The 72,089-nt window shown below is 39.3% G+C and overlaps 1 protein-coding gene and 2 non-coding genes across 3 annotated transcripts; 2 read left to right on the top strand and 1 right to left on the bottom strand.

The window, feature by feature from the left end:
- Window positions 1-8,141: 8,141 nt before the first annotated feature.
- On the top strand, window positions 8,142-8,245 carry LOC148574653 (small nucleolar RNA R71). Its single transcript, XR_015905662.1, has one exon. It is a non-coding gene; the product is annotated as a small nucleolar RNA R71 (small nucleolar RNA).
- A 19,971-nt stretch (window positions 8,246-28,216) lies between these two features.
- On the bottom strand, window positions 28,217-28,324 carry LOC148574654 (small nucleolar RNA R71). The gene has a single exon (XR_015906660.1). It is a non-coding gene; the product is annotated as a small nucleolar RNA R71 (small nucleolar RNA).
- A 24,558-nt stretch (window positions 28,325-52,882) lies between these two features.
- On the top strand, window positions 52,883-53,419 carry LOC107627334 (uncharacterized). The gene has a single exon (XM_016330179.3). The coding sequence runs from the start codon at window positions 52,883-52,885 to the stop codon at window positions 53,417-53,419; it is 537 nt and encodes a 178-aa protein (XP_016185665.1).
- The last annotated feature ends 18,670 nt before the right edge of the window (window positions 53,420-72,089 follow it).

Here is a 72,089-nt window from a genome sequence, read left to right on the forward strand (position 1 = left end):
AGGTCATGTGCCATCATCGACGCGTGCTCGCACGGTACGCGTGCGCGTCCCTGGTCGATTCTGCAATGTGCGCGCGAGCGCCTTGTGCGCGTGCGCGTGCATGGCTGACTTTGCTTCATTGACTTTTTATGCTTCTCTCCACTTGTATGCTTCCTTCCTTGCTTCCTTTGATCCATGCCTAGTTTCAACCTGAGGTTACTAGCAAACACATCAAGGCATCTTATGGAATCAAATAGAAACTAGAATTCACCAAAATAAGGCTTAAAAAGCATGTTTTTACACTTAAGCACAATTATGGAAGAGATAACAAAACCATGCTAATTCTTAGGCTAAATGTGACAAAAGGTTATCAAAATGTTCTAAATTCAATGCAAAACAAACCGTCAAATTGGGGTTTGTCAACCTCCCCACACTTAAGCCTTAGCATGTCCTCATGCTAAAATAAGAAGGAAGTAAGGGGTATGGCATTTATTGAATGCAACTAAACTATATGAGTCCTATCTAAATGCAACTATCTAAAGCAATTGGAAATGCTTAGTTCAAACAAATCAATTCCCAAGAGAGCATGTGTAAGTACAAGAGCTAAGTAATAAGGACCAAGTCCAAACCACAATTGTATTGAATTGTTAAAAGGAGTTCAAACTTGCAAGAATATAGATAATGTGGGTGAACACATGTGATTGAACTTTTGAACCCTCACCGGATGTGTATCCGCTCTATTCACTCAAGTGTTTAAGGGTTAATTCACTCAATTCTCTTCTAATCATGTTTTCCAAGATTCGATTTTCTTCTAACAATCAACATTTATTCAATGCATGCATACATTTATCATGAGGTCTTTCATTTAGGTTGTAATGGGGTTAGGGTCAAGGTAGGATCATTTATGGTCAAGTGGGCTAGGATTTGAATCTTTGATTAGCATAGACTTTCCCACCTAACCTAATTAATGACCTATACAAATGCGAGCTATTCTAACTACTCATTCTTCACTTTTTCTTACATACTCATGCATTTTTTTTTTATTTGATTCACAACACCTATGCATTGATTCCTTTTTATTGACTTCACTTTGGGGCATTTTGTCCCCTTTTATTATTTTTTTTTCTCCCTTTTTTTTTTCTTTTTCTTTCATTTTATTTTTCTTTTCATCATTTTTTTTTCCTTTCCTTTATATATATATATATATATTTTTCTTTTTCTTCTTTCAAGCTAAATACAAGAACATCAATGCATAAGGTCTCTACATTTGATTAATACATGAATATGTGCCCAATTCCTAAACATAAAAGTGTATTGCCCCTTTTTATCCCATCCAATGTTCCCAAGCCTCACCAACTTGAATAATACACACTCTCACTAGCCTAGGCTAATCAAAGATCCAAACAAGGACTTTTCATTGGTTTTCCGCCTTGGGCTTGTAATGAGCTAAAATAAGAATGAGTTGGTTGCTCAAAATTGGCTAACAATGGAGAGTAAAAGGTTGGCTATTTGGGTAAGTGGCAAATGAAATAATGGCCTCAATCATATAAATGCACAAACACAAGAAATAAACAGATATATAGAATCAGGCAAATTAAGGATCACAATCATGGAAAGAGAACAATTTCACACAAGAATGGAAAATAAGTGGTTATAAAATGTAACCACATCAATGGGCTCAAGTCTCACAAGCTTGTGTTCTCAATTCAATACATGCTTCACAAGGTATGAAATTCAAGCAAGTTTCAAAAATTCTTTTTTTTTTCAATCAATTGGGTTAATGCCCTATATTTAACTCCTTGAAAAAAAAACTCAATGTTTGACTAAGCATTGTTGTGATTGAAAAGTTCAAAAATTTTCTTAGTTCACCCTTTCCTTTTTCACTTAGAATCAATATAATATGCAAAAAGGGTGCCTAAGTTTTACTTAAAACATGATTTCTAATCACAACCGCAAACTAAAAACAAAGATAAACAAAATGTATAAAGAAGAATCCACTAAAAGTACGGAATCTATCATCCAAAAGATCTAAAAATATCCAAAAGCATCCAATAATATCTAGAAGCATCAAAATGTCTAAAATCCAAAATAAGCAATAAAAGTATCCAAAGCAAACTAGAAATGCAAATGCATCAAAATATATACAAGGATGTGCAAAATGAGATAACTAGGCCGAAAAAAAGTTCACCGGTTCCCAAATAATGCTACCGGTGCCCTCCCCACACTTAAAATTAAGCATTGTCCTCGATGCTAAACCGGAGGATCAGTGGGAGGTACAACGATAGGCTCTGGCTCTGACTGTGGCTGTGGGACCGGCTGAGTCTCCTGTGTCTGAGGTGGTGCCTCCATGTGTGCTGGCTCTGTAGTGTCAGGGGCATCCTGCTGAGCTGGTGCCTCCGCGTCCTCCTCCTGATGATCCTGCTCATCGGAGGCCGGAGAATCGGGAAGCGGAGGTAGCTCAGCGCCCAGAGAGATAAGGGCCTGGTCCATCCGATCCAAACGGCGTCTGACATGGTGTCGCTCTCGCTCTAAGAACCGGAAGAGACGCTGGACCAGGAGATAGGTAGGCTCAGGTGCTGCTGGAGGGTCTGTAGATGGTGAAGGAGCTGCGGCTGTAGAAGAGGATGGGCCAGCTGCAGGGGCTGGTGGTGAAGGTGTCCCTATGACAGCCCTAGCCCGAGAGCGGCGGCTAGCAGGTGGCTTCTCGTGCACCCAAACACCCCAGGGGATAGTAATCTCCCTGTCATCTGCATCAGCTGGTGGTGGTCGCACATCATCATCTGACCACGGGACATCAGCCAAGGCTGCCATACTCGTGACCAATATAGGAAACGGAAGTAGGCCACGAATATGCGCCCGCCACATGCACTGTCGAATAAGTCTAGGGAAGGAGACATCCTTCCCTTCCATAACACACCCGATCAGCAGAAGCATCTCCATGGGGACCTCAGAAAAGTGGGTGGTAGGCAGGACGTAGTGGGCGAAGATCATTTGCCAAGTCCTGGCCTCTCTAGTCAAATGAGTGAATAACATCCCCTTTGGCTTGGTGTTGCCCGCATCCATAACCCATGAAGCCTCCGGTATCCCAATCACGCGCCGAAGCGCCTCATAATCAAAAGTCATGGTATGGATGGCTATCTCAGCCTGATGATGGGCACACTGGTCATGCGGAATGTATCGGCAATGTAATGCCTCCCCAATGGCGGCCTCGGTGAGCATAATCTCTCTACCCCTCAGCTGAACTGAATCCAAGGTCGGACGGAAGAAGTTGCAGTAGAATTCCTTCACCCAAGATATATTAATGTCACCCAAATCCCGGTCAACAAAGTCAATACCTAACTCAAGGATCCGACCATTAATGCGCCGTCTCACATCGTTAGGTAGGAGCAACTTCTTCTCAATATTTAGCTTCGTGGTTCGATATCTAGAGAACCGAAGCTCACAGTAGAGATTGGGGAATTTGCCAAGATTGGTAGAAGGCAACTGCTGATTCTCTTTATCCTCGTCCTGCAATGGGTTCCTAGCATAGTTCTTGTAGATGGAAGGAATGGAGGGGGTAGAGTGTTTTCGCTTCTTGGAGGCGGTGGCTATGGCTTTGCCTTTATCCGACATCCTGAAAAAAATGTGATAGAATATATAAAACATTTAGCATGTAACAAAGAAGACATGTTCAGGATACCATTATCAAAGAGCAATCATGATGTTGCACTGAATATGTAAAAGTGAACAAGTAAGCATAAGTGACTGAACCAAAACCGTAATCCTCATTAAAGGTAACACCTCATATGCAAAAGGCACTAATATCATCATATTCATGAGAGAATTGTTAAAGAGGGTTAAAAGTGAGTGTAAGTAAAATGGTGAAAGAAATTAGTTGGTTAGAAAAGTGGATTAGTGATATGATGATATATAGGCTCAAATGAACGAGAAATTGCGGTTCATGTTCACGATGATTGTGCAAATCCGGGAAGTAAAAAAGGGAACGGAAATTTGCCCAAAACTGAAATAAAGATCAAAATGAAACTAATTTCCTTGAAAATCGGGCAGCATTCCGGCTTAAAATTGGACGTTCCCGGATAGCAGAATAGCACAAACAGTAAGAAAGCAGCATCAATTAAGTACAGCAGCAGTGGTACAGCATTCAGGCAACAAGAAGTGCATAAAAAGCAGTCCAAAAGCAGCATACAACAGTCAAACAGACAAACGGCAAGTAAGCACATACGGAGCACTTATCAGGCCTAGAATTCTCTATCCAGTCCTAGCTACCTAACCGCAAGTATTTCTAACTAATCCTAACATACAACATTCCAATTCTAACTAACTAACAGGAAATTAACAGAAATGACGGATTGATAGAAAGCAGAATTAGGGCAGGAACCTGGGAGCTGGGCCGAATAAAAAAATGAGAAAGGGAATTGGGGTCGGAACCGAAGCAGCAGAATCAGTGAGGCTTGCCGCCGTGGGTGGTGGCGGTAATGGCAGGGCGGTGAAGGCGAGTCGCCGGCGGCGTTCGGAGGCGTGCGAGACTGAGCCTAATGGACGAGTGAGAGAGAGAGAGATGGAGTGATGAGGGAAGGCGAGTCGCCGGCGGTGAAGATGGCGCGGCGTCGAGGATGGTGGCGCGGTGGAAGTTTGGCCGGGAGGAGGAAGAGAGGAGTGAGAGAGAGAGAGAATGGGTGGTGGTGAGAGGGGGAAGAGAAGGTGATGATGAGGGAGGGCGAGTCGCCGGCGGTGAAGATGGCGCGGCGGCGGCCGGTGTTGCTGCTGCGATGACAGTTGGGGCGAGGAGAAGAAGAAGATGGAGGTTGGGGGGGATGGGTTGCGCGACTGCGCAGTGTGCTTTGCGAGCTAGGGTTATCTCGATTTTTGAATTGGCGCGTGTGCGCACCTTGCGCGTCCGCGCCCATTGATAGAATGTGGTCCCTACGCGTGCGCGTACAACGCGCTTAAGCGGGGATGAGCAGAAAGAGGAAAGGACGCGTGCGCGTACCGTGCGCGCACGCGTGCATGGAGTTGGGCCAGGGGCTTAGAGTTGGCCCAACTCAGGCCTAACTCTCTGGAGAATGGCCTGGGAGTCGCGCCACGAGGTTTGCGCGCACGCGGCATAGACGCGTCCGCGCGCATTGAGGGGAATGGAGATCTACGCGTGAGCGTACAGTGCGCGTTAACGTGGGGTGGCATATGAGGCAGGGGCGCGTGCGCGTACCATGCGCGCACGCGTACATGAGATTGGGCCTTAGGCTTAGAATGGGCTTGAGGCACGCCCAACTCTCTGGTCCATGGCCTAGTTTGGTGGCACCGCGCAAGGACGCGCACGCGGCAAGTGCGCGTCCGCGTACATTGACGAATTTGTGAAATGGCGCGCTGGCGCGATGCGTGCGCTCGCGCAGATGGGGTTGGGCCTGGGGCCTAGAGCTAGCCCAGAAATGGCTTAACTCTCTGGGGTTTGGCCCAATCAGTTGCAGCAGCAAATCGGCGCGGACGCGGCAGGTGCGCGTCCGCGCGAACTTCCAGGATCTAACAGTCGGCGCGCCCGCACGTAGTGCGCGTCTGCGCTCCCCCCCCCTTTTTTTTTTTTTTTTTTTTGCTGGGTGCTCCCCTTAGTGTTCACAACTCTTATTCACTCAACCATCATAGAATTCACAAAAAATGCAATTTTTGATATTATTCATCTACTACTAAACACAACATGCATGTGACTAAGCTAACAATTAAATTGTACAAACAAATTTGTATGAAACATCTACCTACAATGGTAACTCAAATCACTTATTAGGCAAATTTAAAAGGGAATGGAAAGAGTTTACCATGGTGGGGTGTCTCCCACCTAGCACTTTTAGTTTAAGTCCTTAAGTTGGACATTTTGAGATGCTTATTGTCATGGTGGCTTATGTTTGTACTCATCCTTGAATCTCCAAGGATCTTTGCTCCTCATTTGGTTGACAGAATTTCCAACCATATTCATCAAACTTGGGCAAAGTTCTACCCAAGATATGAGTCCCCATAGTTGGTCTTTACATGGCGAACCGGGATCCCATATCTTATCTTCACACCCATCTTCGATTCGATCTTCATACATGTTCTTTCCGGGTGGTTGACATGTAGAATTCTCAAAGAAGCTTCCAAACAACTTCCTAGACCCATGCAATTTGGTTCTACACCAACCATTGTTCTTGAATGTTGAGCTTACAACCATCATGAGCTTAGAATGATGTTTCCAACCACTGCACAACTCTCTTATACTTTTAACTCCACAAAGAGCTCTAAGTTGACCATCATTTTCAGTTAAACCATATTCAAGCGAGAAAGTGAAGCTTATGGATAAGAATTTTACCCACTTGAACGTTGTGTTGGATGATGACTCGGGAAGGGAGACCTCCCCACACTTAGACAATGCAAGGTCTACTTCCTTGTGCTCTTCTTTGTGTATTTCCACCTCTTTGCGAGCTTCCTCGATTTCAACCTTTCCCCTTTTATCACATAGCTTGGTGTTGTCTTCAAGAACTTTGATTTCTTGCCTAATGGGAGGTGGTTCAATTTTGGATAGAAATTCATTGATGAATAAATCCATTTCTTGATCAACCTCTTCATATTCTTCAATTTCGATATACACCATGCTAACGTTTTCCTCTTGGTAGCTCTCTTTCTCATTGCTCACTAAGGGTATGGGAGGTTGTGCACACTCTTTTATACTTTCAACTCCAAGTTCCCAACGATGATATGTCTTCTGAGTTTTGTCAGCCAGTTGTATGATTACATCAGTGGATCTCACCTCATTCAGTTGTAGCCTCTTCATAAGAGTCAGAGGCATCACATTTATGCTAGCTCCTAGATCACAGAGTCCTTTGTCAATTTTTGTTTCCCCTATGATGCAGGGGATATGAAAACTTCCTGGGTCTGTTTTCTTAGAGATTATATCCTTCTTGATGAGGGCACTACATTCTTTGTTCATTATTACAGTTTGTCCTCCCTTTAAAACTCTTTTCTTGCTCAGCAATTCCTTTAAATACTTGATATGTGTTGGCATCTGCTGGAGAGTCTCAAGAAAGGGAATATTGATATGGAGAGACTTAAATGTCTCTAAAAACCTTGAATAGGTTTTCCCTTTTTCACCTCCTCCTAACCTCTGAGGAAATGGTGCTTTTGGTTTATATGCTTCCATCATGCCTTTTTGCAATTCTTTGGCTTGCTCAGTTTCACTTTCTTGCTGTGCTTCTTCCACACCTTCCTTCAAGCTTTCTGGCTCCTGTTTTGAGGGTCTGATTCCTTCTTCTTCTGAGACTTCCTTCAATATGGTGATGGCCTTGCATTCTTCCCATCTCACTCTCTTTTGTTCCCCTTTAGGATTCTTTTCTGTGTCACTAGGGAACACTGCAGTTGATTTGGGGGCCTGTTGAGATAGCTCTCCTACTTGAGACTCCATCCTCTTGAGTTTTTCACCATGGTTCCTTAAGGTAGCTCTCACATCATCCCTGAAGCCTTTCAATTCGGTTATGTCTTGACTCATGGTTGCAAGCATTCCTTCTATCCGGTTTAATTGATCTTGAAATTGTTGGTTCGGATTAGGTTGGGTAGGTTGATTATTTTGGCCATAATATGGTGGTTGTGAGTAAGTGTTTTGTGTGGCTTGGTATGATCTTTGGTTGGAGTTTTGGTATGTGGGATTGTTATGTGGGTTGTGGTTGTAAGGTTTGTGGTTTTGTGGTTGGGTTTGTTGGTTCCCCCACCCAAAGTTTGGGTGATTTTTCCATCCTGGGTTGTAAGTGTTGGAGTGTGGATCATATGATTGTCTTTGTTGGTTTCCCACATAGTTGGCCTCTTCCCAATCACCTCCTTCATTGCTTACTTCCTCTTGATCTTGTGTGTGTATTGCAGCCACTTGCTTTGTTTCTAATTGCCTGGTAAGCTCTGCTAGTTGCTTGGCAAACACTTTGTTTTGGGCTAGAATTGTATCAACATGGTTCAGCTCCATGACTCCCTTAGTGTTGTGCCTCTCTGATGCATAATAGTACTCATTCTCAGCCACTGTCTCAATCACTTCAATGGCTTCTTCCACAGTCTTTTTCCTGTTCAATGAACCTCCTGATGAATGGTCTACAGCCTTCCTTGATTCATAAGAGAGTCCATCATAGAAAATATGCAATTGCACCCAGTCATGGAACATGTCTGGTGGGCATTTCCTTGTCAAATCCTTGAATCTCTCCCATGCCTCGTAGAGAGTTTCACCATCTTGTTGTCTAAAAGTTTGAACCTCAGATCGAAGCCTATTGACCTTTTGTGGGGGGTAGAAACGTGCCAGAAACTTGCTTTCCACTTCATCCCATGTTGTTAGACTCCCCCTTGGGAATGATTCCAGCCACTTAGCTGCCTTGTCCCTAAGTGAAAATGGGAACAAAAGCAGTTTATAGGCATCTTCCTGGACTCCATTGGACTTCACAGTGTCACAAATTCTCAGGAATTTTGTGAGATGTTGGTTGGGATCTTCATTAGCACTCCCACCAAATGAACAATGATTCTCCACAAGTGATATTAGCTGTGGTTTGAGCTCAAAATTGTTGGCCTGAATGGGTGGTTTCTGAATGCTGCTACCACAATTCCCAGAGGTTGGGTTTATGTATGAACTAAGAACCCTCCTCTCAGGAATGGCATTGTTTCCATCAGCTCTCTCATGGTTGTGAACTTCTCTATCCATGTTGAGATCTAGAGCTTCCTCAAAATTGTCCTCAGATTCTCCTTCAGATTCTTCTTCTCCCAGTACTCTCTTCCCTCTTGCTTCCCTTCTAAGTCTATGAAGGGTCCTCTCTGGTTCGGTATATGGAGGAGTTGATGTCTCTCCTCTCCTACCTGTCATACAAGAACACAGCACAGGCAACAAACAAGTGAAATACTCTTGGTTAATGGAAGAGTATGGTTAGATCAATTGAGGAATTAATTCAAACAGTTAGTGAGTCAGTGAGTTAGTTGCTTGAATTTAAAGATATAAAGAAAGAAAGCATGTAATAGAGTGCAGAAATTAAAATTCAACAAGTAACTTGTACTGAATTAATCAAAACAAAAAAAATGCTCAATCTAGTTAACTTCCAATTGGAGAATTGTCAATCGAAAACCAATCCCCGGCAACGGCGCCATAAACTTGATGCGCATAAACTAGTTATGCTACGATTTAGGAAATTGCACGATCGGCAAAATTCCTTCCGGCAAGTGCACCGGTTATCGTCAAGTAAAAACTCACAATAGAGTGAGGTCGAATCCCACAAGGATTGGTTGAATGAGCAATTCGGATTAGAAGTGTGTGCTAGTTGAGCGGAATCAAGATTTAGATGAGAGTTGCGGAATGTAAAAAATGGCGGGAAATGTAAATGACAAGAACTTAAATGGCGGAATCTTAAATTGCATGAATTAAAAAGCAGAAGCTAAATTGCTGAAAATTAAAAGGGAGTGGGGGTGATTGCATGAATTGAGTTGCAGAATGTAAAAAGAAGTGGAAATCAGAAATGGGGAATTCATTGGGTGTTAGGAGATATTGAGATCTCCGAATCAAAACATGTATATCCCTTCTTCAACCAATGCGTTCATTGAATTTTGCTTGGCAATCTTATATGATTGGATCCCAATCCCTTGGCTCACCAATTCTCTCTAAAAACAAACAAATTCCCTATCCCTTGGTTTAAATGTTCATAAGAAGAGATGATGCTCGATCACTGATTATACCACACAGTTTCATGAACCATAATTTGGTAGGATTACATGTCACAATATCCATCCAAACCCCAATCCAATTCACTGTGAGAAAGCTTCTCTAGCATGAATCCTCCATTCCTTTCCCAAGGTTCCGAAGGATTCCAATTATGGGTAGTTTCTTTCCCAAGACAACTACCCAATGGAATTAGAACGAGAAGCTTTCTAACAAAATTCAAGAGAAAAGATTGAAGAAGAAGATAAACTATTATTGATTCATTGAATTACAATAGAGCTCCCTAACCCAATGAAAGGGGTTTAGTGAGTCATAGCTCTGAATTCAACTACAAAGATATGAAAACTAGCTAAATGAAAAGGTAAAAGTTGCAAAAAGTTCCAAAAAGTTCTCTCTAACTTAAATTCTATCCTATTTATACACTTTCTATATTGAGCTTCTGTTGTGTTTCTTGGGCTTTGAGGCCTCTCCCTGCTTTCCTTTTGCCTTGGGTTTATGATCCATAATTTTGATGAGGCTGTTGATCCAAATTCTGTAACATTCATTGAGCCAACTTAGTGATAATCAAATAATGACACATGACTCAATAAATTGAAATTTCAAACTCATCAATCCTTCAGGCCCAATCCCATAAACCATGATATTCAATTGGGTTTCATACCAGAGTAAGTTTAAGTTAATGTTTGTGCTCAAAGACTAACTTAAACCGCAATATTTTTGGCCCAGAAACCTTTTCCAAGAGTGGCGTTTAAGTTGCAGTTTAAGCTTAAACTGCAGCTTAAACGCCAGACACTTCCAGTGAGGCTTTTTGTAGAAGCACGTTTAAGCTTCAGTTTAAGGTTAAACTGAAGCTTAAACGTGGAAATGGAAGAAGGCAGCCCTGGAGAGTCATGTAGTCGAACACGTTTAAGCTTCAGTTTAAGGTTAAACTGAAGCTTAAACGTGGATATAGGAAGGGCAGCCCTGGAGGTCGAACACGTTTAACCTCCAGTTTAAGGTCAAACTGGAGGTTAAACGTGGAAATGGAAGGAGGCATCCTGGAGGTCGAACACGTTTAACCTCCAGTTTAAGGTTAAACTGGAGGTTAAACGTGGAAGCTTAGAATGGTAGCCCTGGAGGTGTCGAACACGTTTAAGCTCCAGTTTGAGGTCAAACTGGAGCTTAAACGTGGAAATGGAGAAAGCAACCCTGGAGGAAAGTTCTTGGTCGAACACGTTTAAGCTCCAGTTTGAGGTCAAACTGGAGCTTAAACGTGGAAATGGCTCCCTGGTGCACTTCCCATTTCTGGCGTTTAACCTCCAGTTTAAGGTTAAACTGGAGGTTAAACGTGGAACTCCTTCCTGAGTGGCATTATCATTCTGGCGTTTAACCTCCAGTTTGAGGTCAAACTGGAGGTTAAACGTGGAATGCTTCTTTGGTGAGACTTTTCATTCTGGCGTTTAACCTCCAGTTTAAGGTTAAACTGGAGGTTAAACTTCAATTCCAGCATTTCTTAGCCTTCATGATTCTGGCGTTTAAGCTCCAGTTTAGGCTTAAACTGGAACTTAAACTCCACATGTGATATTCAAGCTTCCTTTATTGATTTTGTTACTTCCTTGCTTAGCCTCTTCTTCCCTGAAATCATCTAAACAATTGCATCAGAGTCTTGCAAAGTTTCATGAGAAATCTTCCATTCATAGCATTCAAATAATATAACTAAAAACTCATGGAATTTGCATCAAAATCTTCATGTTGAATGATTCCTTGCTTTGTTCTTCATTTAACCATTTTTGGTTACTTTAAGCTCAAAAAAATGCATAAAACAACTAAAACTAACAGAAAAATGCTAGTGAAACTAGCCTAAGATGCCTTGGCATCACGCGCCCTCCTCAACATCAATATCAAGCTTCTTGGAAGAGTTCTCCATGATGCTACATTCCCATGGACTTTCAACATCTCCGAGATCTTCAACCACTTCTTCCTTGTCTTCAACAATTAAAGCTTCCTCCAATTGTTCCAATACAAAGCAACTTCCCTCATTTCCCACCGGGGTTTCCAATCTCTCCTTCATGCTATGTTCTTCATTTGATTCTCCACATGTAGCCATGGGAGTTCCTTGAGTGTTCAAGCATTGGGAGGCTAATTGATTTGTTACCGCATCCAAGGCGGCCATGAAATTTTGCACATCCCTTTTCATCTCTTCTTGCCCTTGAACAAGAACACCAAGGGTTTCATCTCTTGGAGATTGGGGTGGGTGGAAGGTTTCATTAAATTGGGGGGAGGGTTCATAGTAGGAAGGTGGTTCTTCATGGTAAAGGTATGGAGATGATGAGTATTGAGGTGGTTCTTGGGAGTAATCTTGATATGGTTGTGGTGATTCTAGAGGTTCTTGCTCATAATGGCCATAAAAATATGGTATGGATGATTGGTTATATGATGGATATGGATCATAGGGTGGTGCTTGGTGATGAAAGGCTTGTGAGAATGGTTGAGGTTCATGTTGAGGATGAGATTCATAGGCATATGATGGTGGTTGTTGAGTGTCACAAAAAGAATCATCATAGCCGCTAAGTTGGCATGCATTAGGATGGAAATTACACCTATAAGTATCCGGAGGTTGTTGCCAATAGGAGTGATCAATTCCTTGAGGCTCTTCCCATCTTTGTTGGTTCCATCCATGGTACATGTTGCCATTAAAGTCCACATTTCCTACAACACACTTAGAACCAAACTCAAAGCCAAAGTGGTGAGAATTCATAATGAGAGAACAAAATAAAACTAACAAAAATTAAGAAACAACAAAAGATAAACCTATTCACAATATTCACATATGTACAATAACCAATAACACAACACCATTGCAAATCCCCGGCAACGGCGCCATTTTGACGATTGGATTTTTGATGGTATAGAATTTCACAAATGAATTCTCGTTGCAAGTATAGTTTCTAAACCAAGCAATAATCCTTTCATACAAAAAGTTGTTTGTCACTAGTACAAACCCCTAAAATTTATAAACCGAAGTATTGGACCTCGGGTCGTTCTCCCTAGGAATTACAATAAAGTGTCTTGTTATTGGTTATGAGTTGTTTTGGGGTTTTGGATAAGAAGCATGAAAAGTAAATGGCAATGAAAATAAACTAACAACTATAAAAGGCTCTTGGTAAGGTGTGAGAACTAGAAGTCCTATCCTAGTTATCCTTCTCAATTGTGATGAGAATTGTTCATTGCTACCACTTAGTTAACCCTTACTAAAGAAAGGAAAGTCAAGTGGATGAATTGACTTGAGCCACAAGTCCTAGCCAACTCCCAAGGAAAGACTAGCCTTAGTGCACTCCAAACCAATTAGCAATCTCTCCAATTATCAATCAACAAAGGAATTAGATAACTCAAGTGTCACTAATTACTCTACCTAGGCCAAGAGGAACAAAATCTACACTAAAATCCACCAAGCATTTCATCAAACACTTGGAAGGCACAAAAGAAAAGTATAGTCAATCACAACAAGAATGAATTCTAACTACAATTGAATGTAAAGAATTAACAACAACAATCAAGGAAATCACAATTATCATGAATTACCTCAAATTGCATTATTGAAAGAAAACCAAGGAACAACAATATATCCAAAACAAAATGAAGAATTACAATTATTAAAGCACACAACTAGAAAGAGGAAGAGGAGAAGATTAAGAATTGATAAATGAAAAGTGAATCAAAGCTTGAGTTAAACCTAGATCTAAGAAGAGAGATTAACCTAATCCTAATCCTAGAGAGAAGAGAGAGCTTCTCTCTCTAGAAACTAACTACAAAGCTAAAACTAAACTAATGGTAACTAACTTCTAAAGTATGAAAAGTATGAAAAGTCCTAAGTGATGCCTTCCCCTTAATCCTTCATCCTTTTATTCCTTTCCCTTAGCAATTTGGCACCAAAATGGGTTCAGAAAACCTCTCAAATCGCCAGGCACGTGTTGCATTAATGAGGTCATGTGCCATCATCGGCGCGTGCGCGCATGGTACGCGTGCGCGTCCCTGGTCGATTCTGCAATGTGCGCGTGAGCGCCTTGTGCGCGTGCGCGTGCATGGCTGACTTTGCTTCTTTGACTTTCTATGCTTCTCTCCACTTGTATGCTTCCTTCCTTGCTTCCTTTGATCCATGCCTAGTTTCAACCTGAGGTTACTAGCAAACACATCAAGGCATCTTATGGAATCAAACAGAAACTAGAATTCACCAAAATAAGGCTTAAAAAGCATGTTTTTACACTTAAGCACAATTATGGAAGAGATAACAAAACCATGCTAATTCTTAGGCTAAATGTGACAAAAGGTTATCAAAATGTTATAAATTCAATGCAAAACAAACCGTCAAATTGGGGTTTGTCAAGGCTCCAATCCTTTCTTTGCGGATTGACCACTTTCTCCAAGATTCTCTTGATTTCCCGGTTGGACACTTCCGCTTGTCCATTTGTTTGTGGATGATAAGTAGTAGCAACCTTATGCAACACTCCATAGCACTTGAGTAATGCTTCTACCTTCTTGTTACAAAAGTGGGATCCTTGGTCACTCACGATTGCTCGTGGTGACCCATAACGGCATACAATGTGATTCCTAATGAAAGAAACAATGGTATTGGCGTCGTCAAGGCGGGTAGGTATGGCCTCTACCCACTTTGACACGTAGTCAACCATTAACAGAATATACAGATACCCACTAGAGTTGGGAAATGGTCACATAAAGTCACTGCCTCATACATCAAATATCTCACAGAACAACATAGGTTGCTGAGGCATTTCATCCCTTTGGGATGCATTTTCTGATTTCTGACACTGATGGCAAGACACACACAACTGGTTAGCATCCTTGAATAAGGTTGGCCACCAGAATCCACAATCCAACACTTTTTTAGCGGTCCTTTGTGGGCCAAAGTGGCCACCACATTCGGACGAATGACAAGCTTCAAGAATTGGTTGGAATTCAGACTCCAGGACACATCTTCGAATTACTTGGTCCACACCCCTCTTCCACAACTGAGGGTCATCCAAATATAGTATTTGGAATCACTCCTCAAATTGTCCCTTTGGTTTTTCTAAAAGTTGGGAAGGAAGATTTTCGCAACCAAGTAGTTCGCCATTGGGGCAAACCAAGGAAAGCTATCCGACACAGCATGCAAACTATCCAATGGGATTGAGTCATTGATTAGAAATGGATCAATTTTTAAATTCTCAGTGTGGCTTAAATGATCTGCAACCAGGTTTTGAGATCCACTCCGGTCCCTAATCTCAATGTCGAATTCTTGCAAAAGCAAGATCTAACGTATGAGTCTAGGCTTTGACTCATTCTTTGTCAATAAGTACTTTAAAGCTGCATGATCCGTGTATGCCATTATCTTTGAACCTAGCAAATAAGATCTGAATTTATCTAAAGCATGAACAATAGCTAGGAGTTCTTTTTCAGTAGTGGTATAGTTGGATTGTGCTGCATCTAGTGTCTTAGAAGAGTAAGCAATGACAAAGGGGAGTTTACCATCGCGCTGTGCAAGCGTGGCACCTACAGTATGGTTTGACGCATCGCACATTATCTCAAATGGCAACGTCCAGTTGGGGCCTCGCACAATTGGTGCCGTGGTAAGAACTCTCCTTAGCTCTTCAAAAGCTTTTACACATTCACTATCAAACTCAAAATCCACATCTTTTTGGAGTTGGCGCGATAATGGCAAAGCAATCTTGATGAAGTCCTTGATAAAGCGCCTATAAAATCCTGCATGTCCCAAAAACGAGCGAACCTCCCTCACGGATGAGGGGTGAGGCAAAGTGGTGATAACATCGACCTTGGCCGGGTCTACAGAAATGCCTTCATGAGATACTACATGTCCAAACACTATACCTTGTCGTACCATAAAGTGACATTTTTCAAAATTTAAGACAAGGTTAGTGTCAACACATCTAGCTAGGACCTTGGCCAAGTTCTCTAAACAACAATCGAATGAAGTACCATGAACGCTGAAGTCATCCATAAAGACTTCCAGACAATTCTCCATTAGATCGGAGAAGACACTCGTCATGCACCGCTGAAAAGTAGCGGGTGCGTTACATAGTCCAAATGGCATCCTTTTATAGGCAAAGGTGCCAAATGGACAGGTAAACGTGGTCTTCTCCTGATCTTCAGGAGCAATATGTATCTGGAAGTAGCCAGTAAATCCATCAAGAAAGCAGTAGTGAGATTTACCTGCCAAGCGGTCTAGCATCTGATCGATGAAGGGTAACGGGTAATGGTCCTTCCGTGTGGCGGCGTTCAATCTTCTGTAGTCAATACATACTCGCCACGCATTTTGTACTCTTTTAGTGACCATTTCACCATCGTCCTTCTTGACATTTGTGATGCCCGACTTCTTGTGGACAACCTGAACCGGGCTCACCCACTCACTGTCGGAGATTGGGTATATGATATCCGCATCCAGTAATCGGGTGACCTCTTTCTTCACTACATCGAGGATGGTTGGGTTGAGCCTCCTTTGCGGTTGCCTAACCGGCTTAGCTCCATCTTGGAGAAATATCCTATGCATGCACTTGCGAGGGTCAATTCCCACAATATCCGCTAGGCTCCATCCTATTGCTTTCTTGTACTTTCTTAGAACATCTAGGAGCTTTCCCTCTTCTTCACTTGAGAGCTCACTAGCAATAATGACCGGAAACCTTTGGTTATTCGCTAAGAAAGCATACTTCAAATGAGATGGAACGGGCTTCAGTTCACTTTTTGTCTCAAGATGAGGTTCCTTTTCATCAAGCTCATGGGACTCATTCTTGACAACTTCCTCATGTTCATCCTCTTGGTCATCCGTCTCCTCAACAATGGGGTAGCACAACTTGTCATGGTCTTCTTCTTGCACTTCCGCTACCACTTCATCAATCACATCACATCGGAGCACGGAATGTTCTTCGGGAGGATGTTTCATGGCTTCCTCTAAATTGAACTTGATAATCTTGTCTCCAACCCCAAAGAAATATATACTGATGAAGGCATCTAACTTGAATTTGGAGGTTTTGAGGAAGGGTCTACCAAGTAGAACGGAGGATGAGCTTCTATTTTCTGCTGGAGGCATTTCAAGGATGTAAAAGTCAACCGGAAAAACCAAATCCTTAATTGTCACGAGTACATCTTCCGCTATCCCCATCACTGTGATCACACTTTTATCGGCTAAGGCAAACCTCGCCACCGACTTCTTCAATGGAGCTAAATTCAACTGCACATAGATAGAAAGTGGCATGATGCTTGCACAAGCTCCCAAGTCACACATACAATCATGAAAAATGTGTCCACCAATACAACAAGACACTAAGCACGGCCCAGGGTCACCACATTTTCTTGGAATAGGTTCCATCAAGGAAGAAATTGAACTACCCAAGGATAATGCCTCCAATTCTCCTATCCTATCCTTGTGTGTATACAGGTCTTTCAAAAATTTTGTATACTTTGGAATTTTTTGAATAGCATCAAGGAGTGGTATGGTTACCTCAACCTTTTTGAACACTTGAAGTATGTTCAAATCAAATTCCGGGGTTTTCTTTGCCTTCTTCACCATGGAAGGAAATGGGATAGGAATGGACCCATCCACTATAGCTTTCCTCTTGGGTTCCTTGAGGTTAACTCCCTCCTCCTCATTCCTTTTGTCTACCACCTCTTCTTCATGTGGAGCTTCAACAACTACCTCTTCCTCATGAATTTCTCCCATGACCCTTGGAGGTATCTCCTCTAATGTAGTCCCCGACCGTAGAGTGATGGCGTTGAGACCGCCTCTTGGGTTTGGTTGGGGTTGGGATGGAAGGTTAGAGGAACTTGAGGGTTGGTTGGTGTTGTTATTGGGGGTTGGTGGTTGGCTTGACATGTTCATCTTTGAAAGCATGTTGGTGAGGTTGGCCAATTGAGTATTCAAGGCCTCGAATTGAGCCTTGTTGCTCTCATCTCGTTTTTCCATGGCGGCTCTAAGATCATCAACTTGATTATTGGAAGATGGAGGAGTTTGGTTTTGGTTTTGTTGTCTATGGTGTGCTGCTTGGTACTTGGTGTAGTTGTTTTGGTTTTGGTTGGAGTGGCCTTGGTTGGCTTGGTAGTTGGTGTTGTTATGGTGGTATTGGGATGAAGATTGGTTGTTGTTGTGATGAGAAGGAGAGTTGTTCCACCTTTGGTTTTGATTGCTTCCTTGTGCATTATCCCTCCATCCTTGATGTTGATTACCACCTTGATGGTAATTGTTTTGACCTTGAGGAGGGTAGGGTGGACGGTTGTTGTAATTCACATTGGCCACCACAAGAGCATGTTCCTCTTGAATTTGATGGCATTGGTCGGTGTAATGTGTGGTGCTAGAGCACAAACCACAAATCCTAGGAGGGCCTTCAAGTTGAGCAACCGAAGGTGGGGCTTGGACGGCTTGGATGGAGTAGTATTCCTTTTGATCCCTTTGGATTTGTGTAAGGATGGTGGTCATATCCCCAAGTGCTTTGGTTAGAGTTGATTCGGAAGGGTATGGTTCTACCACATCCTTGAGAGGATTACTTCTCACCCTTGTGTGATGTGTAGCTTCGGCAACATCCTTTATCAAATTCCAAGCTTCTCCCTCCGTCTTGTTTTTCGAAAGGGAACCGCCACTAGAAGCGGTGAGCAATCTTCTATCTTCTGCACAAAGACCTCCGGTAAAGTAGCTAATGACCAAGTGAGTGGTCATTCCGTGGTGTGGACATGACTCCAATAGCCTCTTGAACCGAGACCAATACTCGTATAAACTCTCTTGGTCTCTTTGCATTATACCCGGAATCTCTTTCCGGATGTAGTCGGTCTTCTCCGGTGGGAAGAACTTATCAAGAAACTCTCTTCTCAAGAAATCCCAATTAGTCACAATCTCATCTGGTAGCGAATAGAACCATGTTTTTGCTTGCGCTTCAAGAGAGAAAGGGAAGGCAAAAACCATGATAGCTACCTCATCGGTTCCATGCCTTTGAGCCGTAGAATAAGCAACTTGAAAATCCTTCAAATGTCGTATGGGGTCTTGACCCAGCAACCCATGATACTTAGGAAGTAGATTTATCAAGCTACTCTTCAACTCAAAGTTTGGATCAAGGTTAGGATACCTTGCTTGCAACGGTTGAAGTATGAAATCCGGAGCTCCTTGCTCATGCAAAGTGATCCGGCGTGGCTCTGCCATGTGTGGCTCACCTGTAGGGTGCAAAGATTTATTAGTAGTGCCAACAGAAGAATAGGAAGTAGTGGACTCCAAGTCACTCTTGGTGATGTCTAGTGATTCGGTATTTTCCTCAAGAGAGGTCGAAGTACTAGGCGTATAGTCCAACCGCCGTCTAGCTTGCCGAGTGTGTAACAAAGTTCTTTCAATCTTGGGATCAAAATTGGCTAAGCTAGAATTCGGTTGAGACCGAGTCATCAAACTTGAAAGTCATAGCTCAAATGCAAAAAAAAATCTAAACTATAGCTAAGTATTGAAAGAAGTAAAATATCTACAATATTCACATATTCACATAACCAATATCAAGGCATATGTTGCAACCTTTCCCCCCCCAACGGCGCCAAAAAAAATTATTTGCAAGCTCCCAGGGCACCTCAACTCGGCGGCCCATCTGAGTAATCAAATATGGAAGGGGCAGAGTGCCTTGGACATGGACCCTAGACATATAGTATCGTATAAATCTGAGAAGGTATAGGTCATTGCCCTTAATCACGCACCAAATAAGGGTAATCATGGTGGCTGGCACCTCAGTCTCATAATTTGCTGCCATTGCCAAGCCTCATCATTCAAATAGATAATCTTTATTCCCTTTGGGGCCACTGTTGACTTGCCCATGACCCATGGGATAGTAGGATCAAGAGCTATAGTGCGCTTTACGGCGTCCCAGTCAAACCTCATAAATCTTATATCCTCCTCAGCATTTTGGTAACCATCTGGTTCATCTGACTTAGGCTGGAGGTTGAGGATATCTTTAATTGCTTCCTCAGTAACCAGAATCTGCTTCCCTCTGAGCTGCACTGCATCCAGGGTCATTTTGAAGTAGTTGTAGTAAAATTCTCTGACCCAGGATGCGTTGACCTCAGTCAAGTTCCTCTCCAGGAAGAACCAGCCTCTCTGTTTAATTTATTCGGAGGTGTATTGTTGTAATTCTTCTGGAATTTTGAGGGTCTTTTCCAGGTATAGGTTCCTTGAAGTTGCAAAGACCGGATACTTGAGTTCACAGTATCGGTTGGCAAACTTGACTGGGTATGTGGCAGGCACTAGCTGATCAGCCTTTTCCTGCGGGGTAAAATTCTTTTCCCGCCAGGAATCATCATGGAGGATATCCAAAATAGTGGTAGAGGATTCTCCTCTTTTTCTCTTGCCTGTGCCGGTTTTGGTTTTTCCTTTTCCTTTTGGATCTGACATCCTGAAAAGCAAAGGTTCTAGGGTACAGTTTATTAAACTAAAGCAGAAAAATAGATAAATAAATAGTAGTTGAACAATATAAGCATAGAGGGGCAAAAGAAGAATAAAATAGCAATATTAGCATGAAGTGAGTTAGAGAGATGTAAAATTTTGGACTGTATGCAAGCTAAATGTCAAAGAATAGAAATCACAATCCAAGATCTATGATATGCGGAATGTTTGTGTAGTAGGAACAACAATAATCATGCCTTGAAGTAGGTTGAAAGTAGTTAGGTAAAAAAAACCAAAAGAGAAGTTAGAAAGTTAAAGCAGTTAAGAGTTAAAAAGTGAAGTTAAAGTAAGTGGCATGGTAATGTGGTTCCTAGTTAACAAAAATTGTACAAACTTGAAGAACAAGCAACTCACATTCAAGCAGAGATTGCAGTTTATTGATGATAAATCATATAAATAAAAGAAGTGCAAAATGAAATTGAAATCATTAATAATGCTATTCAACTAAGAAGGGAATAAGAAAGAATAAGAATACTAGCCCATCCTTCCATGAATTGGCTTGGTTGAAACCAATTAGTGCAGAATTTGAAAGTACCAAGGCCAATTCATGAATGGGAGTTGAGTGAAATAATTTGCGGAAAAAAAATCGGGCAGCATTTCGGCTGTAAATTGGACGTTCTCGGATGATAAAAAGCAACAGAAATCAATTCATGTGACATCAAAGTAGTGCATAAAGTAACAAATAGCAAGTCACATGAATTCAGAATAAACGAACTCAAGCTGCAGCAAGAAATGCAATTCAAGTGAAAATAGCATTAAATAGGAATGAACAGTATCATTAGCACAGCAATGTCAAAATTGCGAAACAGATAAAACAAGTAGCAACAACGGCGCACTTATCAGACCTAAATCCACTAACCACATCCTAGCTACCTAACCACCTAAAATCCACTACGATCATGCATCTCTAACTATCCTATGTTGAACAGAAAAATATGCAACTAACTAATTGGGAAAGGAATCGGTGTGCGACAGAACCTGGTGGGCAGAGAAACAAAAATTGGACACACAGAGATGGCGGTGGTGTGGTGGGTGGCACGGCGGCGCTGGGAGTCCCGCGGTGGTGGCAGGGCAGTGCTGGCAGCGGTCCTTGGTGGAGGCAGGGGTTGACAGGGGGAGAGGGAGAGGAAGAAGGAAGGGGGTGGCGTTGGGGGTTCTGGTGGCCGGCGGTGATGGGTGGTGGCGTGGCTGGTTCGGCAATGGGTGGGGGCAGGGGAGGGAGGAGGGTGGAAGGGGAAGAAGAACGGGAGAAGAAGAGAAGGGAGGAGGGGGCGAGGGTTGTTCGGCGACGGGGAGGGCGCGGCGGGTTCGGCACGGTGGCTGGTTCGGTGGTGACGCGGTGGCTGGTCGACGGTGGGTGCAGAGGAGAAGAGAGAAGGCTGTGAGGGAGGGAGGGGGAAATGGTGACGCGAAGAGGGCTAGGGTTCCGCGTGGGTTGGGTTAAGTGGATTCAAATCAATGCAGACGCGTGGGTCACGCGAACGCGTGGATGAGGCGGAAACGCAACGATGCGGACACGTCATTGATGCGAATGCGTGAGTGAGGGATAATGAAAGTGACGCATACGCGTGAAGCATGCGTACGCGTTGCTCATAATTGTGCTAAACGCACAATTCCAGCGTCATTTTGGCGCAACCTCTATTTCAATTAAGGGGGCTAAAATTTCCACACGACGCATACGCGTCGCCCACGCTTTCGCGTGGTGTGTGTGAAGTGAACTTGACGCATTCGCGTCAATTACGCGAATGCGTGGCCCAAATTGTGCCTAACGCATACCAAGCGCACGATTCCAGCCGAACTTTCTGGGCGTTAGATTGTGATGTCGATTTTGTGTCGACGCCCACGCGTAGCCCATGCGCACGTGTGGGGTGATTTTTTTTATATGCAGTATGCAAGATGCAGATGTTATGAATGATTCTAGGAAAAATAAAATAAAATAAAATGAAACTAGAAACAAATAAAACGAAATAAAATTAAAATTTGAAAAGGAGCGATCATACCATGGTAGGTTGTCTCCCACCTAGCACTTTTAGTTAAAGTCCTTAAGTTGGACATTTGATGAGCTTATTGTTATGGTGGCTTGTGTTTGAACTCATCCAAAAATCTCCACCAACGTTTGCAATTCCAATATTCTCCGGGGTCCCAAACTAGGCACGTAAAGCCTTCGAGCAAGTCAAAGCAGGTTTTCAGGTTCCACTGGTGTTGATTGTCAGAATGAATCCCAGGATCCCAAACCTTGCTTTTGTACCCGTCTTTGTATTGATCTTCAGTGTTCCAACCGGGTGGCAAGCAATCTGAATTCTCACTAAAGCGGCCAAATAACTTCCTAGACCCATTCAGTTGAGCTTTATACCAACCTTTGCATTTAAACTTTGAGCTTTCCACCATATTGAATCTTGCATGACGACTCATACTGCTAACCATCTCCCTCTTACCCTTAAAGCCACAAAGAGCTCTAAGTTGACCATCTGTCTCAAGTAAACCATATTCAAGTGGAATGAGAAAGCTAAGGGATATGAATTTTACCCACTTGAATGCTGTATTGGATGATAATGGCTTTGGGAGAGGTGTTTCCAATGGTCTTTCAAGCTCCACTCCCTTGTATTCTTCTGTGAATTCTTCCACTTCCTTACAAACTTCTTCAATTGCAACCACGTCTTGATCAAAGTCTTCGATATCTTCCTCATCACTCAAGTCATAAGTTGGAGGTTGAGAAAAGTCTACCTCCGCATCATCTTCGTATTCACTTGGGAAAGATTCTTCAATCTCAAAGAATTCACTTGCGGATGCAAGTTCATTACTAGGAGAACTTGATTTGTGATCATCACTACCAAGGAAACTTACTTCTTGATCTGTTCCGTCTAGTTCTTCATAAGATACATGCCTTGGGGTTGTGCACTATCCTCCTTAGCATCGATTGCAAATTTCTTGGCGGAATTCTCTACAATTCTTGATTCCCATGGAGGTTCAGCATCTCCTAAGTCTTCAACCAATTCTTCTTCTTTGATAATTGCAGCTTTCTCTACTTGTTCCAGTATAAAGTCATGCTCCCTGTAGTCCACCGTAGCTTCTCGTGCTCCTTCGTACAGGGGGATAATCGATTTATCGCTTGCTCCAATTGATGAAGGGTTGCATGAAACTGGTTCACTGTGTCCTTGAGATGATCCTGTGATTCCTGGTTCGATGGACATGGATATGGTGCATATGGAAGTGGTGGTTCTTGGGAGTAATTGGATTGGAATTGGGATGGATAAGAGTTAGGGGCATATGAAGGTGAATGGTTGTGGTTGGCTTGTGAGTATAGTGGTTCAAAGCTATGTTGAGGAGTATGGCGTTCGCGTGAATTGGATTTCTTTCTTGTCACGTGTCCGCGTCGGTCACGCGTCCGCGTCATTTACGTTCTGCTCAAGGCATGCATTCGCGTCGCTGCCTTTTCTTCAAAACTCTATTTTTTTGCTTTCTTTCCATTTTTGTATGTTTTCTTTTTGTCCTTTAAACCATTCCTACCCTATGAGACCTGAAAATACTTAACACACAAATCACAGCATCGAATGGTAATGAAGGGTAATTAAATTTAATATTTTTAAAGCATAGAAAACATGTTTTTCACATATATCATAAATTAAGGAAGGGAAAGTAAAACCATGCAATTCATATGAATAACTGGGTGAAGAATTGATAAAAACACTCAATTTGAGCACAAGATGAATCATAAAATAGGGGTTTATCAACCTCCTCATACTTAAACAATAGCATGTCCTCATGCTAAATCCAAGAGAAAGGGTAAAGTTAGAATGGTGGAATCTTATGCAATGCAATCTATTCTAAATGCAAACTACCTAAATGAATCATGCAATTCTAATTACTATCCACCTATGTATATATATAGCTTACATGTGGTTAATTTGATTCATATTTTTCAAGGAATCTGATGAGCGGATAATTTATACGCTTTTTGGCATTATTTTTAGTATGTTTTTAGTAGGATCTAGTTACTTTTAGGGATGTTTTCATTAGTTTTTATGTTAAATTCACATTTCTGGACTTTACTATGAGTATGTGTGTTTTTCTGTGATTTCAGGTATTTTCTGGCTGAAATTGAGGGACTTGAGCAGAAATCAGATTCAGAGGTTGAAGAAGGACTGCTGATGCTGTTGGATTCTGACCTCCCTGCACTCAAAGTGGATTTTCTGGAGTTACAAAACTCGAAATGGCGCGCTTCCAATTGCGTTGGAAAGTAGACATCCAGGGCTTTCCAGAAATATATAATAGTCCATACTTTGACCAAGAATAGATGACGTAAACTGGCGTTCAACGCCAGCTTTCCACCCAATTCTGGCGTCCAGCGCCAGAAAAGGAGCCAAAACCAGAGTTGAACGCCCAGACTGGCACAAAAGCTGGCGTTCAACTCCAAGAAGGACCTCTACACGTGCAACACTCAGGCTCAGCCCAAACACACACCAAGTGGGCCCAGGAAGGGGATTTATACATCAATTACTTACTCATGTAAACCCTAGTAGCTAGTTTATTATAAATAGGACCTTTTACTATTGTATTAGGCATCTTTTGATCATCTTAGGATCTTAGGATCATCTTTGAACGCATTGTTCTTAGACTTTGGGGGCTGGCCATCTCGGCCATGCCTGGACCTTCACTTATGTATTTTTAACGGTAGAGTTTCTACACTCCATAGATTAAGGTGTGGAGCTCTACTGTTCCTCAAAGATTAATGCAAAGTACTACTGTTTTCTATTCAATTCATCTTATTTCGCTTCTAAGATATCCATTCGCACCCAAGAACGTGATGAAGGTGATGATTATGTGTGACGCTCATCACCATTCTCCCCTATGAACACGTGCCTGACAAACACTTCCGTTCTACTTGAAATAAGCTAGAATGAATATCTCTTAGATCTCCCAACCAGAATCTTCGTTGCGTAAGCTAGAATGATGGCGACATTCAAGAGAATCCAGAAGGTCTAAACCTTGTCTGTGGTATTCCGAGTAGGATTCAATGATTGAATGACTGTGACGAGCTCCTAACTCGCGATTGCAGGGCGTTAGTGACAGACGCAAAAGGATAGTAAATCCTATTCCAGCATGATCAAGAACCGACAGATGAATAGCCGTGCCGTGACAGGGTGCGTGAGTATATTATTCACTGAGAGGATAAGATGAAGCCATTGGCAAGGGTGATGCCTCCAGACGATTAGCCGTGCCGTGACAGGGCATTGGATCATTTTTCCGAGAGATGACCGAAAGTAGCCATTGACAGTGGTGATGTATCACATAAAGCCAGCCATGGAAAGGAGTGAGACTGATTGGATGAAGATAGCAGGAAAGCAGAGGTTCAGAGGAACGAAAAGCATCTCCATTCGCTTATCTGAAATTCCTACCAATGATTTACATAAGTATCTCTATCCCTATTCTATTATTTATTATTCGAAAACTCCATAATTATTTTATATCCGCTTGACTGAGATTTGCAAGGTGACCATAGCTTGCTTCATACCAACAATCTCCGTGGGATTCGACCTTTACTCACGTAAGGTATTACTTGGACGACCCAGTGCACTTGCTGGTTAGTTGTATCGAAGTTGTGACAAATTATGAATGTGTAATCACGATTACGCGTACCAAGTTGCCTCACGTTACCAGGGATTGTTCGAGCCTGGACATCACAATTTCGTGCACCAAGTTTTTGGCGCCGTTGCCGGGGATTGTTTGAGTTTGGACAACTGACGGTTCATCATGTTGCTCAGATTAGGTAATTTTCTTTTTGTTTTGGTTTCAAAAATTTTTCAAAAATCTTTCAAAAACTTTTCTTTTGTTTTCGAAAAAAAAATAAAATAAAATAAAATAAAATAAAATAAAATAAAATAATAAAAATAATGTTTTCAAAAATAAATTATTCTATGGCTTCAAGATTTTTAAGAATGAATTCTAGTGTTTCATGAAACATGTTGAATCCTATCTGGCTGTAAAGCCATACCCAAACTGCTTTGGGATTGGTATTCAACTAATCACTCCAGTCCATGTAATTATATGCTAAAGCTTGGCTGGCTATTAAGCCATGCCTGACCCTTTGATTGGAGCTTTAGAGCATAAGATCCCTGAAATTCATATAAAAAATTTTGGAATCCTTATTTTTCTTTTCCAAAATAGTTTTTCGAAAAATATAAAAAAAAAACCCAAAAAAAATTTTAGAAAATCATAAAAATCAAAAATATTTTTCTGTTTCTTGTTTGAGTCATGTGTCATGTTATAAGTTTGGTGTCAGTTGCATATGCATCTTGCATTTTTTCGAAAATTCATGCATTCATAGTGTTCTTCATGATCTTCAAGTTGTTCTTGGTAAGTCTTCTTGTTTGATCTTGATGATTTTTTGTTTTGTGTTGTATGATGTTTTTCATATGCATTCTTGAATTCTTAGTGCCTAAGCATTAAAGAATTCTAAGTTTGGTGTCTTGCATGTTTTCTTTGCATTAAAAGTTTTTCAAAATTGTGTCTATGATGTTCATCTTGACATTCATAGCATTCTTGCATGCATCACATGTTTTGATCTAAAAATTTCATGCATTGCATCATTTTAGTGTTTTTCTCTCTCATCATAAAAATTTCAAAAATAAAAAAAATATCTTTCCATTTTTCTCTCATCAAATTCGAAAATTTGAGTTGACTTTTTCAAAAATTTTTAAAATCAAGTTGTTTCTTATGAGTCAAATCAAATTTTCAATTTGAAAATCTTATCTTTTTTCAAAATCTTTTTCAAAAATCAAATCTTTTCCAAACTTCTTAGTTATTTTCGAAAATTCTAAAAATATTTTTCAAAAATCTTTTTCTTATTTCTATATCAAATTTTCGAAAATAACATAAGCAATTAATGTTTTGATTCAAAAATTTGAAGTTTGTTACTTGCTTGTTAAGAAAGATTCAAACTTTAAGTTCTAGAATCATATCTTGTGATTTCTTATGAATCAAGTCATTAATTGAGATTTTAAAAATTAAATCTTTTTCAAAATTAGTTTCTAAAATATCTTCTTATCTTATCTTTTTCAAAAATATCTTTTCAAAATATCTTTTCTAACTTCCTAACTTCTTATATTTTCAAAATTTGTTTCAACTAACTAACTAACTTTTTGTTTGTTTTTTAACTTTTTCAAAACTACCTAACTAACTCTCTCTCTCTAATTTTCGAAAATATCTTCCCTCTTTTACAAAAATTTCTTTTTTAATTAACTAATTATTCTTATTTTTATTTTTAATTTTAAAAAAATTTTTCGAAAAAATACTAACAATTTTCAAAAAACCATTTTCGAAAATCACTAACTCTTTTTCAAAATAATTTTCGAAAATTATCCCTCCCCCATCTTATTCTATTTATTCATTCATATCCTAACATCTCATCTCACATCTCTGCCATCCTCACAGTTGTGTTTCTTCCATTATATTACATTCTTTGTCTCCCCCTCTTTTCTTCCACTCACACAGGGATCCCTATACTGTGGTATAAAGGATCTCTATTATTATTTTTTTTTCTGTGCCCTCTTCTTTGTCATATGAGCAGGAGCAAGGACAAGAATATTCTTGTTGAAGCAGATCCGGAACCTGAAAGGACTCTGAAGAAAAAATTAAGAGAAGCTAAATTACAACAATCCAGAAATAACCTTTCAGAAATTTTCGAACAGGAAGAGGAGATGGCAGCCGAAAATAATAATAATGTAAGGAAGATGCTTGGTGACTTTACTGCACCTAATTCTAATTTACATGGAAGAAGCATCTCCATTCCTGCCATTGGAGCAAACAACTTTGAGCTGAAACCTCAATTAGTTTCTCTAATGCAGCAGAACTGCAAGTTTCATGGACTTCCATCTAGAGATCCTTTTCAGTTCTTAACTAAATTCTTGCAGATATGTGATACTGTTAAGACTAATGGAGTAGATCCTGAAGTATACAGACTCATGCTTTTCCCTTTTGCTGTAAGAGACAGAGCTAGATTATGGTTGGATTCTCAACCCAAAGACAGCCTGAACTCTTGGGATAAGCTGGTCACGGCTTTCTTAGCCAAGTTCTTTCCTCCTCAAAAGCTGAGCAAGCTTAGAGTGGATGTTCAAACCTTCAAACAGAAAGAAGGTGAATCCCTCTATGAAGCCTGGGAGAGATACAAAGGACTGACCAAAAAGTGTCCTACTGACATGCTTTCAGAATGGACCATCCTGGATATATTCTATGATGGTTTATCTGAGCTATCAAAGATGTCATTGGACACCTCTGCAGGTGGATCCATTCACCTAAAGAAAACACCTGCAGAAGCTCAAGAACTCATTGACATGGTTGCTAATAACCAGTTCATGTACACTTCTGAAAGGAATCCTGTGAATAATGGGACGCCTATGAAGAAGGGAGTTCTTGAAGTTGATACTCTGAATGCCATATTAGCTCAGAATAAAATATTGACTCAGTAAGTCAATATGATCTCTCAGAGTCTGCATGGAATGCAAGCTGCATCCAACAGTACTCAAGAGGCTTCTTATGCAGAAGAAGCTTATGATCCTGAGAACCCTGCAATAGCAGAGGTAAATTACTTAGGTGAACCTTATGGAAACACCTATAACTCATCATGGAGAAATCACCCCAATTTCTCATGGAAGGATCAAAAGCCTCAACAAGGCTTTAATAATGGTGGAAGAAACAGGTTTAACAATAATAAACCTTTTCCATCATCCACTCAGCAACAGACAGAGAATTCTGAACAAAACACTTCTAATTTGGCAAACTTAGTCTCTGATCTGTCTAAGGCCACTGTAAGTTTCATGAATGAAACAAGATCTTCCATTAGAAATCTGGAAGCACAAGTGGGCCAGCTGAGTAAAAGGATCACTGAAATCCCTCCTAGTACTCTCCCAAGCAATACAGAAGAGAATCCAAAAGGAGAGTGCAAGGCCATTGAAATAAGCATCATGGCCGAACCTACAAGGGGAGTGGAGGACGTGAATCCCAAGGAGGAAGACCTCCTGGGACGTCCAGTGATCAATAAGGAGCTTCCCTCTGAGGAACCAAAGGACTCTGAGGCTCATCTAGAGACCATAGAGATTCCATTGAACCTCCTTATGCCCTTCATGAGCTCTGATAAGTATTCCTCTTCTGAAGAGAATTAGGATGTTACTGAAGAGCAAACTGCCAAGTTTCTTGGTGCAATCATGAAGCTGAATGCCAAATTATTTGGCATTGATGCTTGGGAAGTTGAACCTCCCTTGTTCATCAATGAACTAAGTGATCTGGATCAACTGACATTGCCTCAGAAGAGACAGGATCCTGGAAAGTTCATAATACCCTGTACCGTAGGCACCATGATCTTTAAGGCTCTATGTGACCTTGGTTCAGGAATAAACCTCATGCCCCTCTCTGTAATAGAGAAACTGGGAATCTATAGGGTGCAAGCTGCTAAAATCTCATTAGAGATGGCAGACAGTTCAAGAAAACAGGCTTATGGACAAGTAAAGGACGTGTTAGTAATGGTTGAAGGCCTTTACATCCCTGCTGATTTCATAGTCCTGGATACTGGAAAGGAAGAGGATGAATCCATCATCCTAGGAAGACCTTTCCTGGCCACAGCAAGAGCTGTGATTGATGTTGACAGAGGTGAAATAGTCCTTCAATGGAATGAGGACTCCCTTGTGTTTAAAACTCAAGGATCTCCCTCTGCAACCATGGAGAGGAAGTAGAAAAAGCTTCTCTCAAAGCAGAGTCAACCAGAGCCCCCACAGTCAAACTCTAAGTTTGGTGTTGGGAGGCCACAACCAAACTCTAAGTTTGGTGTTGAACTCCCATATCCAAACTCTAAGTTTGGTGTTAGAGAGTTTCAACAATGCTCTGAACATCTGTGAGGCTCCATGAGAGCCCACTGTCAAGCTATTGACATTAAAGAAGCGCTTGTTGGGAGGCAACCCAATTTCTATTTATTTAACTATATTTTTCTTAATTATATGTCTTTGTAGGTTCATGATCATGAGGAGTCACAAAATAAATATAAAAATTGAAAACGAAATCAAAAACAGCAGAAGAAAAATCACACCCTGGAGGAGCATCTGCCTGGCGTTCAAACGCCAGAACAGAGCATGGTTCTGGCGCTGAACGCCCAAAATGGGCAACATCCTGGCGCTGAACGCCCAGGAAAAGCATGGTTCTGGCGTACAACGACAGAAATGGCAGCAAATGGGCGTTGAACGCCCAAAATGGGCACCAACCTGGCGCTGAACGCCCAGAGTTGTGTGCAAGGACATTTTACATGCCTAATGGGTGCAGGAATGTAAATCCTTGACACCTCTGGATCTGTGGACACCACAGGATCATCTCAAGATCTGTGGACCCACAGGATCATCTCAGGATCTGTGAATCTCACAGGATCCCCACCCACCTCACCCTCTATCTCTCCATTCATGACCACCCCTTCTGTTTTTCATCTACCACTCACATCCATACACACATCCCTCCATCTCCTCCATATCTTCTTCTTCTTCTATTCCTTCTTCTTTTGCTCGAGGGCGAGCAACATTCTAAGTTTGGTGTGGTAAAAAACATAGCTTTTTTGTTTTTTTTCCATAACCATTGATGGCACCTAAGGCCAGAGAAGCCTCTAGAAAGAGGAAAGGGAAGACAAAAGCTTCCATCAAGGGTCTATAGCTCAGTGGTAGAACATTTGACTACAAATCAAGAGATCCCTGAGATACCTCAGGGGATACATTTTCTTCTACACAATTATTGGAAGCAACTAAGGGTGGAACATCAAGAGCACTCCATCATCCTTCATGAAATCAGAGAAGATCTAAAAGCAATGAAGGAGGAGCAGCAAAGACAAGGAAGAGACATAGAAGAGCTCAAGGACATCATTGGTTCCTCAAAAAGGAAATGCCACCATCACTAAGGTGGATTCATTCCTTGTTCTTATTTCTTCTGTTTTTCGTTTTCTATGCTTATCTATGTTTGTGTCTTCATTACATGATCATTAGTAGTAGTAACTATGTCTTAAAGTTATGAATGTCCTATGAATCCATCACCTCTCTTAAAGGAAAAATGTTTTAAATCAAAAGAACAAGAAGTACATGAGTTTCGAATTTATCCTTGAACTTAGTTTAATTATATTGATGTGGTGACAATGCTTCTTGTTTTCTGAATGTATGCTTGAACAGTGCATATGTCTTTTGAAGTTGTTGTTTAAGAATGTTAAATATGTTGGCTCTTGAAAGAATGATGACTAGGAGACATGTTATTTGATAATCTGAAAAATCATAAAAATGGTTCTTGAAGCAAGAAAAAGCAGCAAAGAACAAAGCTTGCAGAAAAAAAAAATTAGGCGAAAAAAAAATTAGAAAGAAAAAGAAAAAGCAAGCAGAAAAAGCCAAAAGCTTTTAAAACCAAGAGGCAAGAGCAAAAAGCCAATAACCCTTAAAACCAATAGGCAAGGGCAATAAAAAGGATCCCAAGGCTTTGAGCATCAGTGGATAGGAGGGCCTAAAGGAATAAAATCCTGGTCTAAGCGGCTAAACCAAGCTGTCCCTAACCATGTGCTTGTGGCGTGTAGGTGTCAAGTGAAAACTTGAGACTGAGCGATTAAAGTCAAGGTCCAAAGCAAAAAAAGAGTGTACTTAAGAACCCTGGACACCTCTAATTGGGGACTTTAGCAAAGCTGAGTCACAATCTGAAAAGGTTCACCCAGTTATGTGTTTGTGGCATTTATGTATCCGGTGGTAATACTGGAAAACAAAGTGCTTAGGGCCACGGCCAAGACTCATAAAGAAGCTGTGTTCAAGAATCATCATACTGAACTAGGAGAATCAATAACACTATCTGAACTCTGAGTTCCTATAGAAGCCAATCATTCTGAACCTCAATGGATAAAGTGAGATGCCAAAACTATTCAAGAGGCAAAAAGCTATAAGTCCTGCTCATATGATTGAAGCTATGTTTCATTGATAGTTTGGAATTTATAGTATATTCTCTTCTTTTTATCCTATTTGATTTTCAGTTGCTTGGGGACAAGCAACAATTTAAGTTTGGTGTTGTGATGAGCGGATAATTTATACGCTTTTTGGCATTATTTTTAGTATGTTTTTAGTAGGATCTAGTTACTTTTAGGGATGTTTTCATTAGTTTCTATGTTAAATTCACATTTCTGGACTTTACTATGAGTTTGTGTGTTTTTCTGTGATTTCAGGTATTTTCTGGCTGAAATTGAGGGACTTGAGCAGAAATCAGATTCAGAGGTTGAAGAAGGACTGCTGATGCTGTTGGATTCTGACCTCCCTGCACTCAAAGTGGATTTTCTGGAGCTACAGAACTCGAAATGGCGCGCTTCCAATTGTGTTGGAAAGTAGACATCTAGGGCTTTCCAGAAATATATAAGAGTCCATACTTTGGCTAAGAATAGACGACATAAACTGGCGTTCAACGCCCAGACTGGCACAAAAGCTGGCGTTCAACTCCAAGAAGGACCTCTACACGTGCAACACTCAGGCTCAGCCCAAACACACACCAAGTGGGCCCAGGAAGTGGATTTATACATCAATTACTTACTCATGTAAACCCTAGTAGCTAGTTTATTATAAATAGGACCTTTTACTATTGTATTAGGCATCTTTTGATCATCTTAGGATCTTAGGATCATCTTTGAACGCATTGTTCTTAGACTTTGGGGGCTGGCCATCTCGGCCATGCCTGGACCTTCACTTATGTATTTTTAACGGTAGAGTTTCTACACTCCATAGATTAAGGTGTGGAGCTCTGCTGTTCCTCAAAGATTAATGCAAAGTACTACTGTTTTCTATTCAATTCATCTTATTTCGCTTCTAAGATATCCATTCGCACCCAAGAACGTGATGAAGGTGATGATTATGTGTGACGCTCATCACCATTCTCCCCTATGAACACGTGCCTGACAAACACTTCCGTTCTACTTGAAATAAGCTAGAATGAATATCTCTTAGATCTCCCAACCAGAATCTTCGTGGCGTAAGCTAGAATGATGGCGGCATTCAAGAGAATCCGGAAGGTCTAAACCTTGTCTGTGGTATTCCGAATAGGATTCAATGATTGAATGACTGTGACGAGCTCCTAACTCGCGATTGCAGGGCGTTAGTGACAGACGCAAAAGGATAGTAAATCCTATTCCAGCATGATCAAGAACCGACAGATGAATAGCCGTGCCGTGACAGGGTGCGTGAGCATATTATTCACTGAGAGGATAAGATGAAGCCATTGGCAAGGGTGATGCCTCCAGACGATTAGCCGTGCCGTGACAGGGCATTGGATCATTTTCCCGAGAGATGACCGAAAGTAGCCATTGACAGTGGTGATGTATCACATAAAGCCAGCCATGGAAAGGAGTGAGACTGATTAGATGAAGATAGCAGGAAAGCAGAGGTTCAGAGGAACGAAAAGCATCTCCATTCGCTTATCTGAAATTCCTACCAATGATTTACATAAGTATCTTTATCCCTATTCTATTATTTATTATTCGAAAACTCCATAATTATTTTATATCCGCCTGACTGAGATTTGCAAGGTGACCATAGCTTGCTTCATACCAACAATCTCCGTGGGATTCGACCCTTACTCACGTAAGGTATTACTTGGACGACCCAGTGCACTTGCTGGTTAGTTGTATCGAAGTTGTGACAAATTATGAATGTGTAATCACGATTACGCGTACCAAGTTGCCTCACGTTGCCAGGGATTGTTCGAGCCTGGACATCACAATTTCGTGCACCAGAATCATATAGCCAAGCCTATATCATCTTAAAGCACTTTCACAATTGAGTTGGGTTAAAATATTTCACAAACTTGCAAGACAGTTAAACAGTTAAGTCTGGATATATGGAGATAAGCTATTGAACCCTCACTAGATTTTGTGTTTACTCTATAGTCACTCAGTGTTTGGGGTTAATCACTCTATTCTTTTCTATTTCTGCTTTCTAAAACTTTGTTCTTCATCTAACCAATCAACAAATATACAATGTATACATACAACCATCATGAGGTCTTTTCAGGGTTGTAATGGGGCCAAGGTGAAGGTGAGGATATATATAAGGCTAAGTGAGCTATAAGTTGAATCCTTAATTAGTCTAAGATCTCACCTAACATATACATTCTCTATAAAAATTTAAAATTATCCTGGTTTGCCCAATTTTTCCCACTTTTGTGTCACATACTCCGCGCCAAGTACCCGTGCGCGTCGATAGGAATCTTCTGATCCACGTGAATGCGTTCTTCCTTGCGTGCCGCTTCCAGCCACCTCATCCACGCGTGCGCGTGGAGTGCGCGGGCGCGCTGATGCTGCTACTCCCAAGATTTCAATTCTTCATGTTCCTCCCTTTTTGTACATGCTTTCCTCCTCTCTTCTAGGTCATTCCTACCCTATAATTCCTGAAATTACTCAACAAATACATCACGGCATTGAATGGCAATAGAAGAGGATTAAAATATGGTAATTTTAAGGCAAAATAAGCATGTTTTCCATCATGGAGCAATATTGGGAAGTGAACACAAAACCATGCATTTCTTGCGAATAAGTGTGAGAAATATTGATAAAATCTCCCAAAATAAGCACAAGATAAACCATAAAATCGGGGTTTATCACGGTGGTGGGTTGCAGAGGAGAGAGGAGAAAGTGCAGAGGAGGAAGGAAGAAGATGAAGTGTGACGCGGGGGGAGGGGGTAGGGTTTTGCGTGGGTGGGTGTTAGTGATTTTGAATCGAACTCGAAAGTTGTATTCTCACCAAGATGACCAAACATCTTCTGAGACCCATTCAATCGAACTCGAAACTAATCCTTACACTTCAAAGTGAAGCGTGGAACCTCATTGAATCTTGCATACCAGCCTTGAGCACGAACCATTTCCCTTTTACTCTTAAAGCCGCAAAGAGCTCTAAGCTGGCCATCTGTTTCAAGCAAACCATATTCAAGTGGAAAAATAAAGATAAAGGCTAAGGATTTTACCCACTTGAAATTTGTATTGGATGGTAATGGCCTTGAAAAAGGTGTTTCCAGTGGTTTTACAAGCTCTACTCCCTTGTGTTCTTCTATGAATTCTTCCACTTCTTTGTAAACTTCTTCAACTGCAATTACGTCTTGATCAAAGTCTTCGATATCTTCCTCATCACTCAAGTCATAATTTGGAGGTTGAGAGAAGTCTACCTCCGCATCATTTTCGTATTCACCTGGGGAAGATTCTTCAATCTCAGAGAATTTACTTGCGGATGCAAGTTCATTACTAGGAGAACTTGACTCGTGATTATCATTATCAAGGAAACTCGCTTCTTGAGTTGTTCCGTCCAGTTCTTCATAAGACACCTGCTTTGGGGGCTGTGCACTATCCTCCCTAGCATCAATTGCAAATTCCTTGACGGAATTCTCCATAAGTATGGATTCCCATGGAGGTTCAGCATCTCCTAAGTCTTCAACCAATTCTTCTTCTTCGATAATTTCAGCTTCCTCTACTTATTCCAGTACAAAATCATGCTCCTTACTGTCCAGTGAAGTTTTTAGTATCTCCTTCATGCTGCGTTCCTCATTAGATTGTCCACATGAAGCCATAGGGGTTCCTTGAGTGTCCGAACATCGGGAAGGTAATCGATTTATCGCTTGATTCAATTGGTGAAGGGTGGCATGAAATTTTTCCACTGTTTCCTTGAGACGCTCCCTTGATTCTTGGGTTGATGGATATGGACATTGTGCATAGGAAAGTGGTGATTCTTGGGAGTAATTGGGTTGGAATTGGAGTGTATAAGGGTTAGGGTCATATGAAGGTGAATGGTGGTAGTTGGCTCGTGAGTATGGTGGTTCAAAGCTGTGTTGAGGAGGTGGTTCATAGACATATGACGGGGCTTGTCGGTAATTACAAGGGATCCACCATATCTATCATCTTGGTATGCACCTCGGAATGGCTCTTGACCGTAGTAATTTGGTGGGTGATGGTTGTCACGAAGGGGTCCACCATAACTATTGTCTCGACATGCATTATTGAATGGTCGTTGTCCATGGTACGTTGGAAGGTGTTGTTGCCTATAGGGTTGATCAGATCCTCGTGGCTCCTTCCATCTTTCGTTGTTTTGACCTTGATGCATGTTCCTGTTATAGCTTCCATTCCTTTCAACAGCATTAGGACCAAACTCAAAGGGACGAGGGTGAGAACTCATAGTGACAAATAAGAATTAAAAACAAAAATAAAAGCAAATAAAGAAGCAAAATAAAATATTTACAATAACCAATAATAAGACACACAGTTACAAATCCCCGGCAACGGCGCCATTTTGACGAATTGATTTCTGCTAATTTAGAATTTTTATAAAAATAATCGCGTTGTAGATATAGTTTCTAAACTAACAGAAATCCTTTCGTACAAAGATTTGGTTGTCACAAGTAACAAAACCCAATAAAATTTATAACCGAAGTATTTAAACCTCGGGTCGTCTTCTCAAGGAATTGCAGGGCATTATGATTTATTATTGGTTATGGAAAATTGTATATTTTTGGGTTTTTGAAATAGGAAACAAGTAATTTAAATGGCAAGAAAAATAAATTAATAATTAGAAAATCTCTTGGCAAGGTATGAGAGCTGGAAATCCTATCCTAGTTATCCTTATCAGGTGTAATGAGAATTTGATTTTGCTCTCACTTAGTTAACCCTTACTAAATAAAAGAAAGTCAAGTGGACTAATTAATTTGATTCCTCAAGTCCTAGTCAACTCCTATGGAAAGACTAGCTTTAGAGGGATCCAAATCAACCAGCAAGCTTCAAATATTAATCAACAGCTGAGTTTGATAACTCAAGTGTCACCAATTACTCAACCAAAGCCAAAAGGGAAGAAAATCTACTCGAATGAAAATAATTTGAATTAATTAGAAGCATCAATAACATTAAAGAAAGCAATCATAAGTCTGAAATACCTCGAATTATATTAAATAGAATATTCAAATCTAACATGGAAAGGTTCATAAGCTAAATTGGAACATTAACAAGTAAAAGTATTGGAATAAATAAAAATAGAAGAGAAACATTAATTAAAGGAACATTGAACCTGTGATTGAAGAGAAGTAGCCTAATCATAATAGAAATCCTAAATCCTAATCCTAATCCTAAATTCTAAGAGAGAGGAGAGAACCTCTCTCTCTCTCTCTCTCTAAAACTACATCTAAAACCTCAAATTGTGAATTATGAATGTTGTCAAAATGTCTCTCTCAATTCCTCCATTCTCTGGCTTATATTCTGTGTTTCTGACTTGGATTTGGGCCGAAAAAGGGTCCAGAAATCGCTGGGGGCATTTTCTGCAGATTCCTGTACGTGGCGTCTGTCACGCGTTCGCGTGAAATGGAGTTCTTTCTTGTCACGCGTACGCGTCGGTCACGCGTCCGCGTCATTTGCGTTCTGCTCAAGGCACGCGTCCGCGTTAGTCACGCGTTTGCGTTGATGCCATTTCGCGCTAGGCACGTGTTCGCGTCATCCATGCGTTCGCGTCGCTGCCTTTTCTTCAAAACTCCATTTTTTTTACTTTCCTTCTATTTTTGTATGTTTCCTTTTTGTCCTTTAAGCCATTCCTGCCCTATGAGACTTGAAAATACTTAACACACAAATCACGGCATCGAATGGTAATGAAGGGTAATTAAATTTAATATTTTTAAAGCATAGGAAACATGTTTTTCACATATATCATGAAATAAGGAAGGGAAAGTAAAACCATGCAATTCATATGAATAAGTGGGTGGAGAATTGATAAAAATACTCAATTTGAGCACAAGATGAATCATAAAATAGGGGTTTATCAGTGGTTTATAGGTGTATGATGTGGCTTGTTGGTAACCACAAGGGAGTCCACCATATCTATCTTCTCGGTACGCACCTCGGAATGGCTCTTGACCATAGTAATTTGGTGGAGGTTGGTTGTCACGAGAAGGTCCACCATAACTATTGTCTTGGCATGCATTGTAGAATGGTCATTGTCCATGGTATCTTGGAAGGTGTTGTTGCCGAAAGGGTTGATCAGATCCTCGTGGCTCCTTCCATCTTTGATTGTTTTGACCTTGATGCATGTTCCTGTTATAGCTTCCATTCCTCACAGCAACATTAGAACCAAACTCAAAGCGATGGGGGTGAGAGTTCATAGTAGCTAATAAAAATTAAAATTAAAAACAGAAAATAAAATCAAATAAACAAGTAAAAGAAAATATTTACAATAACCAATAATAAGGCACACGTTTGCAAATCCCCGGCAACGGCGCCATTTTAACGAGAGGACTTTTGCCAGTAAAGAATTTAATAAAAGTAATCGCGTTGTAAGTATAGTTTCTAAACCAGCAAAGAATCCTTTCGTACAAAAGTTTGGTTGTCACAAGTAACAAAATCCAATAAAATTTATAACCGAAGTATTTAAATCTCGGGTAGTCTCTCAAGGAATTGCAGGGAAGTATGATTTATTATTGGTTATGGAAAAAGATACATTTTTTGGTTTTTGAAATAGGAAACAAGTAATTTAAATGGCAAGAAAAATAAATTAATAATTAGAAAAACTCTTAGTAAGGTATGAGAACTGGAAATCCCATCCTAGTTATCCTTATCAGGTGTGATGAGAATTGTTTATTGCTCCCACTTAGTTAACCCTTACTAAATAAAGGAAAGTCAAGTGGACTAATTAATTTGATTCCTCAAATCCTAGTCAACTCCTATGGAAAGACTAGCTTTAAAGGGATCTAAATCAACCAGCAAGAATTCCAATTTTCAATCAACAGCTAAGTTTGACAACTCAAGTGTCACCAATTACTCAACCAAAGCCAAAAGTGGAAAAATCCAAATTATTTATATCATAAATAAAAGAAAGCAATCATAAATCTGAAATACCTCGAATTGTATTGAAACATAAATTCAAATCTAACATGGGAAGGTTCATAAACCAATTTGGCAACATAAGTAATTAACAAGTAAAAGCATTAGAGTAAATAAAAGTAGAAGAGAAACATAAATTAAAGTAACATAGAACCTGGAATGAAGAAACAATCCTAAAACTAAAAGAAATCCTAAATCCTAAAAACCTAAGAGAGAGGAGAGAACCTCTCTCTCTCTAAAACTATATCTAAAACCTAAAATTGTGAATTATGAATATTGTATGAATTGTCTCTATCAATCCTCCATTCTCCTGCTTCTATTCTATATTTCTGGACTTGGATTTGGGCCGAAAAAGGGCCCAGAAATCGCTGGGGGCGACTTCTGCAATTTTCTTCACGTGTCGTCCGTCACGCGTGCGCGTCATTTGGAGATTTTCCTTGCCACGCGTACGCGTCGGTCACGCGTACGCGTCGCTTGCGTTTTGCGCTAGGCACGCATCCGCGTCGTCTATGCATACGCGTCACTGCCATTTTCTTCAAAACTCCATTTTGTGCGTTCCTTCCATTTTTGCATGTTTCCTTTCTGTCCTCTAGGCCATTCCTGCCCTATGAAGCCTTAAATTACTTAGCACACAGATCACGGCATCGAATGGTAATAAGGGATAATTAAAATAAATATTTTTAAAAAGCATAGAAAACATGTTTTCACATATATCATGGAATAAGGAAGGAATTATAAAACAATGCAAATCTTATGAATAAGTGGGTAAAGAATTGATAAAAACACTCAATTGAGCACAAGATAAATCATAAAATAGGGGTTTATCATCGGGTTGGCAATTGAACCGACAATGTGATATCACAGCTAATAGGACAGGCATTCATCATGTGCATTTTCTATCTGTTTGTTTGCTTTGCCGACTTGTCATTGTATGCCTAATTGAATAACATTCCTACTTGCTTACTTGAATTACTTGCTTTATATGCTTCTACTTGTGTTTTACTTGCATTGTATATAGTTGTGATTTCTACTAGGATTGAGGAGGTTCAAAAGGCGGTGGCGATGGGATCGCATGGAAGATAGGTTGGTGAAGGCTGTGGGATAGCAGTGTTTGGTTAGAATAGAAATCCCTTAAGATAGAGTACCTTGTTTAATTATGTTAATATTTATATAATTATGCTTTATTGTTTTATTATATCTAAGATGAATCTTGTGATGGATATGAAGTCTAAGATTGCCTTTGGCGTCCCGTGGTCTTATATCCTACATCACTGGGCACTGTTACCATATTGAGAACCTCAGGTTCTCATACCATATTTCTGTTGTGTTTTTCAGATGCAGGTCGCAACCCACCTCGGTGAGTTGCTGGGATGGTGACAGAAGCAGAGGATCCTGTTACTCTTGGAGTCGTTTTGATTTATTTAGTTTTACATCTCTCACTTTCGTATTTTGCTTTTGCTTAGAGGCTTGTATTGAGAGAGAAAAATTGTATAAGCTGTTGTTACTGTCTGGTTCGATATGTCTATATATGGCTAGCCGGCCTAAACTCTGCGAGTCGTGGCTAGATCCTTATGATATTATACTATTATCTTTTGCTATATCTTATCTATACCCTGTGCTTTACGTTGGTAGATTTGCTAGTACGTTTTGTGCTTTTCAAATCCTGTTTTTGAGCTATATCCTTCATCGGGCTTTTAGATTATATAAATCCTTTCTATATATTATATGTTTGAGCTTAGAACTGTCGTAATCTCTGATTAACCTTTGCTTTACGATGCGAGATAAAGCTTAGGCTAATTAGGGTGTTACACTAAGCTGGTACTGTTGGTTAAATTTTCAATAGGCGTCCTTACGCATTTTTCCACAAAAAAGTACATTTTTCCACTCAGAAAAAATTCTCCAAATCCAATTATCATATTTCAATTTCCAAATTATGAATCTAAGTTTTTCCACTCCCGGTAGCCCATATTTAATTAATTATTTATTTAATTTTTGTTTAATTAGAGTTTTACAAAAACTCTTTCCCATAACTTTTAAAATTTAACTAGGAATAGTGTTTTAGGAAGTGTGCGACTTTATAATTCTAATAATCTTCAATTGGTTTAGAATTAGCTTGAATAAGTGACATGTATTTCAACCTAGGATCACTCTTGAATTTTATATGAATCTAAATCAAAATTGTACTAAACCTCTTTTCTTAATTAATTAACTAAAGGATTAGCGATTAAGTAATTAAAAAGGAATTAAATTGCCAAGGAATTGGAGTTTGATTATTTATGATTTGTCGTGAATCTCTGCATGCCTCTAAATAAATAAACACCCGGATCATTTTCCTAGGGAGTGAATGATAAACCCATATTTTATGATACCTTTTGTGCTTAATTCGAGTGATTTATTCAACCCTTCACCCACTTATTCATATTAATTGCATGGTTTTACTTGTCCTTCCTTATTATGTGATGTATGTGAAAAACATGTTTCCTATGCTTTAAAATTAATTATTTTATTTACCTTTATTTCCATTCGATGCCGTGATTAGTGTGTTGAGTAGTTTCAGATCTTCTAAGGCAGGAATGACTCAAAGGATGGAAAGGAAACATACAAAACTGGAAGGAAAGCACAAAACTGAGTCCTTGAAGAAACTGGCATCCACGCGATCACATGGACGACGCGATCGCATGCTAAGCGCGAATTAACAGCGATGCGGCCGCATGACTGACGCGACCGCGTGACAAGAAAAGCTCCGAATGACGCGACCGCGTGACCCACGCAGACACGTGACAGAGGCCACGCGCCAGAAATTACAGAAAATGCTCATAGCGAATTCTGAAGCCCTTTTTGGCCCAAATCCAAGTCCAGAAGGCATAGACCGGAGGTTATGAAGTGAGGGAATGTATCCATTCAGAGAGAGCTCGCCAATTTTCACTTTCCATGATTTAGATTTAGTTTTGAGGGAGGTTCTCTCCTCTCTCTTTAGGATTAGGATTTAGATTTAGGATTTTTATTCGCTTTCAGGATTATCTCTTTTGATCAGGTTCAATATTCCTTTTATTTACTTTTGCAAGCTACTTTATGAATCCTTTCATGTTACAGATTATTTGAATTTATGTTATTTGAGGTATTTCAGTTTAATATTGATTTCTTTTATTTATGCTATTGTTGCTTTTACTCTGAAGACATTTTTATTCCAGTAGAATTTATTTTTCCCCTTTTGGTCTTGGTTAAGAAATTAGTAACTCAGGAGTTATCCAATTCAACAGCATAATTGATAATTGTTATCTTGCCAATTGAATTGAACTTCCATAATCCCAATCTTTTCTTAGGAAATAAATAGGATTCGAAGATCAAACCAATTAATCCCTTGACCTTCCTTTATCTTAGTAAAGGTTAACAAAGTGGAATTAAGACTCAACCATCATCATTATTGATAAGGATAGCTAGGATAGGACCTCCAATTTCTCATACCTTGCCAAAAGTTTGCTTTACAGTTATTTATTTATTTTAATTGCCATTTAATTTACTTGTCATTAAATTACTCGTTCCTCATTCTTGAAACCCCAATTTTACAATCTCCATAACCAATAATAAGAATATACTTCCCTGCAGTTCCTTGAGAAGACGACCCGAGGTTAAATACTAGGTTATCAATTTTAAGGGGTTTGTTACTTGTGACAACCAAAACGTTTGTACGAAGACATTTTTGTTGGTTTAGATATTATATCTACAACGCGACTGTTTTATTAAAAATCTTTACTGGCAAAAATCCTAACGTCAAAATGGCGCCGTTGCCGGAGAACTGCTAACGTGTGCCTTATTATTGGTTATTGTAAATATTTTTCTTTTGCTTCTTTATTTATTTCTGTTTTTCCTTTTTAATTTTATTTGATACTATGAATTCTCACCCCTCTCGCTTTGAGTTTGGGTCTAACTTTGTTGAAGGAAATAGAAGTTACAGCAGGAATATGCATCAAGGTCAGACCAATCAAGGATGGATGGAGCCAAGAGGATCTAATCAACCCTTCAGGCAACAACACCCTCCAAGATATCACGGACAACGACCATTCTACAATGCATACCCAGCTGATAGATATGGTGGACAACCTTGTAACTACCAACAAGCCCCACCCCGTGCCTATAGACCATCCTCTCAACATAACCTCGAGCCACCACACTCACAAGCTTCTCTTCACCATTCGCCACCGTATGATCCTTTCTTACCCCAGTTCCAATCCAATAACTCCCAAGCACCATCACTTCCCCATGTTTCATTTCCAAATCCACCACCCCGAGAATCAGAGGTTCGCCTCAAGGAAACAGTAAATAAACTTCAAACAACCATTCGACAACTGGAGCAAGCAGTAATTCAATTAGCTTCTAGACGCGCGAACATTCAAGGACCAACCACAGTCCCATGTGGACAATCTAATGAAGAGCGTAGCATGAAGGAAATACTAGAGACTCCAGTGGACAAGACAGAGAATGAATTCGTACTAGAACAAATAGAAGAAGCTGTCATTGTACAAGAAGAAGAGTTGGTTGAAGATCTAGGAGATGCTGAACCTCCATGGGAATCCAGAGCTGAGGAGAACTCCGTCAAGGACGTTACAGTTGATGCTAAAGAGGATAGTGCACAATCCCCAAGACAAGTCGTTTATGAAGAACTAGACGGAATAACCCAGGACACAAATTCCCTTGATGATGATAGTCACAAGTCAAGTTCTCTCAGTAATGAGCTTGCATCCACAAGTGAATTCTCTGAGATCGAAGAATCTTCCCCAAATGAATACGAAGATGATGCAGAGGTAGATTTCTCTCAACCTCCAATCTATGACTCGAGTGATGAGGAAGACACAGAAGACTTTGACCAGGACACAGATGCATTTGAAGAATCTTGCAAGGAAGTGGAGGAATTCACAGAAGAGCACAAGGGAGAAGAACTTACAGAACCTCCAGAAACACCTACCCCAAGGCCATTACCGCCTAATACAAGCTTCAAGTGGGTACAATCCTTAACCTTTAACTTTAATTATTCACTTAATATGGTTTACTTGAAACAGATGGCCAGCTTAGAGCTCTCTGCGGCTTTAAGAGTAAGAGGGAAATGGCTCGTAATCAGAGCTGGTGTACAAGGTTCAGTAATGCTCCACGCTTCAACTCGAAGTGCACAGATTGGTATCATGCTCAATTGAATGGATCACGGAGAATGTTTGGTCATCGTGGTGAGAATCTACTCTTTAAACCGCCCGGATGGAAACATGTAGATCAAGACGGAGGCGCATCTAAAAACAAGGCTTGGGATCCTGGAATCTACTCTGACATTCGTCACCGCGGGAGCCTGACAATCTGTTTGAAGCTGTTCAGAAGCTTTACATGCCTAGTTTGGGACCCCGGAGGCTATTGGCATTCCATGCATTGGTGGAGATTTCTGGATGAATTTAAACACAAGCCACCATAACAGGAAGCCCTTCCAATGTCCAACTTAAGGACTTTAGCACCATGGTATGATCGTTCCTTTTACACTTTTAATTTTATTTAGTTTTGTTTTTGAGTTTTATTTTATTTTATTAAACCTGGGATCATGCATAGCATTCACATTAATCATTGCATTCTGCATTTTTCATGCGTAAAAAAAAAAAGGTACGCGACGCGACCGCATCACCCATGCGATCGCGTCAAATGGCGAACTACACTTCCCACGCGACCGCGTCATCCACGCGGCCGCGTGACCTGGAGATCGGCGTAAACATCCAACGTCCAGAAAGTTAGGCTGGAATCGTGCGGCCACTGTGCATTTTGCACAATTGGCCCACGCAATCGTGTCACCCACGCGATCGCGTCACTCGCACAATACCAATCCCACGCGACCGCGTCAGCGACGCGACCGCGTCGCATGGATTGCACGAACACCCCAAAGGAGACAGAGAGTTACGCTGAAACGACGCTAGATTCGTGCGTTTAGCACAAATTCCAGCGACGCGATCTTATGCGCCATGCAATCGCGTCATTTACTCTTTTTTCCCTCCGCGGGATCGCGTCATCCACGCGATCGCGTCAAACATCTTTTTCGCTCCAGCCACGCGACCGCGTGCCCCACGCGGCCGCGTGGATTCAAATTATAACCCCCCAGGTCACGCGAAACCCTATTCTCGCGCCCCCCCTAAACACCACCCCCTTCCTTTTCTCCTCCTCCAAACCACAACCACCACCCAGCCACCACCGTGCCACCACCCAGACGCCGCCGACCACCCAGACTCCGCCGCCACCCACCCCCTCCCTCCTTTCCCCTTCTTTCTCCTTCTTTCTTCCTCTTTCCCCCCTCTCCGCCACTGCTCCTCCACGCACCACCAACTGCCGCCGCCGCCCGTCCCAGCCACGCCGCCCCATCCACTAGCACCACCACCCCTTCCCCTATCCCTCCTATCCCCCATTACCCTTTTTCCCCCCTGCCCCGAACAGCCGCACCGCTGTCCCCACCACCGCCAGCCACCTTTCTGCCCAATCTCATTCTACGGCCTTCCAGGTTCCGCAGAACGTCACCCTTTTATCTATCCGTAGTTAGTTCATATTTTTCTGTTTATGTTCATGTCTAGGCTAGTTAGATATGCATGCTGTAGTGGATTTTAGGTTGTTAGGTAGCCTAGGATGTGGTTAGTGGATTTAGGTCTGTTTACTTGCACTGTTCATGTTTCTATTTTATCAAATTTGCAAATCTGCTGTTGCTGTGATCTTGTTCATATGCTGTATTTCTTGTATATTGCTGCTCTTTACACTGAATTTTCATGTTTATATTCATTATATGTAACTGCAGCTTGATTTTTTTTAATTCATATGAACTGTTTGATTGCTGTTTATTTTTCGGGAAAATCCAATTTTAGCCGGAATGCTGCCCAAATTTCTGTAAACTGTTTTTGACTTTCATTCATGTTTTGGTTTTGGAATTTTAAACTCTGTTCTCCACTGCTTTAACCAAACCATTCCATGAATGCCAAGGCAGGCTTTCTTATCCCTTTTGATTTCCTAGTTCCTAAACTGCAATCTTGATGTTTGATCCCTATTTTTGCTTTCTCTATCTCTATTTGAATCATCACCAAACTGTTTTACTTGTTTGGATATGAGTTACTTATAGCTTCTACCTGTGATTACTTGTTACTTGGACTATTTTCATTATGCCTCTTACTTTAACCCATTTTTTACTAACTCACTAATTTTAACTCTAACCAACCTAACCTTTTCAAAAATTCTTTTTTTTTTTTGCTTTTCTTTCACTTTCTTTTAACATTCTAACCAAGGCATGATGTTAATCTTTCTATTTAACATGCATTCAATTACATTTTGGATTGTGAACACTTCTTTTCCGATTTTTCACTCTTATACAATCTTAAATGCACATATACTTAACTCATATTCATTATCCTATTGCTCCTTTGCCATTTTGTGTATTCTTGTGATTATTTGCCTATTTGCTTTCCTATTTTTATATATCCTGGTTTTATGCTTTACAGGATGTCTGCCAGCCATAGAAAAGGCAAAGGCAAGGCCACTACTGGCAAAAAAAAAAAGAGGAGAAGCCTCCATGTCTATCATAGATCTCATGCATGACGCCTCCTTGCGGGAGAAAGCCTTTACCCTGCAGGAGAAGGCCGACCAGCTACTTCCCACCAATGACCCAGTAAAGTTTGCAAACCGATACTGTGAATTGAAGTATCCGGTGTTTGCAAACTCCAGGAACCTATACTTGGAGCGGACTTTGAAGATCCCAGAAGAACTCCAGCAATATACCTCTGATCAAATCAAACAAAGAGGCTGGTTCTTTCTGGAGAGACCTCTGACTGAGGTTAATGCATCCTGGGTTAGGGAATTCTACTGCAACTACTTTAAAACTTCCCTAGATGCAGTGAACCTCAGAGGGAAGCAGATTCTGGTTACTGAGGAGGCAATAGAAGAAGTTCTGAAGCTTCTGCCTAGGACTGATCAGACAGATGGCTATCAGAAAACTGAGGAGGATATGCGCTTTATGCGTTTTGACTAGGATGTAGTCAAGGCCCGGATTGCCCTTGACCCGTCAGTTTCTTGGATCATGGGTCAGAACACCACCATGCCGAAAGGGATCAAGCCGATTTACCTGAATGATGAGGCTCGGCTATGGCATCAGATATTCAGCAACTACATTATGCCGAGTACTCACGAGACTGAGATACCAGCCGCTATGATCACCCTCCTATGGTGTGTGATGGAGGGTAAGGACCTGTACCTGCCACGCTTTATCCGGCACTATATGGCCAGGGTCCACATCCGAGGCACTCTTCCCTTTCCCTATCTGGTTACCCAGCTGGGCCGTCGAGCTGACGTGCCATGGGAGGATGCTGATGAGAGGCCACCTGCTGCAGAATGCAAGAAGATTATCCCGCACAGCAGGAACTTTTTGGCCCTGGGCTACAGACCTCCATTCCTGACTGCCACTGCTGACACAGCCACACCATCCGCCGGCTCCTCTTCCTCTACCGCTGCACCATCCACCCCTGCCACCACCACTGCACCTCTACCTTCCACAGAGCCTGTCTATCATCTGGTGCACCGCTTGTTTCGACGACTTGACCAGATGGAGCGTCGCTACAAGCGATGCTATGAGCACCTGAAACTGATGATACGATCCGGTGACATCCCCTCCGAGCCTGACACACCATCAGAGGCCTCTGAGGAGGAGGCGGATGTTCTTGAGGCTGAGACTCATCCCCAGGGAGAGACAGAGCAGACGGGCACAGAGCAGGCTGCACCATAGGCAGAGGTTCCACATCAGATTGAGGCTGCAGATCCTGAGATCCCGATCCAGTCAGCACCTCCTCTACAGCAGCCAGATCCTCAGACCACCACCACAGAGACTCCAGCTACCATTCCTTCCAGTGATGACACTCCTTCACACCCCGCTTAGGTGAGCATCAGGGACGATGCTTCATTTTAAGTGTGGGGAGGTCACCATCTCTGGCGTATTATTTTGGTGAACCACTACAGACTCTTTTTCTTTTATTTTGGATATTTTTCTGTATTTTTCTCTTTATTTTTATTTTTATTTTCTGAGTACTTATACATTGCTACTTTTATGTATTTTTACTCTATTCCTGCATTCTGCATTTTTAGTTCATATTTTAGTTATTTAGTTTAGCTTGCAATTCTAACTTAGTAGTTATAGAAATTGTGGATTAATTAGTATAGTTTACCCTTTTAGCATATGATAGCTTAGTTTAAATTGAAAATATAAAAAGGAAGTAAACTAGAGACTTTAACAGAATTAAAACAATCCACACACCTTGTATATATAGCATTACATGTTTGTTAGTTAACAACATTTCATCAAGGAGAAACTTTAAAACCTTAAGGCCACCCTAAATAATTTTTTTATGAGAATAATGGGAATTTTTAACTAAACCTGCATAACATATATGAATGATATATGATGTTTGAGTTAGAGAACACACAGCCTGTGAGTTTTGAGCTTAATTGTATGGTTACATTCAAACCATAATTTTTATTCCTGTGTGTTCCGCCCTTCTTTTATATTCTGGTGTTCTTTACTTTGTTTTAGTCTATATGTCCAATTATAGATTAGAAATACATACCAAGAGAGTGATTGAGGCCATTATTTGATTTTAACCCACTTGTCCCAAAAATAGCCTACCTTTTACATCACCTTTGTTAGCCCCATTGAGCCTTTAAATTCCTTTTTTTTATTCTATAAACCACATTACTAGCCTTAAGCAGAAAAACAAATAAAAATCCCAAGTTGAATCCTTGGTTAGCTTAAGATAGAAAATCTTGTATAGTTTGAAATGTGGGAAACCTATTGGGAACATGGATGATAAAAAACAAAAGGTAAAAAAGTTGAAAAGAACAAAAATAAATCAAAATGAGAATTTTTGGGAAGCATGCTCATGAGAAATCAAATTGAAATAATTACCATGTGCAAAGAGAGTTATTTATTTTTCAAGTATATGAATAAAGGGGATACAAAAAAATTCCCCAAAATGCAAAATAAAAACAATGCACATGGGATAAAAATAAAGATCAAGACATGAGCATGTAACATCAAAAGTGAAAAGATGGGAAAACAGGTAAAGTAGTTTCGTTTTACTAAGTTTGTATGTTAGGTGAGATCTTAGTCTAATTGAGGATTCACTTATTAGCTCACTTAGCCTTATACATATATCCTTACCTTTACCTTGGCCCCATTACAACCTTAATTAAAGACCTCATGATTTTTGGTATGACTATATTCTATAATTGTTAATTGGTTAGATGAACAACAAAGTTATAGAAAGTAGGAATAAAAAGAAGAATAGAGTGATTAACCCAATAAACACTGAGTGACTAGAGAGTAAACACAAAATCCAGTGAGGGTTCAATAACTCATCAACATATATCTATGCTTAATTTACTAATTGTTTTGCAAGTTTGTAAAATATTTTTCTTTCCCATCTCATTTGCAAAGGTGCTTTATTATTTAAGGGTTGGCTATGTATATATATGATTCCTTGAGAATGTGAATTAATTTAACTACATGTAAGCTTTATATATGAGAGAATAAATTAGAATTGCATGACTCATTTAGGTAGTTGCATTTAGAATAGGTTGCATTGCATAACATTCCACCACTTTAACCTTACCTTACTCTTTACCTTGGATTTAGCATGAGGACATGCTATTGTTTAAGTGTGGGGAGGTTGATAAACCCATATTTTATGATACATTTTGTGCTTAATTCGAGTGATTTATTCAACCCTTCACTCACTTATTCATATTAATTGCATGGTTTTACTTCTCCTTCCTTCTTATGTGATGTATGTGAAAAACATGTTTCCTATGCTTTAAAATTAATTATTTTAATTACCTTTATTTCCATTCGATACCGTGATTAGTGTGTTGAGTAGTTTCAAATCTTCTAAGGCAGGAATGACTCAAAGGATGGAAAGGAAACATACAAAAATGGAAGGAAAGCACAAAATAGAGTCCTTGAAGAAACTGGCATCCACGCGATCGCATGGACAACGCGATCGCATGCCAAGCGCGAATTAACAGCGATGCGGCCGCATAACTGACGCGGCCGCGCGCCTTAAGCAAAACACAAATGACGCGGCCGCATGACTGACGCGACCGCGTGACAAGAAAAGCTCCGAATGATGCGACCGCGTGACCCACGCGGACGCGTGACAGAGGCCACGCACCAGAAATTGCAGAAAATGCTCATAGCAAATTCTGAAGCCCTTTTTGGCTCAAATCCAAGTCCAGAAGGCATAGACCGGAGGTTATGAAGTGAGGGAATGCATCCATTCAGAGAAAGCTCGCCAATTTTCACTTTTCATGATTTAGATTTAGTTTTGAGGGAGGTTCTCCCCTCTCTCTTTAGGATTAGGATTTAGATTTAGGATTTTTATTCGCTTTCAGGATTATCTCTTTTGATCAGGTTCAATATTCCTTTTATTTACTTTTGCAAGCTACTTTATGAATCCTTTCATGTTACAGATTATTTGAATTAATGTTATTTGAGGTATTTCAGTTTAATATTGATTTCTTTTATTTATGCTATTGTTGCTTTTACTCTGAAGACATTTTTATTCCAGTAGAATTTATTTTTCCCCTTTTGGTCTTGGTTAAGAAATTAGTAACTCAGGAGTTATCCAATTCAACAGCATAATTGATAATTGTTATCTTGCCAATTGAATTGAACTTCCATAATCCCAATCTTTTCTTAGGAAATAAATATGATTCGAAGATCAAACCAATTAATCCCTTGACCTTCCTTTATCTTAGTAAAGGTTAACAAAGTGGAATTAAGACTCAACCATCATCATTATTGATAAGGATAGCTAGGATAGGACCTCCAATTTCTCATACCTTGCCAAAAGTTTGCTTTACAGTTATTTATTTATTTTAATTGTCATTTAATTTACTTGTCATTAAATTACTCGTTCCTCATTCTTGAAACCACAATTTTACAATCTCCATAACCAATAATAAGAACATACTTCCCTGCAGTTCCTTGAGAAGACGACCCGAGGTTAAATACTCAGTTATCAATTTTAAGGGGTTTGTTACTTGTGACAACCAAAACGTTTGTACGAAGGGATTTTTGTTGGTTTAGAAACTATATCTACAACGCGACTGTTTTATTAAAAATCTTTATTGGCAAAAATCCTAACATCAGTGAACATCTCCAAAGCCTTAACATATTCTCATCATTAGTGTTTTCATTCACTGCTTTGCTATTTATTTTCCTCTGTTCAATGTTCAATTCTCATTCCTCTATTTTTGATTTGTCTAATTAGAAGTAATCAATTAACCATTACTTGCTCATTCGATTAATCCTTGGGAGAACAATATCCACTTACTGTGGTATTACTTAATACGATTCGGTGCACTTGCTGAGTTGGTTTTACGACCATCACACAGCCTGCTATAGGGCCAAAAACTGGTGCACTTAGATGCCATATCTTGTGTATGATTTTTCCGTAGAGTCCCAGATTGAGAGAGAAAGAGAAAGCATCAATATAGAACAATGTAAGTTTGAGGGGAATGGCATGAAGTTGTTGTCGAAGATGTAAAAAATTTTGAAAAAAGATTAGTTGAGAGGAGGAACGGTCCTGTTGAAGTGACTAGAACATTCCCTCCTCGTGCTCTTTTTTCTCTTTGTTTTGTTATGTGTTGTGGTGAAAAGAGAGAAAAGGAGAGGACTATCAGATAAGGCAAATAAACAATTTCGATTCTTTTAGATCTCTTTGCAACGAAGATTTTTGTAACTTTCTTATCTTTTCCAACTTTAAAATATTTTTTATCCTATGCATACAATACATTGTTAAGCGTATAACATAAGTTTGGAAAATAAGAAACAAAGGAAAGAAGAAAGAGAAAGAAGAGTGACATGTGAAGTTAAGATAAGAGGTATAGTTTAAGAATTTCAAATAATTGTTTTAGGATTTGGACAGTTTTCTTAATCATAATTCATATTTTATGAGTACAGCATTATTTTTAGATTTTTGTGGGTAGATATATCACTGCCAGAATTTGTCATAGTTAGAACTGGTTGTTTATTCTAATTTTTAATTTTCAAAATGTAGATTAATCTTTGTCCAAGGTTTCTATCTCATTTGTTAATTCAAATTTTAGATTTGTTAAAGGAAAAAAAACATCTATCTCTAGCTCTCTCTCTTTCTCTTAGACACATAAAGAAATAATGTCTGACTCATGAAAATTGAATGAGAAAAAAATGAGTAAATGAAAACACCTAAATTCAATAATCTTTGATAGTAAATAACTAAAAATAATATACAATAATCATAATTTTTATTCTCAAATGTGACATTTATGTTAGTGTTAGGAAAGAATAGAAGGAAATAAAATACTAGTGTCATACATTCATGCGAATTCAAAGTGGAACAAATTTAGCAATTAAAATTTGAGGGATAACCCAAATTTTCAGAAGCTTTATCGCTAAAATAACTGAAATTCAACCCCGAGCGAATGGTGACATATGCATAAATTAATTGATGTGGAAAATTATGTGAAATATGCTGTCAAGTCTCTTATTTCCAAAAACGTCAAATAATGTAGACACTCAATAACCGCTAGTTATCTTTCTAATTTTGGTTAACAAAACTTTAATTGACGTGTAATAGTAGTTATAACTAACTATTCTAAATAAATTAATTAATAATATCAATCTTTTTCTCCATTTTGTTAATCTAATCTGCTCATGGATATAGCTACTTTGAGTTGTAAGCTAAGTGTTGCCAGATACGAGATCCACTAAAGCCATGAATTTACAACTTTACTTGACAAAAAAAAAGGTTATAACCTTGTTCAGTTTTTGTTTGAAGCCAAAATTGTTCCAAGAAATATGGATTATTATAATCTTTTGCATGAAACATTGGCAAAAGGTAATGAAGAAATGAGAGGTAATAATATTTCCATGTCAAATCAAAATAGTTCTATCATTTGTCCCAAGCCAAGAAAAGTTGGGATTTTTGTTACCATTCCCAAAAGGCAATTAAGAGTAGAAAAGTTATGTCATGAACAACAAAATGAAGGATGTGATTCAAAACCTGGGGTAGAGCTTCTGGACACAATATCCAAGGAGAATAATTATTACATTGAAACACCATCACCAAACCCATTTTTTCTCAGGTCCCCTCCTATTAGAGCATCTAATCCTTTGATCCAAGATGCTCAATTTGGATACCAAAAGTACATTGCTTCTCCTCAATCAATAAAACATGTAATGTTACCATCACCCATTTCTTCGCCGTCAGCAAGATCAGGGTTATCATCTCCGTCATCGTTGCACAAAGGAGGGTGCACTGTCGTGATGAAGTTTGGAAGTAAATCAGCTGCGGTCAAGGTAATAGGATTTGATTGTCACATTGCAGTTGCTTGATCTAAGTAACAAAAAATGTGTACATAACAAGAACCTAACAAGGTGCATTATTATATGACGCTAACAGTGCTAAGAAAAATTGAGTTGGTGGTGTATATATATTTGTTATGGTTTTGTAATGATTATCATCCTATGTATATGATTTTGTTTGATGGCAGTACTCTGGTGGAAACAACAACTGGAGAAATTAAATTTGTCAATATTATAGCATAATGCACATATTAATAATCCATTAATCGATTGACAAACTTTCTTCTTACTTTTATCATTTTTTTAGACTTTAACTTTGATACACTCACTGTGTAAAATGTTTCGCATAATCATCTAATCATATTAATTTTTTTAGATGACTATCCACATAGTCAATAAAAATAGTATTTATTTTTGCAGACATAATAATAAATAATTGAATACACATGTAAAACTATTTATACTGACAGTATATATAAATTAAATTCTTTTTTAATGAATTAATAAAAAAAATTCCGTTAAATTTCACTAATTAATCATTATTCTTTCTAAATCTTCTCTCAATCAAATTAGTCTCCAAAAATTTCAACTTTAATCATGTTCATTCTTACCGATTTTTTCATCAAAACACTATTAGTGGCAAATTAAAATGTCTTCTCTCATTCTTTCGTCCTCTTCTCTAGCTATGCATATAGAGCTATTACAACTCCTCTTTCCATAATAGACACCACTAAACTCACCACTCCAAATTCTGGTTCACATCCAAATCTGTTTCTTTACTCCCTCTTCTTTATTAATCATTTGTGTTTCTCTTTTCCTTTATGTAATTTTTGAACATGAAATTTGAGTGGTGGTGGTGATTTTGGTGGTGTTGTACTATATTTTTTAGTTTAATAATGATGATTGGTTGCCTCCATTCATGGGGCTTGTGGTGGGTTTTTTTATGATAGTTTTAGTTTGAGTAGCTATAACAATTTTGATTTTTGGCAATGGTGATAATGGTAACAAAATAGTAATGCTTGGTGAATAAATAAATGTTCAATCAAACTCCCAACCACGTGCTTTAAAAAAATTGATTTTTTTACTTCATAACTTTCTCCCTTCGTCTTTTACTTTTGTCGTTACTCCATTTTTTTTCATTTTTTTCTTGTCTCCTTTGTTCTTTTCCAATCTACTCTCTTTTTCTTTTCTTCTTCTCTTCCTTATCAACATATTTTTTCTAAAAATATTTTGTTCAAAATAATTTATAAGAATTTTTATGTTGCCATTTTCTTTAAATAGAATATGTTTTAGAGACCTAATTGAGACTTAGTTACAAAACCACTTTTCACTCAATATTTTTTATGAAAAATTATATAGTGTTTCTAACAATGAGGCAATGGCAAATAAGAAGAGGAAGAAAGATCTATATGTAGTGGTGTCGGTAGCGATGATTTTAATTAGCAATGGTGGTAATGATAGTAGAAATGATTATTATGCTCATGATGAGAACGAAAAAAGAGAAAAAGACAAAGATGTGGTTGTTTCTTCTAGTTCTTATTCTTATATGTTTGTAGGTAGTTGCGATACTTCAATGATTTTTTTCCAGTTCTATATAACATTTTTGTCGAACTCTACATCTCGACTAATTATGAGTTTTTTTATTTGCAACTAATACACTTGATATCATTTTGATTGAATACAATACCCAAGAAATATTTTTCCTATCTTCTCGTCGATCTTGCTTATTTTTTATGTGACAATGTGTACATGACATATGCATCCAAACATCCGTAAATGTTTTGCAAAAGACTTTCATCCACTCTATGTTTTGATTAGAATTTTTTATTTTTCATCGCTTAGTAGGACAATAATTAATAGGTATACTGCTATATATATAGCTTTTGCTCAAAAAAGATGTTTGGTAGATTTTTCTCCTTAAGAATCAAGCGAGGTCTCACTAGGATATTAGTGTATATCAGTCACTCTATTAAGTGTGTCGGGTTAAACACTCATTCTATTCATCCTTAACAAATTGTTCTCATTAGACTTACCTTTATCGTAAGTCATTAAGGAAATAAATGGGACATGTCGAGCTGAGTGAACCTCTTGCATAGTCTCTGATGACTCAATGTCTATCCGTAACACAGTATAGCCAAACCACTTGATCTAATGTCAATATTTGTCACAGGTATTTGGCGTCAATTATAGGGATACAAATTCGCATTTTAAAAACTGGTGAGCATGCAACAAATATTGTAAATGGAACTTTGAATTCTGGTAGTTTCATGTACACTATTGGTTGTTTCATATCTATAGATGGATGAGCATATGTCCAGTCCAGAATGGAAGATAAAAATAGTTTAATTTGAATATTTATTATTATTATTATTATTATTATTATTATTATTATTATTATTATTATTATTATTATTATTATTATTATTAGAGTTTTTTTATTTTCACTAAAAAAAATTATTTATTTATTTACTTTTAAAAAATATAGATAAAAATGAAAAAAATTATGCTTTTGACAAAGGTTTTTTTTTTTTGCTTTAGAGAAGCTTTAGTGGGAATGTATATTCGGACATTATTCTCAAAGGCTATGCTTTTCTGTATCAAAAGCTACGCTATTGGCATTTAGAATAGGGTACACTTTTCAAGTGATGCACTTGAAAACTAAAGGCTACACTGTCATCACTCATACTTACCAAAATTCGAAAAAATAGGCTACACTTATTTTTGCAACTGTATCACTTTAGAAATATAACAATATTGTATCTCTATAGTTAGTCTATATAAGTGTAGCCTTATATACCTTACTTTTTTTTTAATTTCTATATATATATAATATTCTAATAATCACTTTTCTAAAACCTAATATTTGATAATAGGGTTAAGTATTTTTTTTCGTCCCTAAGGTTTGGGGCAAAAATCAAATTCGTCCCTGACTTTTTTTTGTTATTAAAATCATTCTCAACGCTGAGAAACACTTTAAAATCATCCCCCCTTCATTAAACAAATTTTTTGGACACTTTTATCCGTTAGGTTGTTACCGGTAGTTGATGCCTTTAATGATTAAGAAATTAAATTTTTTTTATTATAACTGGTTGGAGAGGGTGGGATTAAATTAAAATCTCACCACCAACCAAAATAATCGAGCATCTGCTAGGGTTCCAGAAGTTGCGGTGGAGCCATGGCTTCGGAGAGCTCAAGGTCGTCTTGTAGTCGGTCGTCTGTATAGAAGAGAGAGTTTTTCTGTGGGCATGGTGAGAGACCCGTGCTATGAATTTCGGGAACGAAGAACAACCCTGGGCGACGATTTTGGGGCTGCATCTATTATGAAGTGCGTTTTTTGTAACACCCTAACTACCAAAGCTCACACATCCGGCTGCGTGACTCTGATAGCTCGAACATTACGACTACACTTATACTATTTAATACTAAAATATGAGCCTGTTTAAAACTTTAAACCGCAACACCGCTCCCAAAAACACTTTTGCTATACAACGTACATCCATACATCCAATACACTTACAGCAACTCACAAAGAGTACATACATATATACACTTATATACATAGATAATATTACAAGCATTATCCAATATGGTTCCTATCCCTCTTATAAAAATATATCAAGATAAAGGCGAGGGTACAATAAATAATCTAAAGCAATACAAAGCATTACAACAACTAAATAAACTCTTCGTGACTTCTGCGCCCATATCCTGAAAGGGGAAAAAATGTAGGGGGGGTGAGAACATCATCCTCGAAAGGGTTCTCAGTAGAGGGTTTTTGGGAATTACTGTAATAGGATACGTGAAGGTAAACCGTACCAGTGATTAATAACCGTCTTATGCCTCTTTCCAAAAACAACAGTTTACAATAAAAGTAAATTCGGAAATCTTTTTTTTTTTTGGAAGAGGAACCATTCAATTTTCAAAACATCAAAAGCCTTTTCAAAAAGGTTTATCTAAACTGAACCAAAATAGCCTTTCATATTTTATTCCAAACCAGAAACACAAAATCAAAATCAACCACTGGTTCATCTCATTCCAACCACGGCACTAGGCCCAAACAATCCAACAACAACCAATCACCACAGTCCAACAGAGTCCCAGTAGCAAACACAAATAGGAAGATACAAGCACAAACAAACAGTTATTGCAAGTAGAACAGTTAGCAATTAATCACATAGGCAAACCAAGTATAATATGCACACTCAAGCAATGTCACATAAATGCATATGATGCATGCCTGTCCCTAGTGGCTAATGATATCATCTGTCGGTTATATAGCCAACCCGACACGTCCTGGTAGCTAACCATGGACAGAAACACCCATCGCGGAGCAAGTAGGTTTGAGCTACAACCCCATTGCTACTACCCGCTCAATCCAGAGCCAGTGGAATAACCACTACTGCGGCTACTACCCAGGCGGGTGTTTAAAAGCTCAACCTGGAGCGAGTGGAATCACCACTACTACCGCTACTACCCAGGCGTCACAGTCTCTGACCTGGAGCAAGTGGGACGAACCACAACCCTTGCTACTACCCAGGTATCTCAAGCATATATTCATTCAGTCCCAGCCATGGATCAACATCCATCTCAGCCATCCGGCTTAAATTCATAATTCATAGTCAGCCATACGGCCCATAACTCATTCGGCAATCAACCATAAATCAATATCATACACAGCCATTCCGGCTCACGGTTCAATCCAGAACCAGCCAATATTCATAAATCATACACAGCCTTTCCGGCTCACAATAAAACAGCACTTCCACCATTCAACATCATTAAATTCATAAAATCGGCACTTAAGCCATAAATCATTTTTTCTCAATTCATTTCACTTTGAAATCGAGTTTCAACTCTTTTCAGTCTTGGCTTTAAAGATCTCATTTTTCAAATCATCTCAGGCTCATAAGCCACTTTTACTCAAGGTAAATTCCCCTTTGAAAACAATGCCACTCTCGGCATCCTCTTTCCAAACTTCCATAACCATGGCAAGTTAAAGATTTATTTTGAAATATTCAAAATCATCCATCCAGTAATGGGATTTTATAACAAAAGTTCCTTGGCAGAGTCCTAAGTCTTGAGGGAAGAATAACATAACTCATTTCGCCAAATTCATTTAAAATCATTAAAACCTTGACTTTCCGATTTGAGTAATAAAATAGGATCGAAGCCAAACCGAGTCACGTAATCATTTACTTCTTTCAAAGCCGTTTTCTTAACTTAGGCAAAACCAACTTCAACCCCCATGATAAATTCTAAAGCGTTTCAACTGTTCAAAATTGCCTTAGTCTTGCCAGAATTTAGAATTCAAAGAGTACTTAAAACCTTTCTCAAAACATTTCAAAATGAAACTTGTCAATAGGCATTCAGGTTTTTTCAAAGTCATTGAAACCCCCAAGTCAAATTCAAAGGCATTGCCCTTGTCACATTTAAAACAGCTTTAAAACATAAGTTTCATCTAAATAACTTTCTCCTGAAAGAGATACAATGCCTTTCTTACGAAGCAAGACTAAACCACAATTTCCTCTTTAATAATTCATTTCAAAAGCATGAATCATCATTTTCTTGATAATTCAAATAAAATAGTAGAAGTCTTTAACTCATCATTTTTCCAAACAACATTTTAATAAAGACTCGAATTTTATAGAAATTCCGGCAGCATCTCCCCTAAAATTTGGACTTTGCCACCCGGTTCGGGTCCAAACAAAACCATTCCTCAATCCTTCTCAACAATCCAGAACCCAAAAATCAATTCAAAATCACGCTAAATCCACAGTCGCCTCAGTGGCATATCTCAAGGAAACCATTTCAAAATCAAATCAATATCAACCGATTTAACTCATTTCCAAAGCTTTAAAGAAACGGCTCAATAACAAATCATTTGTCCAAAACCAAGTCAATTAAAGTAAACCAGGCTGAATTCAAAAGTGCGTTCGACTTTTCACATTATCAAAGTAATTAACTCAATTCAAATCAATCCTCAACGGATCAAACTCAGATTCAAATATTTAAAAAAATCAACTTCAAAACATTATATTTTGCAAGCCGCACAACAATCCAACCAAACAAACATCCATAACCATTCGAGACAATCAAATAACACACAAGGCAGATACAATCACCAAATACCAATTGTCTCACATCAGTATACATATGTAATAATTCCAATACATAAAATATAGTTTTTGGAAAGCGCCCCTACCTCAAAACGCAAATCCATAACCCAAACGTCTCACAGAGTCCTTTTCGCCTCAACCCGAAATCACCGGCAACCAAAATCTCAGCTCCCAGTCACGTTCGCAATAACCATAGCAACACTAATCGCAACATACAATAATCAGGACTCGACCTCACGTTAACAAAACTCATATTCATTAACCAAACACAACCGAATACTAACACGAGGCTTTTTCGAAACATAAGATACTTACTGTAATACGAAAACGAAACAGTAACGGCCTTTGAATCGGTTTGGCAGTAGCCCCGGTAGCCACCTCCAGCGGCTGCGGCGATCCAACTCCGGCGACGGTGACTGAAACCAACATGCCGCGACAATAAGACTCCCATAATCTCACAAGAAACGAAAACAAGTTTGAAACCCTTACCAGCATACTTTTCTGGCGATGGCAGCGGGGTTTTGGTATCTCTGATCGACGGCAGCGGCGACAACCGGCGTCCTCAGAGACGATGGAGGCACGGCGGTGGCGCTCCTCCTCCGACGCGGCTTGACGGCGACCCCGTGGCAGCTGACCGCGACGGATCCGGCAGCACAGGCAGAGATTGGACGGAGCGGTTCCCTCCATCGCAGCCTTCTCTTTCTCACCTCTGTTCGCAGTTCATGGTGGTGGCAGAAGCTTCATCCATGGTGACGCTGCAGCACCGGCGACAGATCGGCAGCAAGGTGCGGCTCTATGGGGCGGCGACGCATGCGACAACGGCGGCGGTGAGGCAGCAGACGCGACCGGCTGGGTGACGGCGTGGTGAAGCTCCCTTCCTCCTCCTCTCTTCAATCGCGTTGCTCCCTCTCTCTATGGTGATAATGCGTGTGGCAGATCCAAGGCAGTCCAGCGGCAAGGTGCGGCTCATGGCGCCGTGGACGGGACGACCATGGCGGCGAGGATTGGTAGCAGCATCAACGCGGCCTCCTTCCTCTCTTCCTTCTCTAATTCTTTTCTTCCTCAAGCTCCCTCCTCTATGATTTTCTGTTTCTTTTTTTTCTGAAGTTTTTCATTGAAGAGGGTGAAGGGGTGACGGCTGCTTCTGTTAGGTTTAGGGGTTGGGAAAATTAGGGTTTCATTTTTGAAAATAAGGGTTAGGGTTACTTTTGTAATTTCAAATAGAAGTAGGGGTAATATAGTAATTAGAAATAAATTCTAATCCATTAATAATAATGTATAAAAATACTATTTGCTCATCAATTTATAAAATCGTTTTCAATAAAATGTCCCAACCAAATAATTAAAAGTAATATACTTAATTTCTTCATATTTCAAAATAGCAGTACTAATATTTAAAATATTTCTTATCTAGCCCAAATCATATAAAATTATTATTATTTCACAACTGTCAACTTTATAATTTGAATACAGGAAAATAATCCAATAATTGTAAAATTGGATAATAATCATAACTTATCTCAAATTCAATAAATCAAAACTTGCCTTAATTATCCTTAATAAAATGATTTCCGAAATTAAGGCTATAAATAACTATATGATTTGAGACTTGATCATAAAAAGACTTTTCAAAGATTCTGGGTCTTACATTCTACCCACCTTATAAAAATTTTTGCCCTCGAAAATTGATACAAAATGAAAGAAATTCCATAACAGTTCACCCTTGAACACATTAAAGGAAGAAGCAAAAATATCTCAATATAATCATATATACAATTTTCAAATACTTTGATTGTCATAAGCATAAGGATGTAAAGGTAGGAGTGTGATTGCAAAGCAAACGTTATAAGGTAGGCTCAATGCAAAAGATAACATGGGTCAATCATGTGATAGTAGGGCAAGGCATAAAAGCTATAAAACAGGATGGAGTTAAAACGATGTGCTCAATATCCGCACACTAATCTCATATCAACCTCAAGGTTTCAACTTTCCAACTCCATCAAGCACTTTACAATCCCATACTCGATCACAAGCCTTACAACCGCAAACCCGTCCGCAAGGAACAAAACACCCACAACTCATAACGTTGCACACCTACCACTTCAACTTCCGTATACACACATCACGTCTTAAAGAACTAACGCATCGCGTTACTACGTCTACAAGTCGCACGTGATATCAAAATAATTCTTGAGTCTACTCAGAAGGATACCAGATTTAGAACGGAGAGACAATTGTCAAGGGTAATACTCGGGTTTAAGGGAAGGTATCCAATTTCCAGATAACCAAAGACGCTCAAGCAATGAAGTTTGCTAGAAATAAATCAATTGACAACTTCAAAGATAATCCTTGGATCAAAGAAGTTCAACAGGATCAATAGGAAGAAAAATAGCGCATCAGTTTAAAACAAACTCAAGCTGAGTCGAAGAGGTATAAGGTTTACAGAAAAGAATATCTTAGACCCAAGACCAAGCTGACAGAACTCAAGAGCATAATTAAAATACTTCCGAATATGCTGTTCGTTAAAAGAGCCGAAAACTTGCGAAAAAAATCACTTTGCGGTCTAAAAGAGAAGTTAAGCAACAACCATTCTTCAAGAGAGTAACAAAAGCATAATCGTGTCTTTGCTTTAATGCAAATTCATGTTGAATTAGACTTTGTAGATTTCTAAAACAAAATGCACACAAGTTCGACCAATAGCTAAAATATTTCCTCAAGTATTTTAGAAAGATAGTTAGGTGCACGACCTAACCAAAAGCAATTCATAGAACTCGGGAGGGAAATCAAATGCTTGTTTAAAAATTTCCAAAGTCCATATTTAACAAGCGTGTATAAAAGGTTTAGCAAAGACGAAAGAGGAAGTTAAACTCTTTTTAGAAAAGAAATTCCGAGGTAAAAATTTTCTTACAATTTGGTAAAGGAAATAAGTGGTGCTTTACAAACGAATCGGTTTCCACTAAACATGGAAGTTCTCCAAAACCTCATTTAAAATAGCGCATGCCGATTTTTAAATTAACTTCATCAAAATTGAACAATGGTTTCAATCTCAATCAAGCAACAGAAAGTAAATTCCGTTTAATATTTCTTCAAAGAGAATTCAAAACTTCTTTAAAAGGTTTAAAACAAGACTCCAAAAGCGTTCTTGAAATCACCATCTCAGAAGAACATTCAAGAAGTTCAAGATGTACTAAAAATGAGTCAAGCCTTGCAAGAAAGGATCTTAAACCAAAATAGTTCAAACAAGATCCACTAGGCATGAGACATCAAATAAGCTTTCAATTGATCCAAAAGAATACAAAAGTCATAGAAAAAGACCACTCAATCATTTGTAATTTCTCAATGATAAACCTTTGACTAAAAACTCTTGTAGAGATAATGGGAGAATAAACAATGCACTAACTTGAAACGAATTAAACTGACCCTCATAAGGATGAGATTCACAAGAGAGGACAAACCAAGATCAATGGTAATGTTCACAAAATGTAAAAGATTAGTCAAAAATAAAGTAAAGTATGACATTCATAAAGATGAAAGGTTAAATAGAGAATTTAGCCTTTTCATGGGAAGAAAGCTATGAGTCCAACACTTTCAAAAGAACAACAATGGCACAAACCATATAGCATGCTAAATCAAACTCAATACAAAATAAGTTAGGTAAAGCTTATCAAATGAAACTCAACCGGGATAAAAGTGAAAAATCTTTCCTTTCCAAAATTTTGAAAAATATCCAAATACATAATCAAATGAAGATGTGCATTGGAACTATAGTAAAATTACTAGAAAGTCAATTTACTTTTAAAGTAAGTGCAATTCCATAAACCAGTAAAAGTACAGGCGAGGTATTAGAGATAAATAGTTGTTAAACTGTATAAGAAATCTCAAAGTTTCATATATAGATAAGTATATATCTAATCAACAGCAATTTTTATAAAACCTCAAAATTGGCTGTAATCACTATGAAACAAGAGGAAAACTGAATCAACAATTTCCCTAATAATGGACTCGGAATTCAGAGTTAAAATGCACAGCGCATTAGGACAAGTTCAAAGTCATATCAAAAGATACATAAATAAAAAAAAGAACTCAAACCAAGAAAGGTAGATACAACAAGAATTTCAACCAAGCATAGGCACTTAAGATCAAACAAGAATGTATATGAATAGAGGAATAGAGTTGAAAAATCAAACTACTTTTCAAAAATATTAGCAACAAGAACATCAAGTTAGGATATGAAAGAACAGGTCGACTCGAACAGAATTCAAGACACACAGCTGAATAGCCTCGAGAAATAGTTTCTAACGTTCCCCAAAACCCGCGATTCGCTTTACTCGAAACTCGTATATCATCTATGATAACCCATCAGTGCTTTCATATACATAATTCACTAGTATTAAGCCGGCTAAACTTAATATTAGGAATTATGCAACGCAAGACTAATGGCGTTAATCAATAGATCGTCATGTGTATAAAGCTCTAATTCTCGTCATTCGACAAGGCCTAATACATGACAAACGCTCAGAGTATGCAATTGAAGCATAGTCAGTCCATTCCTCAGGCTCTACAGGAAGAACTGCTCTGATACCATAATGTAACACCCTAACTACCAAAGCTCACACTTCCGGCTGCGCGACTCTGATAGCTCGGACATTACGACTACACTTATACTATTTAATACTAAAATATGAGCATGTTTAAAACTTTAAACCGCAACACCGCTCCCAAAACACACTTTTGCTATACAACGTACATCCATACATCCAATACACTTACAGAAACTCACAAAGAGTACATACATATATACACTTATATACATAGATAATATTACAAGCATTATCCAACATGGTTCCTATCCCTCTTATAAAAATATATCAAGATAAAGGCGAGGGTACAATAAATAATCTAAAGCAATACAAAGCATTACAACAACTAAATAAACTCTTCGTGACTTCTGCGCCCATATCCTGAAAGGGGAAAAAATGTAGGGGGTGAGAACATCATCCTCGAAAAGGTTCTCAGTAGAAGGTTTTTGGGAATTACTGTAATAGGATACGTGAAGATAAACCGTACCAGTGATTAATAACCGTCTTATGCCTCTTTCCAAAAACAACAGTTTACAATAAAAGTAAATTCGGAAATCTTTTTTTTTGGAAGAGGAACCGTTCAATTTTCAAAACATCAAAAGCCTTTTCAAAAAGGTTTATCTAAATTGAACCAAAATAGCCTTTCATATTTTATTCCAAACCAGAACCACAAAACCAAAATCAACCATTGGTTTATCTCATTCCAACCACGGCCCTAGGCCCAAACAATCCAACAACAACCAATCACCACAGTCCAACAGAGTCCCAGTAGCAAACACAAATAGGAAGATGCAAGCACAAACAAACAGTTATTGCAAGTAGAACAGTTAGCAATTAATCACATAGGCAAACCAAGTATAATATGCACACCCAAGCAATGTCACATAAATGCATATGATGCATGCCTGTCCCTAGTGGCTGATGATATCATCTGTCGGTTATATAGCCAACCCGATACGTCCTGGTAGCTAACCATGGACAGAAACACCCATCGCGGAGCAAGTAGGTTTGAGCTACAACCCCATTGCTACTACCCGCTCAACCCAGAGCCAGTGGAATAACCACTACTGCGGCTACTACCCAGGCGGGTGTTTAAAAGCTCAACCTGGAGCGAGTGGAATCACCACTACTACCGCTACTACCCAGGCGTCACAGTTTCTGACCTGGAGCAAGTGGGACGAACCACAACCCTTGCTACTACCCAGGTATCTCAAGCATATATTCATTCAGTCCCAGGCATGGATCAACATCCATCTCAGCCATCCGGCTTAATTTCATAATTCATAGTCAGCCATACGGCCCATAACTCATTCGGCAATCAACCATAAACCAATATCATACACAGCCATTCTGGCTCACGGTTCAATCCAGAACCAGCCAATATTCATAAATCATACACAGCCATTCCGGCTCAAAATAAAACAGCAATTCCACCATTCAACATCATTAAATTCATAAAATCGGCACTTAAGCCATAAATCATTTTTTCTCAATTCATTTCACTTTGAAATCAAGTTTCAACTCTTTTCAGTCTTGGCTTTAAAGATCTCATTTCTCAAATCATCTCAGGCTCATAAGCCACTTTTACTCAAGGTAAATTCCCCTTTGAAAACAATGCCACTCTCGGCATCCTCTTTCCAAACTTCCATAACCATGGCAAGTTAAAGATTTATTTTGAAACATTCAATATCATCCATCCAACAATGGGATTTTATAACAAAAGTTCCTTGGCAGAGTCCCAAGTCTTCAGGGAAGAATAACATAACTCATTTCGCCAAATTCATTTAAAATCATTAAAACCTTGACTTTCCGATTTGAGTAATAAAATAGGATCGAAGCCAAACTGAGTCACGTAATCATTTACTTCTTTCAAAGCCATTTCATTTACTTAGGCAAAACCAACTTCAACCCCCATGATAAATTCTAAAGCGTTTCAACTGTTCAAAATTGCCTTAGTCTTGCCAGAATTTAGAATTCAAAGAGTACTTAAAACCTTTCTCAAAACATTTCGAAATGAAACTTGTCAATAGGCATTCAGGTTTTTTCAAAGTCATTGAAACCCCCAAGTCAAATTCAAAGGCATTGCCCTTGTCACATTTAAAACAGCTTTAAAACATAAGTTTCATCTAAATAACTTTCTCCTGAAAGAGATACAATGCCTTTCTTACGAAGCAAGACTAAACCACAATTTCCTCTTTAATAATTCATTTCAAAAGCATGAATCATCATTTTCTTGATAATTCAAATAAAATAGTAGAAGTCTTTAACTCGTCATTTTTCCAAACAACATTTTAATAAAGACTCGAATTTTATAGAAATTTCGGCAGCATCTCCCTTAAAACTTGGACTTTGCCACCCGGTTCGGGTCCCAACAAAACCATTCCTCAATCCTTTTCAACAATCCAAAACCCAAAAATCAATTCAAAATCACGCTAAATCCCCAGTCGCCTCAGTGGCATATCTCAAGGAAACCATTTCAAAATCAAATCAATATCAACCGATTTAACTCATTTCCAAAGCTTTAAAGAAACGGCTCAATAACAAATCGTTTGTCCAAAACCAAGTCAATTAAAGTAAACCAGGCTGAATTTAAAAGTGCGTTCGACTTTTCACATTATCAAAGTAATTAACTCAATTCAAATCAATCCTCAACGGATCAAACTCAGATTCAAATATTTAAAAAAATCAACTTCAAAACATTATATTTCGCAAGCCGCACAACAATCCAGCCAAACAAACATCCATAACCATTCGAGACAATCAAATAACACACAAGGCAGATACAATCACCAAATACCTATTGTCTCACATCAGTATCCATATGTAATAATTCCAATACATAAAACATAGTTTTTGGAAAGCGCCCCTACCTCAAAACGCAAATCCATAACCCAAACGTCTCACAGAGTCCTTTTCGCCTCAACCCGAAATCACCGGCAACCAAAACCTCAGCTCCCAGTCATGTTCGCAATAACCATAGCAACACTAATTGCAATATACAATAATCAGGACTCGACCTCACGTTACCAAAACTCATATTCATTAACCAAACACAACCGAATACTAACACGAGGCTTTTTCAAAACATAAGATACTTACTGTAATACGAAAACGAAACAGTAACGGCCTTTGAATCGGTTTGGCAGTAGCCCCGGTAGCCACCTCCAGCAGCTGCGGCGACCCAACTCCGGCGACGGTGACTGAAACCAACATGCCGCGACAATAAGACTCCCATAATCTCACAAGAAACGAAAACCAAGTTTGAAACCCTTACCGACGTACTTTTCCGGCGACGGCAGCGGGGTTTTGGTATCTCTGATCGACGGCAACGGTGACAACCAGCGTCTCTGACGCGGCTTGACGGCGACCCCGTGGCAGCTGACCGCGACGGATCCGGCAGCACAGGCAGAGATTGGACAGAGCGGTTCCCTCCATCGTAGCCTTCTCTTTCTCACCTCTATTCGCAGTTCATGGTGGTGGCAGAAGCTTCATCCATGGCAACGCTGCAGCACCGGCGACAGATCGGCAGCAAGGTGCGGCTCTACGGGGCGGCGACGCATGCGACAACGGCGGCGGTGAGGCAGCAGACGCGACCGGCTGGGTGACGGCGCGGTGAAGCTCCCTTCCTCCTCCTCTCTTCAATCGCGTTGCTCCCTCTCTCTATGGTGATAACGCGTGTGGCAGATCCAAGGCGCGGCTCATGGCGCCATGGATGGGACGACCATGGCGGCGAGGATTGGTAGCAGCATCAACGCAGCCTCCTTCCTCTCTTCCTTCTCTAATTCTTTTCTTCCTCAAGCTCCCTCCTCCATGATTTTCTGTTTCTTTTTTTTTTCTGAAGTTTTTCATTGAAGAGGGTGAAGGGGTGACGGCTGCTTCTGTTAGGGTTAGGGGTTAGGAAAATTAGGGTTTCATTTTTGAAAATAAGGGTTAGGGTTACTTTTGTAATTTCAAATAGAAGTAGGGGTAATATAGTAATTAGAAATAAATTCTAATCCATTAATAATAATGTATAAAAATACTATTTTCTCATCAATTTATAAAATCGTTTTCAATAAAATGTCCCAACCAAATAATTAAAAGTAATATACTTAATTTCTTCATATTTCAAAATAGCAGTACAAATATTTAAAATATTTCTTATCTAGCCCATATCATATAAAATTCTTATTATTTCACAACTGTCAACTTTATAATTTGAATACAGGAAAATAATCCAATAATTGTAAAATTGGATAATAATCATAACTTATCTCAAATTCAATAAATCAAAACTTGCCTTAATTATCCTTAATAAAATGATTTCCGAAATTAAGGCTATAAATAACTATATGATTTGAGACTTGATCATAAAAAGACTTTTCAAAGATTCTGGGTCTTACATTTTTTTAATTTTTGTTCTTGTTGACGGTAATGTTTTGTTTTTGGGGACTAACTATGGTGGGATCTTGTACATTAAAGAAGAGTGTCAGTTCTTCCGTTGGGCAGACCCAGAAGTTGAAAGTGAAGATTTGCAGGTTGGAAGGTTGAAGAGGAAAGTTGTATCCCTAAATGCAAAAGTGAGGGACATTGAGTGGAAGTTAAAGGTTGCTGCAGTGTTGGGCATGGTTGGTTGGGTTGGTTATTTTTTTTCTGGTTACAAATTTGGTTGAGTCAGAAGCAGGGGCTACATTGTGTGATACCTCTGAAATATGCTTGATGAAATCAGGGGAGAAGATAGGGCTCTTTTAGTTAGGATGTGTTTAGGGTTTAATGAAATTGTACTTGCACCTGAATGAAACTGAGTTTTGTAATTTGAGTTGTATTTTGTTAATGAAAATATGATGCTGTGACTGGACAGAGTCTGTGTTAATGAGTTTGGTTTTGTAGGCTGGTGATTAATTATGTGAGTGAATTTTTGTATCTGTAGTTTGACAAGAAATTGGCAATGAAACAGGATTTGGTAGCCTAGAATTGATATTGAAGAATTGTGTAAACAAACTTGGTTACATGAACTAACATCAGAGAGCACCATAAGTACATTTATTAGTGTCTAACCAAGTCTAGCTGGCATACCTGATCCCCCTTCTTGTTTGTACTGCATATGCTGTGACAGTGTCTTTGAATTCTTCTCTTGAAACATATACAGTTCTAGACTCCCATTTATAACTCGTCATGTCTTTAACATTGATAAGCGGATAATTTATACGCTTTTTGGCATTATTTTTACATAGTTTTTAGTATGATTTAGTTAGTTTTTAATATATTTTTATTAGTTTTTAAATAAAAATCACATTTCTGGACTTTACTATGAGTTTGTATATTTTTCTGTGATTTCAGGTAATTTCTGACTGAAATTGAGGGACCTGAGCAAAAATCTGATTCAGAGGCTGAAAAAGGACTGCAGATGCTGTTGGATTCTGACCTCCCTGCACTCAAAATGGATTTTCTGGAGCTACAAGAGTCCAAATGGCGCGTTCTTAATTGCGTTAAAAAGTAGACATCCAGGGCTTTCCAGAAATATATAATAGTCCATACTTTGCCCGAGTTTAGACGATGCAAACTGGCGTTCAATGCCAATCATCTGCCTTATTCTGGCGTTAAACGCCAGAAACAGGTTACAAGTTGGAGTTAAACGCCCAAAACAGGTTACAACCTGACGTTTAACTCCAGAAACAGCCTAGGCACGTGTAAAGCTCAAGTCTCAGCCCCAGTACACACCAAGTGGGCCCCGAAAGTAGATTTATGCACTATCTATCATAGTTTACTCATTTTCTGTAAACCTAGGTTACTAGTTTAGTATTTAAACAACTTTTAGAAATTTATTTTGTACCTCATGACATTTTAGATCTGAACTTTGTACTCTTTGACAGCATGAGTCTCTAAACTCCATTGTTGGGGGTGAGGAGCTCTGCTGTGTCTCGATGAATTAATACAATTATTTCTATTTTCTATTCAAACACGCTTATTTCTATATAAGATGTTCATTCGCACTTCAATATGATGGATGTGATGATCCGTAACATTCATTACCATTCTCAACCTATGAACGCGTGACTGACAACCACCTCCGTTCTACCTTCGATTGAATGAGTATCTCTTGGATTCCTTAATCAGAGTCTTCGTGGTATAAGCTAGAATCCATTGGCAGCATTCTTGAGAATCCGGAAAGTCTAAACCTTGTATGTGGTATTCCGAGTAGGATTCAGGGATTAGATGACTGTGACGAGCTTCAAACTCACAAGGGTTGGGCGTAGTGACAGACGCAAAAGGATCAATGGATCCTATTCCAGCATGAGTGAGAACCGACAGATGATTAGCCATGCGGTGACAGCGCACCTGGACCATTTTCACTGAGAGGACGGATGGTAGCCATTGACAACGGTGATCCACCAACACACAGCTTGCCATAGGAGGAACCTTGCGTGCATGAAGAAGAAGACTGGGGGAAAGCAGAGATTCAGAAGACAAAGCATCTCCAAAACTCCAACCTATTCTCCATTACTGCACAACAAGTATTTAATTCATGCTCTTTTATTTTTCGCAATCCAAACTGATATTTATAATTGATATCCTGACTAAGAATTACAAGATAATCATAGATTGCTTCAAGCCAACAATCTCCGTGGGATTCGACCCTTACTCACGTAAGGTATTACTTGGACGACCCAGTGCACTTGCTGGTTAGTGGTACGAGTTGTGAAAAGTGGGAATTACAATTCGTGCACCAAACATCTTTATGAATTGGATACCGAATAGCATTACAGCTATCATCCTCCTGTCTGTCCTCCTTGTCTGGACCACCACCAACTTCATAATTCAAATCCACCTCCTCACTATTGAAGCCTTTCTCATCACTAAAATCACTATTCACAGCCCCTTTGCCCTTATTAACTCGATCACCATCCTTAGCACTTGTAAGTTCCTCAAACCCACTCTCATCATCATACTCATCTTCACTATCTGTAAAATGAACATCATCAGCACTGTCAACCTCAAGATCAGACGAAATAAACTCCTCATCATCACTATCATCATCACTGTTCGAGTCAACCGGTGCATTATCAACCGCCACATTTGGGTGTAAGTTATCTCCTTCATTAACTTGTTCCACATTATCATTTTTCACCTGTTGACCTTGTTCACCGTCATAAACCACCAACTGATTCTTAGGATTTTTCTCTATTTTGCCTCCGATATCAATATACCCTACTTCAGGATATTCTTCAGCATCCTCAACCTTATGCACCACAAACATCTCAACATGACTCTTTAGTTCTGCTATTCTACACATCTTAAGTGCATCTCTGTCAACAGAAAATAACTTCAAATTCTTCTCTAACCATTCAGCTGTTGGATTCTTATACCACAAAGCTAATATAGTTTCCTTTGTGTACCCAAACTGTCTTACCTCTGCATATGCCTCAAATACAGACCAGCAATCACTCTCAACATCTTCAATCAATGTCTTTTGTCCCCATGTATACTGTAATGTCCCATTGTCTTATCCAAATCAATCCCAATGGTAGACAGTCAGATTAAAGATTCACATCCTTTAAAATAAAAAAACAAAAAATTTTAAATCAAACCCTAGCAGTTTTTGGAAACTAACGGAATCCATTACACATTATTACATTCAAACTCCACAAAACCGAAACCAATGGTGCATACATACCTGATTCGAGAAGACAACGGCGGAATGACCTCCTTCTACCCTCTTGACAATGCAGTCCAAATGCGGTAACGCTACTCCTCAGGTGACGATGAACCTCTGTTAGGGCATCGTTGAAGGTGAAAGATCAACTTTCAGGTGTGTAATGTAAATGAGACACTAAATCCAACCTGCGGGAATGAAAATGAAGAGTTAAAGACTTCAGGGGTGAAAGTGTCTGAAAATTTTGTTATCAGCGTTGAGGATGATTTTAATAACAAAAAAGGTCGGGAATGAATTTCATTTTCGCCCCAGACCTTAAGAATGAAAAAAGTACTTAACCCTTAATAATATGATTATATATATAATTTTGT

Source organism: Arachis ipaensis, chromosome B2 (genome assembly GCF_059453495.1).
Source record: "Arachis ipaensis isolate K30076 ecotype BB chromosome B2, ASM5945349v1, whole genome shotgun sequence".
In the NCBI taxonomy this organism is placed as follows: domain Eukaryota; kingdom Viridiplantae; phylum Streptophyta; class Magnoliopsida; order Fabales; family Fabaceae; genus Arachis; species Arachis ipaensis.

What these genes read in the sequence shown, in the direction of transcription:
- LOC107627334 (XM_016330179.3), top strand. Translation starts at nt 52,883, where the DNA reads ATGGATTATTATAATCTTTTGCATGAAACATTGGCAAAAGGTAATGAA.